Raw genomic sequence first — 60,948 nt, 5'->3', positions numbered from 1 at the left:
CAGAGATAGTAGTCTAATATGGAGGGAACTACGTAAATCATTCATCCTTGAACATTCACTCTAAGTGGCTGGAACAATGGTCTCAAATAGTGCTGATGTTCGAATATGATGAGGATCACAAGATGCAGAAATTATGAAATCATCACAATTATTAAAAAAAAAACAATACTGATCAAAAGTTTGGGGTCTGTATAACAGGAGTCTTCAGAGTCACACGATCCTTCTGAAATCATTCTAATATGGTGATTTGTTGCTCAAGAAAAAAAAATCTTATTATCCATGATAAAAATGGTTGTGCTGCTTAATATTTTTTCATGATTGTATTTTGAATAGAAATTTTAAAGTAACAGATTTTAAAAAGTCACTTTTGATCAATTTAATGTGTCTTTACTTTCTCTTTTGATCGGTTTAATCTTTGCTGAATAAAAGAATCAGGATATCCCAGAGCTTTCTCTGTTTTCTCCGTACTCTCTCTCCTCCTGGCAGCCCAAACCTCTGTACACATCACAATGAAAAAATATGTTTAGATTAAGATAAAGCCATCACATCCATAAAAACAAGAAATCTGTTTATAATATCGTTATAATAATTTTGCTGTTATGATTCATTCACAAACTGAGAGTCTAAATAACAACCATTGAGGGTTTTACCCAATAATGGCAGCTGAAATCAGGAGGATGATGGCCCCGAAGATGAAAGGGAATCCCTTCATGAAGTGTAGGGTGGCAGGGTAGAGAGAGTTAAAGACCACGCTAGATACTAGTGAGCACAGACCTTCCACACACGCCACTGAAGCAAACAGAGCACCTAGGATGAAGCAAAAAGTGAACAAAACACTTTCTTCCTTTTTATTTAATGATATTCATTGGTGACACAAAGCTGTTCTTGTTCACCTTGTTCTAAAGGGTCCACCAGCTTGGACAGTTTAGATCTCAGGACTGGGGTAGAGGCCATAAAAAGGAAGCACAGGCCATATCCTGACAAAGACAGTTAATTTCCTTGATGCATATTTAGCTACTGTAGCCACTTGAGGACAGTGTGAGGTTGCATAAGCACTGCATATATCTTGATTTTTATCATGTAATGTAGGCATGCTCTAAATAGTAGAACACTAACATAATATCTTTGCTTTTAAATGAGCCGTAAATTATTAACGTATTCTGATATTTGGCTGTACTGTTTTGTACAGCTACACAATTGATGTGAAATATAGCATCTGTAAGTTAGCTTCCAAGATTGTGTTAAAATGTAAATAATCTATATGATTATTTACATTCATAATCTAAATTTTTGTGCATATACACTAGTTGGGATCAGTAAGATTTTGAATGTTTCTTTAAAGAAGTTTCTTATGCTCATCAAGGTAACTGTGAAATATTATTGCAATTTAAATAACGTTTTTCTATTTCAATATACTTTGATGAATAGCTGATTTGATTTTTTTTTTATCAGTCATTACTCCAGTCTTCAGTTTCACATGATCCTTTAGAAATCATACTAACATGATGATTTATTGTCAGTGTTTATATATTTATATATTTGTAACCTGTGATATTTTTTTTCAGGATTCTTTGATGAATAAAAAGGTAAAAGGACAGCCTTTATATAAAATAGAAATCTTATGTAACAATATACACTACCGTTCAAAACATTTTTTTCTTTCTTTTATTTTTAAATAAATTAATACTTTTATACAGCAAGGATGATAAATTGATGGAAAGTGATAGTAAAGACAGTATTGTTAGAAAAGATTTCTATTTTGAATAAATGCTGTTCTTAACTTTTTGTTTAACAACAAATTTATTGCATCAATAATTGCATGAATTACATTCACAAAAAAAACTTTTTAAAATAAATGCTATTATTTTGAACCTTCTATTCATCAACAATTAGTGATAAAATGTGCACTAACATTTTTGTTGAAGCAGTGACAACGGCTTTCAACACTGTTAATAAATTTGCATATTAGAATGATTTCTGAAAGATCATGTGACACTAAATGCTGAAGTAATGGCTGCTGAAAATTCAGCTATGCCAACAATTAAAAAAAAAATCTTACGTCCCTAAACTTTAGAATGATAGTGTACAAACTGTATATATCAGAGGTCTTACCAGTGAACATCAGAGCTGTGGTGTTAGCGAACGAAATCGCAATTAAACCCACTATGTTAGAGGTAAGGCCCACCAAAGCCACCCAGGAGTCCTTCATACAGCACTGCATGGCCCTGAGCCCCATCAAGCTAGTGAGGTAGGCCAGATTTTTGGCTGCAGAGCCATACCCGATCAGCACTGGACCCCAGCAGAGCGGAGCGCTCAACTCATAGAGCACATAAAGGTCACTGCAGCCGAAATGTACAGACACCACCAAAAAGAAACAGATAGTGTAGAGCCACAGTTTAGTTCGGCGTCCCTGTGGTGCATCAGATGAATAGAGGTGGAAGATGGCCCGGTGGTGCCTGGTGGAGAGGAGCGTTGCCTCGGGGTCAGGGGTGACTGTTTCCGGCACAAACAGGTATGCGTAGAGCGCTGCTGCAAGATTTGTGGCCAAAACTAGCCAGAATGGGTTGATATATCTGGAAGAAAACATGACATGATTTTCTGATCTTTATTCTCGTAAATATTAAAATGTAAAAATACCCTTGTGCCCGTCGCCACTGTCCTCCAATGACACTTGCAAATATGCCAGCCACTCCGAGACAAGCCTCTAGTATCGCTACACGAAAAGTGCGAGACCCCCTGCCACTTGTGTCAGCCACATACGCAAAGCAACCGGCCAAAATGGCATTGAAGTCCCCAGACAGGCCGCTGCAGATTCTCCCAATGAGGAACCAGAACACAGGCAGCTTCAGGTACATTACAATCAAATACACAGATGCCTGAAGAGCCAGGCCAAGGGAAGGGATGATCAGGACAAGACGCCGACCCGCACGGTCACTCCATGAGCCCAGCAGGGTCACCATGATCAACCCAACTAGAAATCCACCCAAATTGATGTACAGGTTCCAGTGTGCAGTCAGAGTCTCCACTTCCTAGATGAACGAAACAAATGACAAATAAAACCATAATTTTTGAGATCTCCTATAAAGCTTTTTAGCAGGCTATTTGAGACATAGAGCCTACCTCTGTGAGAACTTTTACAATGTAATCAATTTTTGATTCACTAAATAGAGGCACTTCAAAGTGTCATTCGTTTGGGAATCGTGCTTCACTGAACTTTTTATTTTTTGACTAAAAGTGTCAAGTATCTGTTACCTTCTGCAGGGGGTCGTGGACTGTAGATGCATTACATCCTCCTCCTTTAGTTCCATTGTAACCCACATCTTCACTGATACGATCCCACAGGTACTGCGTGCTCAAAGGCCACTGGAGAACTATGGAGAACATGGAAAGGAACATTACGGGCTCCACAGTCACGGAAAACGGACATGAACACGGCGGTGGACGTTTGCTTTCTGGAACCTTAAAACAACAACAGACTATGCTGGAGTCACTCGAGTCTAGGCCCTCCGCAAGAATAGCGCTGGTGTCTGAATCATCCATGACTTAAAGCGTTTAGAGTCCCAACGCAAATCACACTGACTACAATGCTGCACGACAAAAGAGTGTTAACATAATAACTTCGTCTGAACAAGCAGCAACCGCGATCAGCTGACAGAAAGTGGCTTAAGGAAGCCTCGTGTGTCTTCATGCAGTTTGCTGTGCTGCTGTCGCCCCCTTTCGCTACTCATTTGAAACTGACATGAAACTGATGTCATTCTAAAGAAGTGATACATCCCGAGACTAAACAATTTTTTTTGGCATTTATTTAGTAAATAATCTTTATAGTGTTTAGTGCATAACAAACGTTTTATTATATTATATTATATTATATTATATTATATTATATTATATTATATTAGGAAAATATAATATATATAATAGAAAAATATAAGAATTTTCTACTAGCACGTTGTGTCAGGTAAAGTACAAACCAATTGGGATGTATTAGTGAACCAGTGCTGTAATCATTGGGAAGCAGCAAATAGTATAAATATTATTTATTTATTTATTTACATTCATGCTAGATCATGATTCAAGTAATAACAGGATTGAAAAAGCATTTGAGCATGAAATCATTTTGAAGAGGTGCACCTGGTTTAACCTCTCAAATAGGATTTTCATATTGCAGGTTGTTATGATATATCGATTTCACTTGCTCACAGGAATTTAAAAAAAAATTACTCTTTGGGAAATCTAATTTCAAACTAATCTACTACTCGATGTGTATAAGTAATTTACTTCGTACTACTATGATTAAGATACAGTACCTTATATATTTATTTACATGTGTATTTAATTGTACATAGAATAAATAATTTGTTTCTGATTCTCTGTTTTATGGAATGTAAGTAAGCAATACCGGTTTTATTTAAAAAAAAAAAAAACATGATCAGCTGTTAACAGTTTGAAATTCCAGTAAAATTTCACTTTATACTTTGTTTAAAAAATTATTTATTTTCAACAGTTTCATGTGAGTTTAAATGTAAGCTGAGGATTTTTCTCTGAAGTATTATCAGAGATAAAAAAGGTGAAATCTAGTAAATATCTCTAATATAACTCAGTGACATTGCACTTAGAAATTGCTTTCAAAATAACCTGCAGTGTCAAGTCATTAAAATGTTAGCAGTACAATTTATGTTACATTGTCCTAATGTGGGAGTGCCATGAGAAAACCCTTTTTTTTTTCTTTGTGGGACCTTTAGCTCCTCAGATAATATCTATGAGATCATGTTTCAGTGACAGAGAGAAAGAGAGAGAGAAAGATGACTATTCCTCTTTTAAGTGCACTTTGAAATTTGATGAATCAGTTCAGCTCCTCTTTACAGACAGATTGCAGTGGCAGATACAAACACTTGACCTTTATGAATGGTTTTTCAATATATACTTCATATGTTGTCATGAGTATTTCATATATATATATATATATATATATATATATATATATATATATATATATATATATATATACTGTATATATCCTGAATATATGGTAAAACACAAATATCTACCTGCCTTAGATCCTGAAGGTTCATCTTTCAGAGAATTTTCTAAATGCCTTACATTTTATTTCTACCTGCCTTACATGCTGTACCAGGTTCATCTTTCAACATTTGGGTAAAATAAACAAATTTTTGAAAATTTGCTAATCACATTCCTAATCCACCATTAACATAACATAACATTAGATCATTCTTGATCTAATAATAAGATAAACAAATTTTATAGCTTGATGTTTATTTAACAATAATTCTGTCATTGTGTCAAATTGTGTAATCAAGTGTCTCTCTCCCTCGTTTATTCTTTTGCTCCACCCTTTCTATCAGTTTGTCACACAGTGGGAAAAGAGCACTGTAAGTTTGCCAGAGGCATTCTCGTTTTAGCTGCTGTTTTTCATCCTTTAAAAATGTAAGCATTGATTTAATTAAAGATGGGTGTTTGACTTTTTGTTTGATTTCCTCTTCATGTGCAAGACTAAATTCAGAGTTTAAAATTTCAATACAGAGTTTGTTGAAGATATTTTCAACCACTTTAAATGTTAAGCCATGTGTGTTTTAGTAACAAGGTACTGTAAAACTTTCACTATTTATGATGAGCCTCCAGTCTAAAGTGTTTGTGTAAATGTCACTCATCTTTGCACCCATTGACAGGAAACATCATTAATATTTTTCCCTAAAGGCATTCTAGGTGACTGTGATCATGTTGAAGACCTTCTCGCAATGTTTCTCAACTCACTTTTTGGTGACTTCAGTATGTAACATACAGTTTGTGATATGGGAAAGGTAAGGAAGGGCTCTATACATGCGGTACCTGCGGCTTTCAATAGGGATGAGCCTGAACGTGTGATATGCTAACAGAACTGACGGCACAACTGCCCTCACCATCACACACCCTGAGGGCCCCATTGATGAGTGAGAGCTACATTAGGAATCAAATGTGTCTTCACATCTCTTCACAAGAAATATAAATGGTATATAGCACTGTGACAGGCTGTAATTTCAACAGAGTTGGATATTATGTCTAATATGATGGAGCTCGGTTTGATGTCATACAGACATTTCCTTATATTTGCCGTCAGCGGGCTTCTGCTCCAGGATTACCTGACACAGAATGGTGCAGACCTTCTGAATGGCCTACAGGTTACTAGAAATCTTGGAGTTACTGTCAAAGCAAACAAATTTAAAACAAAACATATATTAAAAGTAGATAGTAAATAACAGACATTATGGAAAATTTGGATGCTCTTGTGCTTTGCTGGGGATGCATCCTTTTCCAGCTCCAGTGCTCTTGATTGGTTTGGACCAAGTGGAGGGGACAGAAGGCAAATCCTTTAATGCAATGAGATGAATTGGAGGTTGAGTGGATGAGTGTAGTGTAAGGATGTGATTTGACAAGCTGTGTGCAGGTGGACTATAGGCAATGTGAACCCTTATGATCCTAACTTATCTGTACTGATCCACCAGTAAAATCAGAGCAATAAGTGCATAGGTTCACAGCATCATGGGTTTTCTAATACCGTTGCTGTGTAGAATTCACTGATACCAAAGTGAGTAAAATTCATTGGGGTAAATATATCATTCTCGTATTTAGAGTGGATAGCTGGACATGTGCATTTGTTGCTGCTATAAAGCAGCTATTCACTTTATTAGAATCAGAGATGCTATTACCATGACGTTGAAACTAAAATTTCAAGGTAAAACATACTGCATACATACAGCTTTAGCTGTTCTCACCAAGAAAGATAAGTATAACGATAACTATAACAATACCGTTCTAATTCTATGAAAATTGTGAACTCCACAGCATTGCTGACGATAACGACACAGAGAAAAGATCACTTTCAGAACGTCTTTTTCCCAGCTGATAAACGATTGGGATATGGGAATTGGGGGGTGGTTATCAGGGAGTGATTATAAAGTTATCAGAGAATGTTGTCAGAGATTGTTTTTTGATTTTATTTTTTGGTTTTAATTGACCTTTAGAGCTGTGAATCATGTTTTCAGTTCCTGTTCTTTAAACTTGCAAAATGTATTTTCACAAGAATTACATTGACTGCAGCACTTTAAGAGATTTGACCTCATCTGCACGTCTCAGGCAAAAGGTCAGCTCAGGTATGCTCATAATACATACATTGTTTTATGGCCATTAAGTTAAGCCAAATGTGAATTCCCAACTTCACAAATCCAGGTGCTGAAAATATATATATATTTTTTTAGAATTACATTTTTGAACTCATTTGTCATCTTGCTGTCACCCTCAACAAAACTGCAGAATATTTTAGTCACGAAACACAATATTTATGCACGTTTGATATTTCTGATCATCTGTTTTTCTGAGAAACAGATCGAGCAGCAGATAACCAGCAGTCAAAAATGTAATCTTCCAGATTTACTGTCATACAGTCATTAAAGACGAACATTTTCTTGGTCCCTAAATACTTATCGATTTTCAGCATACTACTGGAGGAAACGGTATTCTTTTTTTTCTGTTGACTTTGCATGAGTTAAGATGCCAAACCAGGGAGCAGGAAAAGACTAGCAGAAATGTCTCTGTCAAGTGTGCTTTGTCTTGCCAGGTCTTGGTGCCAAACTATTCACCGTGATCAGTTACACATCACAGGGCTTAAGGCATGTTATTTCAAGGATTTCTTTGGAGAGCACACAGAAACAAGACTAATCAAATAGGGATAACTTGAAATATAATATAGCAATGTAATGTATTGTTTTGAATAAGTACTGCTGAAACATGCCATGGATATAGAGCAACATATTAAAGGAATTCTGCGTGTATAAGTAACAAGACATCACAAATTACTATTACATTCAATTTACATTTTTATTTGCATAGTGCTTTTCATGATACACATTGTTGCAAAGGAGCTTCATAGATCTATCTATCTATCTATCTATCTATCTATCTATCTATCTATCTATCTATCTATCTATCTATCTATCTATCTATCTATCTATTGTTCTGTTGTTTTATCTGGCTAACTGTCAGTCTTTATTTATTTATTAGGGACAATACATAATATAATATCTATCTATCTATGTTCTATAATATAATGCCAATAATATATGTATTTTTTTTTTGTTTTTTATGGATAATTGTTAGTCTTTATTTATTTATTAGGGACAATACATAATATAATATAATATAATATAATATAATATAATATAATATAATATAATATAATATAATATAATGTATTTATATAAATATAAATGTATTTATTTTTCTTAAATAGGAACAATTTATTTTATGATATTATTGTGATATTAATGTGCTAGATTCAGATAGAATCTAGATTAGCTAGATTACTTTGAAACCCCTTTCACTCAGAAATTGCTAAATTTCATAAGTAATAATTCAATAAACAGCAAGTAACATTTAATTAAGTGTGAAATTTTGAAGTAGAAAGACTTTTATCTAAAACAAAGCACATAGCAAATATAAATTAATTAAATATATAATTAAATTAATTAAAGTAACACAATAAAAAAAATTTAAGCAAAGTTATGTGAGGAAAAACACACATAACAATGATTTCTACATTGTCATTCTGTCTCACTCACTAGTTGTAATTGCCTTCAATGAATAAAACCCACAGCAGCAGCGTAACATAAGCACTTTAGTGAGCGATTCCCTTTCACTATCACTATTTCTGCTTCTCTCCACCCGAACCATCTCCCATTCACATTAGAATATGATTTTAATACAGCAGCTGAGAAGGGCCATGGTTATGCCTCCCACGTTCACAAGGAGGGTAGGGGAATAATTCACCTGTATTGACATTCATTTTTCCCTCCCTCCCTCCCTCCCTCTTGCTCTCTCTATGGATATCTGTCTCACTTGTTTTTCTTGTCAGCAGTCAGTAACTATAAAAGCAGAGTGGCAACTCAGAGAGTGATTTTTGAGGAGATCTGCAGCTGGTTTGCAGGTATCTGTGTGGACTCTGGCTGTCTTAGATTTACAACCTGGGCCTGGAAGCACCACACACAGCGGTAAGTGAACTTTTACAGAGTCATAATTTACTCTATTAAGTACATACTATCAATTTTGTGGTTAGGTTTGATTGACAGCAAAATAACATTCTAGAAGAGTTAGATCTGAGCTAAGAAGTCCAAAAGCAAAGGTGTACACACATGTAAACATCTGTGGGATTTACTTTTCACTTACCCAAATACTATTGTACCACTGTATCCTGTTTGGCAAAAAATAAATAAGGCATCAATAAATGTCCCTCGGGGTTCTTGTTAGGCTTGTCTCCACCTGGATGAAATCTTTGCTGAAGTTCATCTAGGAAACAGAAGAGAGGGACACAGGAGAGAGAGAGAGAGAGAGAGAGAGAGAGAGAGAGAGAGAGAGAGAGAGAGAGAGAGAGAGAGAGAGAGAGAGGGCAAGGCAAGGCAGGTGCAGTCAAATTCTGTCGGTCTGGTCGTCTCCCTCTGGGTTCTGGAGTTCGGCAGAGTGCCCATTCTCTCCGGGATATGATTATGGATGAGTCTGATATAACTTTTAAAATATGTTCTCATTACCTCTGAGAGAGGCTCCCAGCTGCCAGTGACCCAAGTGTTTGTAGCTGCGTGCACACGTGTGTGTGTGTGTGTGTGTGTGTGTGTGTGTGTGTGTGTATGGGAAAACCTGTTGCAGCAGGTCTATCCCCTGTGGGTGTGTGGCTCCCACAGGTTGGCTAGGGGCCAAATGGACTGAGCCTTTTACAAATTCCCAGTTGGAAATCATAGAGCTGAGATTTATTTTTACAAGGCACAAGGTATTAGATGAATGCAATTCATTATTTAATGAGTATTGCTACAAATACATGATCAGAGATATGGCTGCTGTGATCTTAAATCGTTGCCATACATTTAGTATTAGCTGAGCATTTCTTATTACAATAATGATGATGGTTTCATATCTGTCTATTTCACTTGAAGTCTTGCAGTCATTAAATCGTTGAATAAATATGAAACCTATATGTGCAAATACATAATAATGACAAATATTGATAGTATGATTAATGATAATGTTGTATTTATTGCCCTAATTTTGTTCATATTTAATGCTAGTATTTATATTTAATATAAATATAATTCAAATAATATTTATAATTTATGTTTTATTAATATTTATTGGGAAATGCTGTCAAACTATCAAACTACAAATATTATAGATTTTATATATTAATTTGAAGTGTATGTTGGTAGGTTTATACTGAAATTTCTTTCAGGTGCAGGGTTTGGTTGTTTCCGTTTGTTCCTTGAGCTGTATGTTGAGCGTTTTACTAATATAATCTCTTAATTGCATTTTATCAGTGCACACTAGCATTAAACAGATTCCCAGAAACCATTATAAGTGTTGGTAAATAAAAAAGCGCCAGCAGCACTGTATGCATTTTTCATAATTGTGTAGGATTTCCATACACTGATGTTAATTGCGCTATTATAAATGGAAATCCTGTCATTATTCACTCAACCTCATGTCATTCAAAACCTTTTCTTCTTCTGTGGAATACAAAAGTAGATGTTAGTTAGAATGTTCATGCTGCTCATTTCCATATAATGAAAGTGTTTTGTTACCAGGGGATGCCAAACTACAAAGTACACATCTTGCCCTCTAAAATCTAATTAATGCAATTAGAATATATTTTCAGCTTTTATTTCATTCAGAGTGATTGTGTGGCTTCCAAAGCACCAAGCATATGGACTCTTATTTTGTATCTTGACAACCACTGGTCATCATTTACTTTCATTGTATGGAAACAAGCAGCATCAACATTCCACTGAATTTCTCACCGGGAAAAAAATCATGTGACATGAGGATGAGTAAATGATGTCAGATTATTCATTCTTAAGTGAGGATTCTACAATTTGACTACATTTGGGGGAGTAGGAAGTACTACAAGTAAGATTGTTTTTTTTTTTTTTTTTTTTTACAACCTTTTTCTAGTGTAATGCAGTGAAAATGCTGTTGTAGACATACGGGAAGAAATCCTACCAGTTCCTTGATGGATGACGGTGTAAAGGAAGATGCACAGTCCATTTGAAATGCCACTCAAGTGTGGTGAGAGTGGTTTTAGTGCAGGGTGGGGCTGTATGGACATGCAAGACCAGATCAAAGAGAGATAAATGTGATCATTTTGAGAGAGGAAAGAGTCTTGAAATTAAGTACTTTTAGAATTATACCCATTTCAGCACTTTTATTCTTACTCACTCCAGAGGGTCTTCACACACACACACACACACACACACACACACACACACACACACACACACACACACACACACACACACACACACACACACACACACACTATCTTTTTTTTTTTTTATCTTGTATTAGAGGATTATATAGCATGGCTTACTGACCTCATTCAGCATTCAGATCTTTGCTTGATGCTGTTGGAAAAATGTAATTGTTAAATTTTCTGTAAATGTGATTCTCTAAAAAAAATCTTTTCAGTGTGCCAAATCAAATAAATGTACATTAAAAATGCATTTGTGCACAACCTTGTCAATTAATATTAAATAATAATAACACACTTTTATTAATTTTGTAGCATGATTTGAGCAGTACTTGGTTGGGCCAAAAGTAGTAGTAAAGCTCTTTATGCAGAATGACCAGAGTTCAAGTTCCATGCAGGAATAAATGAATTTATATTTTTTTAATAAATCAAGTAAAGTTGTAATCCCAGTGGACATATTAACAGAAATGGGATCCTACTTGGATCCATTTTAAGTTAGACTTGATTAAATTGACCTCAAAGCAGTGATTAACTGAACATTTTAATTTGAATCAAATCATGCAGTAACTACTTCCTAAATAAGACTAAATATGTCAAACCATCTAAAACTAATTTAGAAACCAAATTGTTGCTGTTTTACACAGATTTATTTACCGTTTACACACTATATTAAGAATTTACATTTATGCATTATGAAATAGCATTGAAATGCATTAAATATTCATTTAGAAGCAGAGAGCTGTGTACATTATATATTTTTTTAAAATACATAATTTAGAATTTTCAGTTATTTAATTATTTACAAGACCTGAAAAAACAGATATACTTTGAAATTCTATATAGCATAAAATCTGGTTATCCTGCCTCATTTGCTTGCCCAATTCTCTTTTAAACACGTATACATGCACCCCATAACCTTTTTGCGTACTCAGCTGTTTTCTCTCAAAAGTAGAAATGGCTTGTATCTCGACCATAACATGTCTAAGGATCAGTTTAAAAGTCACAGTGATGGACCATAAAGACCAGTTCAACTTCCTCTCCAATACTGAATTACACTCTATGTTTCAGAGAGAGCAAAACTCCCCCATCTCCATTTCATGTCACTAACACACTTCTGCTTTTCCTTCATGGTTTGTTGGGGATTTTAATGAGTTTTTGGCCCAAACAGCACAGTCTGCTGACAGTAAGTGAGAGCTGCCTGAATTTCCAGGAATACTGGATACTTATGTGGCCTGATGTTATACCTGTTTATGAACAGATAGCAGCCAGGGCAGTGAAATACAACAAATCGAGCCTCTTTCACTGCAGTAGGGAACATAGACCAGCGCTGTTGTACAAAATGCATAGTAGACAGTTGGAAAGGGATTTTCATTACAAGCAGTTAAACAGTTATGGCACGTAAAACTGCAGGTTTGCCCAAAGGCTGAATAGCTAGGGAGACAGATTGTTTGGAGACACGGAAAATGCCTTTATGACATAATGTTTTAGGGAAAAATGACTTAAGGTTGCTTGTTACTATAATAAATAATATGCATATATTCACAATGAGATGATTTTGCATTATGCAGAGGTCATAGGACAAGATGTGCACAATGTAAATATATATTCCTATACAGTAGGTTGTGAAATGTGCTTGAAAACAAGACCATGTGTGCTCCCAATTTAGCAAGGGTCAAGCCAACAAGCATTACAGCATTCCTCTGTGACATATATGTTAAGCTGTAAGACCACAGACCCACAGACTTTAGTGTGTAAATGTCTGAGCGTAGTCTATATTGCTGTCTTTTTACATGTTTTTCTTACTGTATCCTAAGGGGCCATATTTACATATTACAGTATATCTATTTGGGCTATTTATCAAGCTATCTACCTGTTCTGGTGTTTTGAAGAGGCAGGTTGTAGGGACGATGTCCTCTGAGCCTCAGGGCCTGTCTTTCCCATCTGTAAGCAGCAGCAGCAGCTCACCAATTCCTTCTCCGGGTGAACTACAATCCTTTGACCATCTAGGGTCGCTCTACTTTCAGATGCCAGAATCACAGGTATTAATCATTTTAGAATTTTTTTGTATTACTTTGTTTTGAAGTACTTAGTTTTAAAGACTTTTAAAAAATCCTGTTTACAGAACTGTCAACCAGTCTAGATCGATAGATAAATACTGTTCTGTAGTTGCCACTTTTTAAAAACGGCTGCTCACCAGCTGCTCTGATTACTACACAGTGTAATAATTATTATCGTTTGTTGAAGACATGAACTCCTGCACAAGGCACTATTCAAGGACACAGGACCCTGGGGGAGAAATGGAAGTTTTTCACCATTCCTTTTCATCAAAGCCTTTTGATTTAATATTAATTAATCATGGCCCCCAGGGAAGGCTGTATGTCACATTAAATGCTTTTATAGACTCTTTAGCAGATCAAAGATCTTTACGTGCCACTGCATTTCCTCTTGGAAAACTGCTTTGTGTTAAAGAGTGCATTAATTAGAAATGAAACTGCGGCGCTGCTTTACATGAAATATGTTTCACGTATTTTGATACTAGACAATTTTAGGTTGTATGATTTTTTTTTGATGACCTTATAAGCAGGTTTGATAGATATTAGATCTATTTTTACATGATTTTGTTGTTTAATCTCTAGTGTCACCAGAGCAATGTTGGAGAAGGGTTTCCACCATACTCCCAAAGAGAAAGCATTCCCTACAGGCAGAAGAGTGCCGAGCACTTTCGTAGACACAGTGTAGATGGAAGCCCTGTTGGACAAGAATCTGGCCTAATGGAGAACAATCACTACCATCCATACAGGCGTCAATGCAGTGAAGGGACCATCAGTGAGGTTCAAACCTTCAGTTGTCTCAGAAGAGCTGGATTGGTTGGGAAACTCACCACGACTGATGGAATGGAGGAAGAATCTTCTTGGACTCCATTAAGCGCTGATGTGGACACCACCAGTGTCATGGTGAGACTGAGGGACTATTTAATCAGAAATGTTAAGATTTCTTGTTTAGATGAAAAAATATATATATTCTAATACTTTTAGAGGAAATTGCACAGTTTGAAAAAAAAAAGATTTAATAAAAATAGAAAGGAACAGCATAAAGAAGTAAAATAGGGACAATATTTATGGCATGAAGGCTCTTTTAAATTCTTGCCAGCACATTTAGGCCAGGGGCAAAAGGCATGGAAACGAGAAGACCTGCCAGGCAGATGTTCAAGCAGATGTCCTTATTACACTTTCTAAAGAAGCATTAACTCATGATATGCCAGCATTAAGTAGATCATGGTCTGTTCTTGGGGCAGGGAACTCAACACCCCTACAGTGAGCCTCAGACGAGCTCTGAAGAACCTCCTGGCTACACATCAGTGAACCATCAGGCGTTCAGTCCCATCAGTCCTCTACAACATCAGGTACACCTGATACTGACAGAGTGAAAGAATGTGTTATATACTGATTATATATACTAACTAGGGCTGTCAATTGTTTACATTTTTTGTATTAAATTACACAATGTGGCGATTAATGAATTGCATTAATTGCATTTAAATCAAATCAAATTTGACTGAGAAATTACCCACAAAATATCATTTAGAGTCATTATTGTGTTACATGAGAAAAGCATGAAATAGATATTACAAAGATAGAAAGATTTTTTTTCTTTTTCTTTTTTAATTTTTGGGTAAACTATCCCTTTTATAAGTTTTTTATTAATATGGATTTTAAAAAAAATATTTAAATATGAGATCATTTTTTTAATGGCCCAACATCTTGAATTATCACATGACCCTTCAGAAATCATTCTAATATGATTTGATGCTCAAGAAACATTTCTTAAAAATATTTATTAACAATGTTGAAAGCAGTTGCTGCATAATATCTTTGTGGAAACAGTGCTACAGTATGTTTTTTCATGATTCTTTAATGAATAAAAAAGTTCAAAAGAACAGCATTTGTTTGAAATAGAAATCTTTGTGACATTATGAAGGTCTTTACTGCCACTTTTGATTAATTTAATGCATCCTTCCTGATTAAAAATAAATATTCTTAAAAATGCACCCAGCACTTTTGAACAGTAGCGTATATATATATATATATATAAATTAATACGACTGTGTATAAGGAAGTCAGAATGACTACTGTAGGTTAGCCTTGACATGTGTAAATGCCTTGAAATGTGGTTTTGGACGCATGTTCACAGTCAAAACATTGGCAGGAAGTTCTACTGCATCTTTAGACTGACAAATAACAAAGACTCACTTTTGTTTAACATAGTGTAGTATGCAATGAAAGCTTAAAAATAAAAACAGGCAAAAATATATATATATTTTTTTAAACTACTAATAACCACACAAATAGCATTTATTATGGATTTTAATTTTTTTTATTTTTTTGCATATCTGTCTCTAGTTATACTCTTCAAGAGGAATAGACACGCTTTCTCACTATTATAACCAAAGCCTCTCAACACAAACATCTCAAGACAATTCTGTCCAGACACTCTTCCCTAAACCTGTATACTCTTACAGGTAAGTATGTGCACCTCACCTTTTTATCCTGGTAAACTAAAGCATCTTTTCAAAACAGCTCATTCTCTGAAACATGTTAGTTCTCATCTGAAAACTGTTAGTTTTAAACAGTGTGAGGGCCCAACATATTATACAACAGTTAGTTTCAGTCAGACTGTCAGTCTGTTCATTAGCGATGGGGATTTTTTAGTGATTCTTTCTGTAGGTTAGTTACACAGTATGTGGTGACAAGTGACATTACTCTAAGTGAATTAACTTTATAAATATTAAATAATAAATATTAAATGACAGGCAACAAGTACACAAGTATTTTTAAGCAAAATGTCTTATAAAACTGATTTAATCAAAAAAATAAAAAGTTACTAAACTGCTGACAACTGCTAAACTATATGATCAGCAAACTGTTATGAAAAGATTTAAAAGGTTATTAAAAGGTTAGAGAGTCAGACTTGTAACCCAAAGGTCGCAGGTTCGAGTCTCAGGTCCGGTGGGGATTGTCGGTGGGGGGAGTGAATTACCAGTGCTCTCTCCACCCTCAATTGAATGAATTTGTTTTTAGTATTGGTTGGTGTTTGGATCCCCCAACTGCTCCCCGGGTGCGGCAACATTGGCTGTCCACTGCTCCGGGTGTGTGTTCACGGTGTGTGTGCACACACACTACTCACTGCTGTGTGTGTGCACTTAGATGGGTTAAACGCAGAGCACAAATTCCAAGTATGGGACGTCCTTTCCTTTCCTTTCCTTTCCTTTCCTTTCCTTTCCTTTCCTTTCCTTTCCTTTCCTTTCCTTTCCTTTCCTTTCCTTTCCTTTCCTTTTAATCATTAATCATGTGAATGTGCTGTCACTTTGAATAAAATTGTCTGCCAAATGCATAAAAATGTAAAAGCATAAAAAACTTTGCAACTTACAACACATCCAAACAAATCAGAATTAAACCAATGCATCACTGTAGTCTTGTTTGATTGGCAATGTTTGATTGTTAAATATTTCTTTTCAGTATTCTCATCTTCCTGGCTCTCAGAAATAGCAAAACAGGCAGTCTACCAGTAAGTGAGATCTACAGCTTCATGACAGAGCATTTCCCCTACTTTAAGGTAAACTGCACTACCACATCTCAGAATAATTTCTACATCTAATATACACTGATCTGCAGTGAACAGTTGATATCTTGGATCCTGGCAGAAGTCTGTGCATGATTAATGTAACAAATACAGAATGCAAACAGAGTTATTTACCAGGAGTAATTTCCTTAGGCTTTGTAGAGTAGGCCTGTTATGACATGATCTTTATATACCTGATGATTTGGATCACCCTCCTCTTTGCGCTGTGCTGGTAAAGGGATTTACAATGTGACATTATTTTGGCTCATCATTTGGTAAACATGTAGATCCATTCCGATCCAATGTTGACTTCAATGAGGGAAGGGTTGTAAGAAAGATATTTGGTTAAAGTAATGACTGATACAATCTATTTTAGATTCAATTCTTTCTGTGAACACCAGGACACCTTAGCTGCTTAGCGACCACCTATAATAACAACTTAGCAACCACTTTACAATGAACCACTTCATTTGTGATTTCTCAGACAGCACCTGATGGTTGGAAGAATTCTGTCCGACACAACCTCTCTTTGAACAAATGCTTTGAGAAAGTGGAGAACAAGAATGGAAACTCTTCTCGAAAGGGCTGCCTGTGGGCCCTGAACCCAGCGAAGGTAGAAAAGATGCAGGAGGAACTTCACAAGTGGAGACGTAAAGATCCCCTGACTGTCAGGAGGAGCATGGCTCGACCAGGTGCGCAAGGGATTAACTGCCATTAGGCAAATACTGTAATATTCCAGGTCATATTTGTTGTTTTGAACATAAAATGTGAAAAAAATGTCAAAGATTAACCAAATTTACCTATGTGATATGATTATTGTAAATGTATTGTGTAAAGTACTTATGCATGCTCCTATTCTTTTATACAATTTTTTTCATGTTAAATGCTAAAATGTTTACAAATATAAATAATAATACAATTCTATAATTATAACAATTTTATAATAATAAAAATATATGTTCAGAATAGACAAAGAAAGACAATGTATATTTAGTATTTATTGAGCGCTTAAATAAATAAATGCATAAATACATCTCAAACATTTGGGCTTGAATGATTTTTTTAATATTAAAGATTCATTATATATGCTCACTAAGACTGCATTATTATTATTATTATTTTTTTTTTAATCAAAAATAAAGTAAAAACAGTAATACTATGAAATATTATTACAAATCAAACAGTTTTCTGTTTCAATAATTTTTTTAATGGAATTTATTCCTGTGATGGGAAAGTTCATTTATCAGCAGCCATTACTCCAGTCTTCAGTGTCACATGATCCTTCAGAAATCATTTTAATATATTGATTTGGTGCTCAATAAATATTTTTTATGATTAAAGGGGTGATGACATGGATTTTTTTTTTTTAAATTTTAATATGTTCCTTGAGGTTCACTTATAATGTTGGTGAAGGTTTTTCGAAAAGATCAAGGCAAATGTGATTTCTCATGTCATGACTCCTTTTATGTTGAAAACGGCTGTGCTGCATAACATTTTTGGGCAAACTGATACATTCAATTACATTTGATATATTCAGTTCAATAGAACAAAATTTATTTGAGACATAAATCTTTGTAACATTACATAACTGTCACTTTTGATCAATTTAATGCATCCTTGCCAAATAAAAATATTTCTATCAAGAAAATCTAACTGACCCCAAACTTTTTAGATATTACATGATATTACTCTTTATATTGTAATATATATATTATTATGTATATTAAAAATATGTATTTATGCTCATTGTTTTAGAGGAGCTGGAACGCCTTCTTGGGGAGAGACCTGAAAAAATTAAGTCTCTTGGAGCTCACTTCAGTCTATCAAGCAACCATTCACATTCTCAACCTGTAAGAGCTGCTATGCATCCTGCCTACGGACACCAACCTGTCCATGACACTAGTGTTCTGCATCAGAAATCTCTCTACAACCCTTTACCCTCTCCAACTGTCATCCCACCTCCCCCTTACTTATCCCCAGACCCTTTATCTTTCTCATATTACCCTCCTGTCACCCATCAGCCCAATGCCGGGCATCCATCCAGTTCCAGGACAGGCAGCATGGATTCTCCCTTACCAGCACACACCCCACCGAGCTACAGCACCGCCCTGCAGGCTGGTCACAGCACTTCAGCGAGCATGCAGGAGCTTCTTCTGGATGGAGAAATCAGTAATGATGTTGATGCATTAAATCCCAGCCTCACAGATCTACAATTACATGGTAAGATTGAGTTTGCAACATTAGCCATGTTTGCAACAGAGCTCCTTTGTTGTTCACACCATGTTATTTGTTTAAAGGGAATCTTTGGGAGGAGCTAAGGAATGACAGCCTCGCTCCGGATTCACTGGTAGTCATGGACAGTCCCACTCAAACACGGGATATCATGGGGGTCTGTGGGGGTTTAGCGGAGACTGACGTTGGGGTGCAAGGCAGCATTTCTGAGCTTTATCTCGGCGGGCTCTACACAACTCCTATTCCACTGCTATGAGAAAGAAACCTGTGTGTTGCATCCAAAGTTATCTTTGTTTTCCAAAATAGAAATAGTTTATATTTTTGAATGTCTAAAAAGTATGATTTCTATGCTGTATGGTGTGCTTGAGCTATAAAAATGACATTAGTTTTAAGGTTTTAAATACTTAAATGTAGTATGCTGTCCAATCCTACTTAACCAGTGGTTCTAGACTGAAAAAAAAAAAAAAAAAAAAAACTTGTGTAGAAACAATTTTTACTCAGAAATTACCAGGAAATTAATTACAAAGCAAGTAACACATTGAATTAAACGACATTTGGAAGTAGAATAATTAAATAGTATTTTCTTGTAAAACATACTCCAGTAATCTTTATTTTATTTACAACCTGGAATTTTTTTTTTTTCTTTAACAGTGTGCCAACCTTTTTGACTCCATCCATTCATTGTCTATAGGAATTTTCAAAGACGCCATGGCTTTTTCTGATTTACTGAATAATGATTATGGATAAATATTTTTAACTCACAATTTCTACATAACTAGAAAAATTAATATTCATAAAACTGCCCTTGAAGTTATGTGATTTTATTCATTCACAACTTTTATAAGTCTAGATCTTACCTTTATAATTAGGCTACCTCTTATATCCAGGTTTTCCAATGCGACAACAGTTTTCCAGTTTCTTCAAAGAAAATGGTGTTGCTGAGAGGTTGAGAGGTTCTTTTTCTTTTCTTTCTTTCTTTTTTTTAAAGCTCATTTTAATGCTTGTTTCATCTTATTTTAAGTCATTTTGAGGTTCCTTTAAGTTTGCTGAGGCCCCCTGGTGGGTTTTAAAATTCTTCCATTGGTATTTTTGGTAATTCCAAAAAGTATTTAATGCTCAAAATCACTTGAATGTGGCCTAAATTGTCTTAATATTGTTTGCTGAAATTAAACAATATATCAATATTGTTTGCTTTTGTGCAAGTGTTATTTTTAAATGTATAAAAGTGTTTGGTTTAGTAATTTTTAAATAAGGTGGTCTGAACTTGTCATATAGTCAGTATTGACTGTTGTTTGCATTTGCTATGGCAACCACTGGGGGGTGTGGTTGCCTCTTTTTTATACTGTCTTCCCATAACAGCACACATTGAAAGCACTAACAAGTTAAAACAGATTTCCCGAATTGCAGGATTTTTACTAGATCTCTTCAAGCATATGTCACAGTTATTTTTTTTTGTGAAAATTCTTCAAATGGTTTATAATTTTCTATGACTATATTTCTGATCAAATAAATGCAGCCTTGGAGAGCATAAAATAAACATTTGGATGATAGTGTTGTACAGTATAAATTATCTGAATTACATCCCTTTGGAGGAGTTTTATGTGTAAAGGAAATTAATGAGATCAAACATGATGATTTAAAGTACTTTGGAATTTTTATTGTTCTCTGTTTTGTTAAATTGCATGAAACAATTGACAGATACCTATCACTATTTCTGACAAAAGTTGCTATTAAAAATATGTGTGGCAATGTATATCAATATAAATAAGAGCATATTAATATAAATAACAGATTTATATCATCGACCAAATTATGAGCATTCAAAAATGAAAGTGAAAAAAATGAAAGAAAATCAGGAAGTGGGTGCAATGTCAGGGCAAAATACACAGTTCCTGACAGTATCCCTTCCTTTAAAGGTTTAAACACACTACATCGGGCACTGTATCTGCAACTCACTCTACATGATGCTCTTTTTATGCTTTAGAAGCCTTGAGAAACATTGTAAGAAAATTTAGTCACAAATTAGAGTTGTTAAGAATTATTTGTCTTTGGGCTTTTAAAAATACATAAAAACAGAGCATGCAATTAATGCACATGTGCACAGGCACACTCATATACTTGAAGAGACAGAGTTATCACATACTTTAAATGATTCTAAGGAAACTGGCCCATTCTGAGTAACATTCTCTCTCTCTTTCTCTCTCTCTCTCTCTCTCACTCTTTCTCTCTCTCTCTCTCTCACACACACACACACACACACACACACACACACACACACACACACACACACACACACACACACACACGCAAGTCCTGAGATTGTTTTTAACCAAATGGATTATCACATACAAGATTAGATGCCTAGATGCCACTCTCAGTAGATGTTCCTCTGCCAGTTGCTTTGCAACTCAATGCAGTTTTCTGCAAAAGGTGAGCGAGGCTTCTTACGGTCCACCGTTGTAAGAATAATCTGCCTTATTGTGCATCACAAGCTTGTTGTCCACAAAGTAAAAGCTGTCGGATTGCGTCTCATAGGGGTGAAGGATCATTTCACGCACTATGAAGGGATACAAGAAACACAGTGTCAGATCTATATTAGGTCCAGCCACAAAATCACATTCTAATCAATAGCAAAATTCAGTTCATAAAAACATTTATAACTTACTTATTTCTTCAGAGAGTGGTGGGAACTCATAGATGTGCTCACAGGTATTCTTACTGCTCGGGATGCAGAAGCCAAACTCAAAGTCAAAGCTCTTCAGCAGCTGCTCACGGAAATAGTGCCTCTCGATCATTCGGAAGTTGTTGATGGGAACATCGCCTACAGTGAACTCCACCCTGTGAAGATGGGAAAGACATATTTAAGGACACATGGATTTTGTGGCAATGAAAATGGTTCCTTCCATGTTATAGACTTTTTATGTTTTAGAAAAAAGTCTCTAATACTCAGCAAGTCTGAATTTATTTAATCAAAAATACAGTAAAAACAGTAATGTTGTGAAATATTATAACAATTTAAAACAACATTTTTTTTGGCTTAATACAGTTACAATTGTAATTTATTCCTGTGATGCAAAGCTGAATTTTCAGCATCATTACTCCAGTCTACAGCGTCACATGATCCTTCAGAAATCATTCTAATATGCAGATTTTCTTTTTATTACCAGTGTAGAAAACAGTTGTGCTGCTTAATATTTTTATGGAAACTGTTATACTTTATTTGAGGGTTCTTTGATCAATAAAAAGCATTTATTTGAAATAGAACAGCATTTATTTGAAATAGAAATCTTTAGTAATATTATAAATGCCTTCACTGTCAATTTTGATTAATTTAATGTTTCCTTGCTGAATAAAAGTATAAATAAATATGAAACTGAATAAAAAAAGACTTCTTCCTTTAAGACTTCTATTTAAATATTTTTGTCTAATTTCAAATGTAACATAGCTAATACACACACACACACACACACACACACACACACACACACACACACACACACACACACACACACACACACACACGTATGTACATATAATTTCTCCCCCATCATTCAATAACAGTCCCTTTTACAGCCTCTCGTATTACATTGTGACAACTTCTTAAAACAATCAGACTGAAATAATCAGGGTTTGTAAAAAAAATCAACAATTATTAATTTTTTTTAATATAATTATATAATTGTTAAATGAATTATTTATTTAAAAGATTAAGCCACTTTCAGTTTTTAATTGCAATTTTACAGTATATCTCACAGTGTGACAATGTGACTTTCTTATTTTAAAATGTATCTTACAATTACTTTAAACTAATTTTTAATTCAATTTTACTCTTATCTTTAGTTCTTGTCTGTAGGACTAATGGTATCTTACTTTCTCCTCATTACCTCCTTGTGACATGACGGGTCATGAGTTGAAATTTTGTCCCCTTTAAAGGTTAAGTCAAACAGATTCAACTGTGATTTCAGGCTATTTTTAGATTGCAATTTAGATCAAGTGTAATCCTGCCACTGATTGCACTTACGTGGCGCCAACCTGTCGTAGTCGGAGGAAAGCGGGGGTGAACTGGTATCGCACAAAGCGCCCGGCGTTCTGGTCAAAGTCCGTTCTGTCCTCCCCACTCTCTGTGAATCAGAAAGGGGTCGGCATTACCAAATGAGCCATTGAAGGGCTCTTGTGCAGCGCACTGCATCTAAATAAAAAAAATCAGGGCTTCATGGGAAAAAAAATCTAAATGAGCCTTGCATTTAAATGTGCAGCCTATGTAGGTGGAGTGAGGAAGTGATTTTGAGAGGTCTGCTTCTTGCCTACCTGTTGTAGGGGGTTTTGTGATCTCAAAAAGAACCATGCCTGTCTCCATGTCTCGGATTTTGAACCTGGTGAAGTCGATCTTGTGTATGTTCTGTTCTGGACCGCAGAGGTAATCTACAGAAACAAAAACAAACCAGGATGTGCCTCAGTTCTGTCTTTCATTAGCTCAACATTTGTAAGGTAATGAAATATGAATGGAACATTAACGTGATGTGATTCTCTCCAGCCTTGTCGTAACATTTCAAAATATAAAGCTAACCACATTTTAACACTGGGTATGTGTGTGCGACATAGGTCACATGCATCAAAGACATGCCTCAGGGCTGAGAGCCGTACCCTTGTGTGATAGACTGCAGAGACAAAAAAGAGCTATTTCTGTTCTCTCTGATGTTGTGTGGAAATGACATTGATGATGACCATACACCTCCTCGATTCATTACCTGCCTTCAGAGACTGATACTGTTTAGAAATACTGTCAGGACAATAGGAAAAGAAGTATACTGACAGACAAACATTAATCAACACATTGTGTGTTAATATTGAATAATATTCCTATTGACTCATAATTTACATTTGCTTTAACAGTGTATTTGTAAAAAAAATGGCAGTTGGTTGGGTGTCTTGCTTTAGTAATAATGTGCTACAGTATAATGACAATAATAAAGCAGTATATATATATATATATATATATATATATATATATATATATATATATATATATATATATATATATATATATATATATATATATATATATATATATATATATATGTATGTGTATGTATATGTATATGTATATATATGGAAACTATTTAAATAAACATTGTATATTTGTATATACAATATTTGTAACAATAGCCAAAATACATTGTATGGGTCAAAATTATTGATTTTATATTTTAATTATTGATAAATCTTAATTTAAAAAAAAGAAGACCCTTATGAATGGTTTTGTGGTCCAGGGTCACATATATACAAGGAAATAAAATAATTTTATTTAAATAGAATTTTACATATTGTAAAATCCTTCGAAGTACTTTATTGGCATGATTGTGTTTACATATAATATTACCAAAGCATTATAAACAAAACAAGTAAAAATTACAAGAAAAAAATACAAATAACAACAACAATATTTTTTTGAAAATAAGGTGAATAAAATAAAATAAAAAAAATAAAAAATAAACACACATACAATCACATAAGTATATATAATAGATAATTAAGGTATAAAACTGTAATAATGTATATGTACAGCAATGGTTTTTGAGTCTATTGAGTGTTAAATCTGATTTACATTCAGATTTTATGGAGACCAATAAGCAAAGCATTCCTTTGGTGTCCCTGTACCCAGTTTAAAAATGCAATGCCATACAGTGCTGCTTAACTGTCCTAATATATGTTTTGTCCACTATATGTGATGATTTATTTGTGGCCTGGAGTTGATGACTTTGGTCAGTCCAGTCATGCACTTTCACATGCATCCCTTTTTCCTCATGCCAGACTCCCAGAGGAGGCATATGAGGTGCGAGGAGCAGCTGTGTCAGCCCTCTTCTTCCTGGGATGGATTATACCTAAGAAGCTTACATTGTTCACCATCACATGGCACAGATTTGGAGATGCTAAGGGGATTTGGGACAACTCTAACTTTTGAGAGGTCCATCTCTGCTAGGATGACACTGAGATGAGCTCAACACTACAGGCTGAGTATATCACTTCCTTCCCATAGGTCAGTGCAGATGCCCCACCTATCCTCTACCCAAGCTTCCTGTTAGTTAACAGATGGGCAACACTGGATTTAGCCAATCACTTGAGATATTTATAGCTCCTCTGCTTCAGAAGTGTGCCAAGCAGAGAAAGGGAAGGCAAAATGCAAACATCTGCTCAGACTTTAAAACAGCTTTATATTGTGAAATAATTAACCACTTCATGTAAGCATGAGAACAATTATGCTGACTGAAAAAATTAAAAATGGCAGTGTTTCACAAAACTGTCACAAACCAGATATTAGATTATGAAAATGATAACTGAAAACTTTAAACAATCATACATCATTCATTAAAAACACCCTATGGAATTAGTAGTTTTCAAACATGTCCCGCGGATAATGACACATTCTATGAGCATGAGAGCTGATTCAGAGCAGAACACTGAAACTTAAATAGACAAGAAACAGATACTTTGCATATTTTTTGCATATTTTTTTACTGCACTTGCTAATACCACATGCTAATAAAACATGCTTGACATAACACCTTTACAGCATTTGATAAATTGTTCAGGGAAATGTTTTGGTATGTTTACTTCACCTCATGAATTGTCACACAGGGGGACCAACTTACTGTTTGTGAGCTAACATTGCTGCGCGTGAGTGTGAGTGCAGAAATAGGTGGAGAGAGACTACAGATGAACAGAGACAGTTCATGTCAACATAAATAAAAGTGCATATTTTTAAATGTAAATCTCAGTAATTTAAACTTTTATGCTTTACAATGAAAAAGGAAAGCGAAATAATCTTGACAAAAAACTTTTTTTATTTTAATATAGAACGTAAAAGAAACATGCGAATGAATACTGTTATCAAGTTTTCATAACCCCATTTGCATGCTGCAGGCATAAAAAGTGCAGTCAATTATTTTTAATATTGAGATGGTAAAATTGCAATATAATATAATAATATATTATAATATAATTAATATAATATAATCTCTTCATAGTGGGTGCATTATTATAAGTGTAGTCAATTATTTTTAATACTGAGAAGGTAACATTTTTAAATATAATATAGTATAATATACTGTATAAAATGCTTATCTAGTTTCAAAACCCCATTTTCATGATGGAGGCATTATTTAAAGTGTAGCCAATTATTTATAATGTTTAGCAGGTACATTTTAAAAATAAAATAAATACTTTTATCTAGTTTTTGGAACTCCACTTTCATGAAGGAGACCTCATTATAAGCAATTATGACCAATTTTCATAAGTGTAAAGTCCAGTGTGCAATTCCTTAACAAGACAGAAATCTAGTAATCAGAGCAATGTAGCAGTCAAATGTCTATGTAGCTTTCCAATCCACCAAGGAGCCTCGCTTCACTGCTTCTAATGCTGTCACCTAGCAACATATCTTCTGAAACCAATCCAGGATAAATACCACCTGTTATTTTTGGGAAAACAAAAGGAACTGCTGCGTATAACCAACACAGATTATGATCGATCCAGCGTTCATTTACAAGACCAGACGTTTATTTAGATTTATGAGGCATAATGTATCTAAACACCATATAATTCATTCTTTATGAAGTTATTTTTCCAAACACACTCAGTGCCAAATTGAATAGTTAAACCAAAGATTATATGTAACCATTTGCTGAAAAGCCAATCCACTTCCAATAATGAAATTGTATTACATGTAGCCTATACTATTTTATGACTTCATCCATAAATATACTTTGTGTTCTTGTTTATAACAGTAACATGAGTTAAAGAAGACAGAAAAGCAAGCTTGCATACAGATGTCCACTTTCCTCAGAATAGCAGCCTGTATCCTTAATCAAGAACAGCTTTTATTTTTAGAGTGCTAATCCAAGTGATAAGCCAGACATGGGTTTTTTTCCGTTTAAATAAAGAAGAGTGCCATCTAAATGTGATTTTTTCAGCACTTCTCGTTCATGCATTTGTGAATGCATTTATTCAAATAGATATTTTAATTCACAGCAGAATAAGAATACACTGTTGATTTTTCATCCACAAACCACTCACATTTCAAAGCTGATGACTCACAACAACAAGTAGTGGCAAAGATGAGACAGAGTAGCTATTTCCAAGTGAAATATTCTTTATGTACTGTGAAAAGTCATGTGATAAGGGTAACAGTAATGCAAATGTCTTTCAGTTAGTTGTGACACTGCCAGCACTGTGAAACTGTTGATGATCTGAACTCCGTAGAAACTGAGTATTTGCATTCCTCAGATCTGATCTTTGCTCAGTTATCTTTGTTTTAGTGCCAGATATACTGTAGTATCTTGAACGCAGCAACAACGAGCAAGACATCATCAAAAAACAGGCAGAACACAAGCTCACAAGTAATACTGAGTCATCCAGCCATGCATGCTAAAGCTTAGCATCTGAGTTCCTGATGAAGTGATAATTGCAAAGCTTACAGTATAGTCTACAGAACCAACAAGGTCCTCTTTTTAATTGTAATTAAAATTCAAGCTAACTGAAAATGTAAGAAACAGTTCTTGAATGAGTAAAAAAAGTTTAGTCAAATGTATTTTACTTCCTTTTAAAGTGTCATTAGTCTAATCAAATTCTAACACTATGTGTTATGAATAATTCCCAACACAATTATATTTTAAATCATCATCAAATTAATCTGATTAAATAGCTGAAATAAAATGTAGGTTTTTAGTTAATATATATTATTTTAATTCAATTAATAAAGATTTGTTTTTTAATGTTTTTTAGTTAACTGTAAAAATCCTACCACCTGTAAAGGTGACTTGACACATAGTAAATACAATAAATAAAATGAAAAATGCTGAAGCCTGTTTTGAGTAAACCTTCCCAGGTAGCATGATTTCAGCAAGTGCAAAACTAAAATTTATAATCTTACATGGCCATATAATCCCTCATTAGAAGTGAATAATGAATGCAAATTATCCTCTAATCAGAAGAAACCTAATTCAGATTCTAGAAATAATTCCGCAAACAATCACACCTGAGAATCAGTTATCTCGTTTGACAGATATGTAGCCTATCTTTCTTATATTTAAGGACTTTTTACAAACCTTTTAGAGGTGGCATAAATTGCCTTTCATGACCTTAGGGAGATGCTGGTGGCTCCCCCTTGGCAAATCCCCCTCAGGAGGGACCTGCTGTCTCAAGCGAATGGCAAGATATGGCATCCCAGCCCAGAGCTGTGGAGCCTTCATGTGTGGTTGCTTCAGGGGTCTTAAGCCCGGAACACACCAAGTCGATGCCAAACTGATGTCAACGAAAGCTGACTGCAGGGTCGGCTCACATCGACAGCGTCTGGGTCCAAATTTGGCCTGAAACACCAAGCCGACGCTCGACACCTGACAAGTAGCACGTCCGTTCTGCGTTTTTTTCTCGTGCACTGGTTCGCCAGCTGAACAGCCAATCAGAGTGATCAGATGGCCCGACTGACCGACGAGCTCCGACGCCGATTCAACATGTTGAATCGGCCTAAAATAAGCCGACAAGGACCAATTCCAGCCAACTGTGCGGAACACACTGAGAAAACTTAGTCGGCCGACGAACAAAAACTGCCTGATGGCCGACCATCGGCTTGGTGTGTTCCGGGTGTTTAAGCGTGTTTAAGCGTTCTACACACTGCACGATTTTAGCAATCCTATAAGATCATTGCTGGTCACACTGTGTGACATGTATCTTACAAACTTGGGTACCACATGCATGTAGACTGTACGATGATGAAATATATTGAATCGTAGGCTACGACGCACATTTCTATATAAGAATAAAATGTCATTAGCATGCACTAGTCGTAAACAAAAAGAGCATAATGAATCACACTTTGACAGTTGCCAGAAAATTATCGTAGGCTATCTTTGGTCGCAAGACTGTGACAACGGCCATCTTTGAACCTCTCTCACTGTATGACATAGAACCACTGGAGTCATGATCAAAGAAATCGCCAAGACTGTTTCATGATGCCAATCATTTGTCTGGGACACCCGAAAATTGTGCAGTTTGTATCGGGCTTTAGAGGGGCTAAGTGCCCTGCTTCATGTGTGCTTGACATGCCCACTGAGTCTTGTGCACCTTCTTCTACTAGGCATCTGCAAGCTGTTACATGGGGAGTGTTTGTGAAATCGTGCTGTGATAGAGATATCGCCCCCGCGAGCTGTCCCTTGTAGGACGTTTTACGTTTTCTACAGCACAGGCTAGATAACGGGAGTCTACCGTCAACGCTGAAGGTTTATTTAGCAGCTATTGCTTCGTTTCGTTCCCTGGTTAATGTGCAATCGACTGGGAGGCTCGCACTGGTGGTCACATTTCTCAGTGGGGTGAGGAGATTACAGAGCTGGGTTCTGAAAGCTCTCTCTCTACCCCCGTTCGATACCTTGGCATTCGCAGCGCTGCTGAACAGTAGTGCAGGAAACACTGTCAGAGTATTTTTAGTACGGTGTTCAACAGAACCGTTAACGTCATTAAATCACTCATTTTCAGTATTTTTAAATAATGGATAATTTTCTTAATTCTCAGCCCATTCATCAGTAAACTTTAATATCAAACGTCGTCATTGTCAGTCAGTACAATGTCCACAGTTTACCATGGAAGAGTCGAATGAACCATTAATGGGTTCGTTCGGCCAAATAAGTCCATACAAAGAAGCAGACGCTAAATTAAATCGTCATGACATTCTAAATGAAGACGTTCCATTTTAAATGAAATTTCGTAGCCTACTTAGAATGTCACGAAGCGAGACTGAATAAAACAAGAACAGCGAGACTATAAACATGCTGGAGCGAAACCTGCAATTTCGCTCTGGTTTATGTGCAACAGTGTAACTGTTTTTGGAAGCTTCCTGTTTGAGAGTGACATTGATGTTACTGAACTTACTGTCTGTGATCTTCTGCAGCCCGAGTACATCCTCCGGCGTTACTTCTGTGCTTTTTAGCAAATCCTCCTCAGTCGTACACGGGACACCCGCGTCGCAGCCTTGCTTCACTTTCATCTCTAAATGCGATAAGATGCTGCTGTTCGTGCAGTCTTCGCACCCAACCTCTCTGCCAAGGGCCGTTTGTTTGTCTCACCTCTGCTGTGTTATGCGTCCTCGTTATTTAACGCAGGCTCTTTACTGATACAAGAATAGCGCATTCACCTCCCCCAGCCAGTCAGTCTTCTAAAGATATTGAGTTATTTTACTCCTTCTTTCCTAGGGCGAGTGGATCTCGCTCTGTAATCTGCATGTCTGGCTGCTGCTGAAGGTATTAAAGCAACCACTTCATGTAATCGAGCAAAGCCCGAGAGAGATGAACGGTATTCATTTGCGGAAGGAAGTGAGCAGACAGTTCGAATAAGAAGTCGCTTCTGCTGTAATGTCAACTGTATCATTATGATCAGATTTTTGTGCTGCCTGATCAAACACACACACACACACACACACACACACACACACACACACACACACACACACACACACACACACACACACACACACACACACACACACACACACACACACACACACACACACCACACACCACACACACACACACATATATATGTATGAATGTATGTATAAATATATATATATATATATATATATATATATATATAAATACAGAAAGAGAGAGAGAGCAAGAGAGAGAGAGCTTTTATACAGAGCTTTTTAGCTATCTATCTATCTATCTATCTATCTATCTATCTATCTATCTATCTATCTATCTATCTATCTATCTATCTATCTATCTATCTATCTATCTATCTATCTATCTATCTATCTATCTATCTATCTATCTACCTACTGGTAACCTTTTTTTCGTATATCAAATATCCACTACCAACTGGTATGTATATCAGGTATTGTTTTAATTTTTCTGGTTACCTCATTTATTATGCACGATGAATGATATAAATAATAATAAAAAAATTACCTAATGTGTTCTCAAGTCTTAGCACTGGTAATAGAGAGCAGAGCAATGAATTAAGGACATTGTATAATAATTGTGCTTTTGTTTATTTATTTTCTAGTAAATGTGTTTTTAGATGCCAGCATCCCTGAGAAAGATAAAGTGTAGCAGGATTTTGTAAATAAAGAACGTTTGAAATCGTTTTCGGGAGAGAGAAGAAGCAAATGCAGTTCTCCTCTTCCCATCGTGCCTGCCATGCTGAAAAGCCTGATCATCACAATAATGCTTGAGCTTCTAGATTCTAGATGTACTGTGATGAAGCAGTAGAAGGTTGAGTACGCTCTTGAGGTGCTGAATTGCACCTCCTTCTGGTTCAGTGAATATTCCCTGCAGGGTTTAGCAGCTAAATTAGAAATTGATTCTGATTAGCTTTAGGTCATTTGTGGATGGTAGATTTTCAATTCCACTCCTGTGCAGCTCTTTTTGATTATGAAGGATGAATTTTTTTTTTTTACATTCCACAGGATTTTTCTGCAGGGCCTCGCTGTGTCCACCTGTCCATGCCTTGCATTGTTCCTTATGCCATCTCAAAGCAGCCTCTGGGATGCGTCTGCATGTCCCTCACTCTTCGCACAGACTGGATCTGGGGGTGATTGGCACACCATTCTTTCCAGTGTTTGTAGGATCCAAATTCAAACAGGTACTGATATCCATGGTAGCCTGGATTCTGATATCCAACCCACCTAAAGTAGGAATAAAGCATACATAAATTTATAAGGTGACGTCATATATGTGCCCTCCATTACTATTATTACAGTTCAATAAGATAAAAAGAAAATACTTAAATCATTTATTTCTCATTATTTATTTTGTCACATGATCCTTCAGAAATAATTTTAATATGCTGATTTGTTTAAGAAATATTTCTTATTATTTATTATTATTATCAGTTGTGCTGCTTAATATTTTTGTGAAAATTCTGATACATTTTATCATGGTCCTTTGATTACTATCACTTTTGATCAGTTTTAACACATCCTTCCTAAATAAAAATATTAATTTCTTTAAAATAAAGTACCTACAATGTCTGAATGGTAGTGTACATTATTTTTTGTGTAATAATAATAATAATAATAATGATAATATATTTAATTTTTTTCTCATCTTATAATTATCATTATTAATATCATGCATATGAATTGTCAGATGAGTACTTACGGCCCACACTCTGATGTTGCGGTCACAGATGTTGCGACACTCTCCACTCAGCTCCATCATGGACCCTTGGAAATTCTCATACTCATACAGATATATCTGATCACAGAGATTTCACAGTAAAGACAAACAATTCAGTAATTGCATTTTTTGACATCACACATGTAATGGCAATATTAGATGAAAAATTGAGAATCTAGTAAGAACATGTTGGGGCAGGTTTGACATACTCTGTGGGAGCTGATTCCCATGGCATAGTGACTACCCATACTTCCTTGTACAGCAGTGTGTGACATGGCTGAAGCTGTTAATAACAGAAGAGAGAGAAGTCAAGCTTAAATAAAAGACTGATTCAAGATTAATACTTTGTTGCAGTCAGCAACTCCTTGCTACACATTGACTGAATACATTTGTAGAGAAACCATTATCAACTTTTAAAAATCAGTGGTGAGTATTTTACACTGTTCTTTATTTAAAGCAATAAGCTTGGCAGAATCTTATTTGCTCAAATCAGTCAAAATCATTTAAATCTATATCTTTACATTCCCCAAATGTTTATTTAAAGGGCAGCCACTAGTTTACAGTAAAAACAGTAACATTGTGAAACAGTAACATTGTGAAATATTATTAAAATAACCGTTTTTTTTTTTTTTACCTCAATACATTTTAAAATGTAATTTATTCCTATGATGGTGAAGCTGAATTTTTAGCAGCCATTACTCCAGCCTTTAGTGTCACATGATCCTTCAGAAATCATTCTAGTATCCAATAATCTTCTGTACTCAAATTAGTCAAAAACATCTAAATCTGTATCTACACCTTTACATTCCTCAATCACAACAGGCATATTTAAAGGACAGCCACACTGAAATGGCTAAAATGGGTTTTGTTTGAATTTGATTAAAAAATAAATAAATAATGTAAAAACAGTAATATTGTGAAATATTAAATATTAACAGTTAAAAAGCTGTTTCCTATATTTTCAAATATAATTTATTCCTGATGGCAAAGCAGCCATTACTCCAGCCTTTAGTGTTACAGTACATGATTGATTTAGTGTTTTGGGCTTAAAATGGGTTCTATATACATACATACATATATATATATATATATATATATATATATATATATATATATATATATATATATATATATATATATATATATATATATATATATATATATATATATATATATATATATATATATATATATATATATATATATATATATGATATGTATATATATATATATATATATATATATGTATATATATATATATATGCCAGCAGTACTTCTAGAGCAGAATGAGACCAGGCTATTGGATAAAAGTGAGAAGTGAGGGGCGTTTGGAGGGGTTTGGAGTGCAGGCTTATCTCTGTGACCCTGCTGACTCTGCTCATTGCTTTGTTCCAGGCCTCGGCTGGATGTCTGATGTCTACCTCCATCAGCAGAAAGCATGGCACTCCACGGCCTCTATCTCTTCAACTCTCTCTCTCTCTCTCTCACGTGCACTCATTCACTCTACAGCACAGCTAGCAATGTGCTGACCTCAGTAGACTAGCCCCAGACCTGTCCATTGAGAGAACGAAGACTTGTTGCCGTTATGTGAAGCTTCAGCAGTTTTATTTGGTGGTTACAGTTAAATTTTAAGTTGTCAAGGATTTGGAGCTTAAGTTAAGGGTGAAAGACAGATGCACACCATTGCCAGGCTATTAAATATTAAACAAACATAAATAGTGATGCATTTAATTATTCACACAGTCATTTGTATTTGATCATCAACAAATCAAAAAGTATGTCTCACTGAAGAACCACATTGACATACCTGAAAAATGATGAATCTTCTTCATATTTACTTGAATGCCATCATTCACACGCTTCATTTTACTAAGTCATGCACCTCCTAGTGAAACGCTGGGCCCCATCCATGCAGCCTGCTTTGCATAAAGTCAAAGGAGTGGGCAGGACATGGATGTTGAATGGATGTGCTTGTAAGGGACTATTGCGTATGTATGCATATGTGTGCGAGTATGTAAAGGCAGGTGGAAGTGGGTCACTGAAACACTCCATGGCTGTAACTGTGGGGAGAGGAGAGCTGACAGTCTCAGTGCAGGATGAGAAATTTTAATGATAGGTAACACTTAAAAACCACCATTCTTTGAATATTTAAGGATATCTTTAAGCTTTTTTGGTGGTTGCAATGCTTTAACCAACCATTTTCTGTTGGGAAGAAACCTGGAAGTGTACCTTTGTGTTGTCTTTGCTGCAATGATCTTAAGTCGAAACAGCTTGCTTATGTTTACGCAGGCATGCGTGTTTTGCCGTACACTCAGGTCATATGTAAAAGCATGCATGGAATCACTTTGCCTGGCATCCACTCTTGTAGCAGATGCCAGTAGGCATGATGCCTCCCTGGCTACGGCAGATGGCATTGTGAGCTAGGTAAAGCCAAAGGCTCAGTCCAAAACAATGAGGCTTCGGGCAAAGTGCTGACTCCTGCCTGCCCTGTTGCCAATCTTCCCTTTCTGTCATGCTACATATAAATAGAGCCCTTAGTTGGTGGTCTGGAGACCGCTGTGTGGAACTCCTGAGTGCTTGCAGCTATTTGTTGGGTAGGTCAGGTAAGCCCTTCGTTGTAGTCCTTTCAGCCACTGTGGCCATCTTTTAGCATGCTTTGCAAACTCTAGGGGAGGGGTGCACTATAATGTATACACAATTAAAAACTCAAAACAAACATAGCAAGCATATGTGGGTGTTTTTTAAAAAAAAAAAAAAAAAAAAGAATATGAATTTATATGAATTCTGATAAAAAAAAATCACATTTAAAACAAAAGATTAAATAAGTATTAAATTGTTAAATTGAAAATTTGTATTATTAAATTAAATTAGATTACAATTTTTTTTGAAACTTTAGAAAAATTGAAATGATTTTAATTGGCATTTCAGAAATATTGAAATGATTTTAATTGGCTTTTCAGAAATGTAAAACAAAAGACTACATTAAATGTAAATATATATTTTCTATTAAAATGTATCTAAAATAAAAAAAAAGATTAGGCATTCTGTTTGCATAACATAAAACATTCTTGACAATATTACTATTATTATTATTATTTATTTATTTATTTATTTTTTTACTAATGCTTCTGGCTAAATCTGATATAATCTGTGCAATTTGTAGGTTTGTATATACTTTTTGATTAAGTCCTCATGTTTTAATCATAAACCTGTCTGTTCTATTTCAGTAAGCTGTGGTTGTATTCTGTTGTGTTTGAATTTTATTGTCTAAATCAGCAGATAGAATAAGTGTGATTATTTTGTTAGGTCTAACTTGTTGGAGCAACAAAGACATTTAGTTGCCATATCTTTTTTGTTCTTTATCCACAGGCTATTTGTACACTTGTCATAAATGATATATAACCTATGCATTATTATTATTATTATTTTTTTTGCATATCTCTGTTTTTCAGGTCTATCAGCATTGAGAAATCTTCAAGGATGGCTCTGACTAATCCCATGCCACTGGGGCCATGGAAGGTAAGTAAACACTTGATGGCTATGAAATATGCAAAATGATATATAATGCTTTGAATCTCATCTCTGTTGTGTCTGTGAATATGTGTATAGCTTACAGTATATGACCAAGAAAGCTTTCAAGGCAAGCGCGTGGAGTTCACTTCAGCCTGTCAGAACATCATGGAATGCGGCATGGACAATATCCGTTCTCTGAAGGTGGAGTGTGGCGCGTAAGTCATGCATTCACAGACACACACATCTAAAAGAGCCCATACCAGATGATGAATGAATAGAGCAGCATTTATTTGAAATATAAATGTTTTGTAGCATTATAAAAGTCTTAATGTCACTTTTTATCAATTTAATGGATCCTTGCTGAATAAAAGTATTAATTTCTTTAAAAAAAAAATCTTACTACTTTTGAATTTGAATGGTAGTGTATATATTTTATAAATATTTATAAAAAATTACAGGTGCTACTTATATTATTCAACTTATATACAGATCATTTTTAAAATTAATGTAATCTAAAAGGGAGGTTTTGTCAGATTTAGCTCAAAACTTGGTTCAAATTTGCCCCCAAACAAAGTAAAAAGCTTTTTGCAGTTATCTCCAATTTTCTGTGTCCTTTTGAACAGCTGGGTGGGCTACGAACACTCCAGCTTCTGTGGGCAGCAGTTCATCTTGGAAAGAGGTGACTACCCTCGCTGGGAGTCTTGGAGCGGCAGCAATGCCTACCACATTGAGAGACTAATGTCCTTTCGGCCAGTCTGCTCTGCTGTGAGTCTGAAACTGTGTCAACGGATCAGTGGTGAAATTATTTACCAATCTTTCTAAATAACAGTCTCTCCCAATATTATGATCTGCACAGAACCACAAGGAATCAAAGATTACCGTCTTTGAACGGGAGAACTTTATTGGACACCAGTGGGAGATAACCGATGACTACCCCTCTCTCCAGGCCATGGGCTGGCCCTCCAACGAGATCGGATCAATGCAGGTGCAAAGTGGGGCGTGAGTACCATACTTGTCTCTACTCTCTACACCAGGGGTGCCCAAACTGCAGAATTTAGCTCCAGTCCTAATTAAACACAAATGAACCAGCTAATCAAGTAATTAAATTGGGAATCTCAGTTTGCATTTGTTATGTGTTTCTTCACTGCATGTAGCTGGGTTTGTTACCAGTACCCCGGTTACCGTGGTTACCAGTACCTCATGGAGTGTGACAACCATGGTGGCGAGTACAAACACTACAGGGAGTGGGGCTCCCACGCTCAGACCTTCCAGGTGCAGTCCCTCCGCCGGGTTCAGCAGTGAGGGCAGCTCTCCCAGATCCCTTTCTCCCTCCCCCACCTCCTCCTCATCCTCTTCCTCCACCACTTCCTCATCCCCACCCCTTCCTTCCGATACCGGCAAGCCCAGCACAGGCTGAATGTCTGATGCATTCGGCAAATATTTACGGTGCTTCCTTCTTTCTGCATGCCATTGATTTGAAAGAAAAAAGTGAGAGGAAGAATTCAAGCAAACTGATTCTGTGAGCGCCACAGTGGTGTTACTTAAGCTTTATTCCTCATCACTGTCATGATGCAGTCTGTGCAAAAGAGATCAATAAAGGGTACACTTATGAAAACAACCTATTGTGTTTGTTTGATGCATGTAGTGTAGTTTCAAGCTTTGTAAAATGTCCCAAATTGTAATGTCACAAAATTGGACCATTATTAACACTATAATATCATAAAAATGTTGTTGTAAAGGCTTAATGGCCAATGGTTTTTGAGTACTGGGACTAAATAAGTTGGAAATAAATAAATAAAAGTTTGTGTATCAAGGAATTATTGATTTCCCATATGCTTGGTTGCAAATGCAGTGTCGACTTCCCTTACCTGTTACTCATCATGATTACACGGAAAAGGTGCCACATATTATAATTACAAATCTAGCATTAACTTTAAGAAATTAATATATTTAAACTGCATGTTGAATTCAAATGAATTTTAGATCCATCTTCTGAATCATCACAATCAGAATCATCAGTTTTTTTTTCTCGATAAAACAATTATATTCTGTATAACATGTATTAAAAGTTTGTTTTTCTGTTGTTGCTACAAAGAAGTTTTTCATAAAATATGGAAATAAAACATTTGCCTCTATATTAAAAGTATAATTTTCAATCAATCAAAAAAAAAAGAAAAAAAAAAAATACATATATATATATATATATATATAAAAAAAAGAAGGAATCACACACACACACACACACACACACACACACACACACACACACACACACACACACACACACACACACACACAGGTATATATAATTATTTATATATTATAAATTTAAATTGTAATTGTTTTATTTATATTTTTTTCAATTGTATATATTTAAATATACATATTTCTATACGCTACATATATTTATATTTTTATTATATATATTTATAAAGGCATGGGGTGTTGAATTCTGGTCTAAAGACCCGAAGTGCACCAGAAGTGTTCTGGCGTAGACAGTGGAAATATAATGTCATCGCTTTGGTAAAAAATAAAATTTTTGATTTTTGTTAAGAACTTCATAGCCAAGTGGGCATCTCTAAATTATTTTACAGTGGAAATGGTGCTTTTTAATAAAACAAATGGTATGTAATGTTGTGGGATATTCTTTGCGATGTCTCTTTAGGAAATGAGATTCACCCCTGACGTAGAGAAATCGCGCCACCCAGCGTTTGTCAGAAGTTAAAGCCCGGAAGCTGTTGCTCGCAGTTACAAAAACATAAACACGAGGCAGTAGCGGAGCAAAGCGCTTGATAAGACTGCGATCCGCCGTTAAATAAGAAGAAGGAGAAAAATTTGACGAATTTGCAACATCCCTTAATTGACGCGCCTCAAGTAATGTCTGTGTTGTTGTCAGTGCTGGTCGGTGTGCTTGCTGCATACTTACTGATTTATTACATCCTGTTTAAAGGAGCCAGATTTAAGAGCAACGTGACGTTAAAGGGGAAAACAGCAATTGTTACAGGTTAGTATCATTTAAACGCTTTACATATTAAACAGTCCAGTCCAACTTAATACCACTTAAGTAAATAAAAACTGAACTTCTTACTAAGACTCAATAGTGGTTATACTAAGTTGTACACAGTTGTATTTGAGTACCTCTGTCCTCAGTACACTAATTTGACTTGTTATGATTTTTATTATATATTAATGATGTATATTGTAGTTAGTTTGCTGTACATCAGAGGACACTTAACTCTGGCTCAGGGTTGAGTAATTAATCGTCTAATTGCAGGCAGTAATACAGGCATTGGCAAAACCACAGCCTTGGATCTGGCCAAGAGAGGGGCCCGAGTGATCCTCGCCTGCCGAAACAAACAGAAAGCTGAAGCTGCAGTTTATGACATAAGAAAGGTGAACTCATCTGCTAACCTCAATCCCTCCTGGTTCTTATCATTTTTCTAAATCACGTCTCAAAGACAGACAATTTGCTGTATATCCCTCAGGAAAGTGGGAACCCTGAGGTGCTGTACATGCATCTGGACCTGGCCAGTTTGAAGTCTGTGCGTGGTTTTGCGGAGACTTTTCTGAAGAGTGAACCGAGACTTGACTTGCTCATTAACAATGCAGGTAAACTGAAAGGGCTGTGACAGTATGCAAACTCTTGAAATGTTGTTTCAGGATAGTTTGGTTCTCTTGAACTGGACCAAATAATAAATGATACATTTAGTCCTGGTTCACTTGACCTTCACGCAGTCATTTTTAACATTGAACTTTAATGTACGAAACAAAAGGCATAAGGATACAGTCACAACCTGACAGCTTTTATGACGTATATTTTGTGAACTAACTGAACATCCAAAACTGCTGTGCTAATTGCACTCATTGTATATGTGTACATATGGTGCTATTTTTTATTTTTTTTACCAGCTTATAACTCTTACAAAGTTATAGCTTATAAAATGTGTAAAGGAGTCAATTCAAAACAGCACCAGGAATTACTCTGTTGCACACATGGAGATCTGCTGTAAGGAGACGGTCTATTTACAGTACATCAGGGGTTCTCAACTCTGGCCCTCGAGGTCCACTTTCCTGCAGAGTTTAGCTAATCAAGGTCTTCAGGATTACTAGAAGCAAAGCAATGGATATGGTGGATATGCGAGACCTACTGAGAGATAGAGAAAGGGGTTTGATTTTAAATAATCAATGTCTAACCTGATGAACCAATATTTATTTAATGTTATCCGTAGTGATGGGACGGTTGATACCAAGGCTCCGATGCCCCGATGCAGCTTTCAAAGCACTATTGTATCACACACTGTGCCAATGCTTGTATCGAAATGGAAAGAGCTGGTTTGAAGAAAAAAAAAACCTCTATTGCATTTTATCATGTTCTATAGCTGTGGGGTCTCAGAGACATCGAACAGCTCACCCAAAATATTTTTGCTACTACTCACATCAGTTATTATTTATAATATCACACTTGTATATTTCTAATTATTGATCAATATGTGAATCTGTTGACCGGACTACGCATGACACGAGTTGGCACAGATTAAAAACATACACTGCAAACACATCCTCTGCTCCGTGATGTTTTGTTATAGATTTGGTGGAGAAACCAAGTCTGACCACCAGATGTTGCTAATGCGCACTGTGTTAAAAGCTTCGAGTAATGAACTGTTTTTCGGCACAGTTTCATGTTCTGCAGCAACATTGTGAACTTTTATAAAGATACGTTTGGTCATTAACTTATAAATGCATCATTATGCAAACATATGAGTAGAGCTGGGACGCAACTCAAGGATCAGGTGGCAGTGTTCACACTCTTATTTAAATTAATTGCACTAACAGAGCAATCGCACCAGAGTGTCTTTTAATCAAACCTAACCAGCCAACTGTAAACACACCCTTAGTGTATGTGGCTTTCTTTTTAGGTCTTATCGCATCAGGCAGAACTGAAGATGGCTTTGGCATGGCGTTCGGCGTTAACCACCTGGGCCACTTTTTGCTGACGCTGTTGCTGTTGGATCGTCTAAAGCAGGCAGAGCACAGCCGCGTCGTAAATGTGTCTGCCCTGCTGCATCGACTGGGGTCTGTGGATTTCAATCTCCTCAACACTCAAAAGGATCTGGTCACAGGTCAGTCATCCTGGCATGCGTTCAGAGCCTACTGCCACAGCAAACTGTGTAATGTGCTCTTTACCCGTGAGCTCGCAAACCGACTGGAGGGGACGAGTGTCACTTGCTATTGCCTGCATCCAGGTTAGTAGGTCATTTTTGGTCTGCTATTATGTCACAAGTATTACTTTTCCCCCTACATTTTCTTCATTGTCTCATCTTTAGGTGTAATAGCCACTGAGATCGGTCGGAATATGGGTGCGCTGCAGAAGCTGCTTTTCCTGCCCATGTCCAAGCTGTTTTTTCTGGACCCAGAGGGAGGTGCGCAGACCACGCTTTACTGTGCTTTGCAGGAGGGGCTTGAGCCTCTGAGTGGACGGTATTTCTCTTCCTGTGCCTTGCAGAACGTTAGTGCTCATGGACGGGATGATGCCTTGGCCAAGAAGCTTTGGGAAGTGAGCGAGAGGCTGTGTGGCCTGTGAGTGAGTGAGCTCACACAGGTTTGTAGAACAATAGAACTCTAACACAGAAAAAGAGAGATTACTAACAGCATTATGGGCTTCAGCTTCTGAGGTTTTTAGGTGTTACAGGTTTGCATTTTCAACAGGTGTATACATTGTATTTGGTATATAATACTTTAAAATATATTGTTGCTAAAAATTAATATATTTAATTTTTGATACAATAAGCTGTTCATTTTTTTTTGTTTTGTTATGGCCCTATAAATGGATGAATTTAGAATTCTATACAATTTTATCTTAATAAAAACCAAAAACAAAAAAACACTAAAACCTAAAAGGTATTGTTCTTTGTTCTAAATGCTGATTGTTCTAAATACAAGCGAATAATGTGCAGTTTATATCTACCTAATTATTATTATTAAATGTAGTGTTTTTAAAAATGTTAAATTATGGAAAAGTCAAATAAATGTGAAAATAATAGAATTAAGCATAAATAAAATAAAATTAGAATAATAAAATTAGAATAATTAAAATATTGGTCAATAACTAATATGGTACTAATATATTGTGCATCCCTTTGTTAAATAAAGCAACGAAATATGCAAATCTTGGGGAACAGTAACCATAATGACCTTAGTAATGCAGTATTTTGTAGTATTTTTGTTGAAAATATGTAGAGGTGAAGTTGCGAATTTGTATTCACTCACTGGACACAATGGATTTTGCATATTCCTTTGTATTAAGGTTTAATATGGTGTGTTTTATCATTTATCTATCTATATTTCATTCTTTCATATATTTAATATCTTTCATATCTTGCTTTCCTTCTTTCTTTCAAATATATTTCAAGTATATTTCAAATATTCTATATTGATTGCATTGGTATACATAATGCATAAATGTAAAAAATTTTTTTTTATATAATCAGTGCTTTTCACCTGAATGCATCCACTTTCTTTTCTCGTGAACAATTCAAATACCTCATGTATTTGAAAACCAAAATCATTTGAAGAAATAATAAAAAAAAAAAAAAAAAAACTGTTTATGAACATCGTTTTCTTTCAAACATTTGGACCCTTTTTGCCCTGTCTGATAAGGTGTTGTACTTCTTTGGTTCACTGGGTGGCAGTAGCGTGTCACATTTGACAGCCTTCAACTCAGGGCGACACAACCTGAAGAGTCTACAGAGACCTCTGTCAAGATGACAATCATTAGAATAAAATAGGTTAGATTACACTGAGAATTGCAGAAGTAATTTCATGTAATATTAGAGTTTGCTTTTCTACTGAATGAAAGTGGGCATCAGGGGCTACAACCATTCAGTGCGATGATGGGATAACCAAAATGAGGACTTGCTATATAGACCCTTACCCATATCCATGCATCTTCAGCAGACCCCCTGTTGCTAATAGATCTTTTACCTTGAACTGGGATTGTCACATTTTTGACATTGTGTAGACTTAACATCTGTTTATATATGTTGAGATATTCTCTGCCTTGAGAATCTGTATACTGTCCAGGTGGATGAATCTGGTTTCATCCAAAGCAGTTTTCCCAGTCTCTTCAGTGCACTGTTGTTTTCTAGCCTGGAAGTATCATATCCATTGAATGTCACTCATGCCATATTTTTCTGATCATGCCAGTCATATCATGGCATCCTCTGTGTGTTTGTTCTCATGCACGGTAAGTGTGTAACTACACCGTCCCCTTCGATTCGTTTTGTAGAAGCAAAACACATTGATGAGTGACGGCAGGTGTTTACTTTGGACGCACTCCAGAGCTCTTTGGCACAGTACTTAACGACTGGATTAGTGCATCAATTAGCAATCACTGCATGGGAGGAGCCTGATTGATCGAGACTACTGCTGTTGTCACTGCTAAGGCTGGGCGTGGGGCATGCGAGTGTTGGAAGCATGCAAGTGTGTGTGTGTGAGACTGTGTAGTGACCAGCTGCTTGTGAATTAGTTCAAAGGACTAATTTCACTGCATGATTGGCAGAATAAAACCATACGGCCCTAGTTGACCTTGTAAGGATATCACATGCATACCTGGAACTGCCACAGGATTGTGATTTGCTAAAGTTAATGTGTAATGTGTCAATGTAGAATTGGCTATAATATAAAATATTTGTTGTTTATTATTTTATATTACAGTATATTACAATACAAATAATATATTATTTTATTATATTATTATATTATTAATTATAGTAAGACAACTATAATTATATTATAATAGTTGTCTCATAATATATTTGTCTTGTTTATATTTTAAAAAATTACAATACAGATAATATTTTTATTCCAGACTGTGTCAGTAAGAACTTGGCCCTTTGATCACTTCATTTTACCGTGGATTCGCTTATAAACAAGGCACAATTCAACGCAGGATTTTCAGAAAGAATGAAACGAAAGACAATGCTGTGCCGACTATATTGGATCTGACAGGAATGTCGCAACAAACAAGTGGGAGTGACCGTTTTTATTATATGGTCACTATTGCTTTGTTATTACAGATCGTTTGATATATACTGAGTATTTATGCATTTTTACCCTTATCACAGCAGTGTCCATCTATGAAGGATGTAGGCTGTCAAACATGAACAACTTGTTAGCCAATCATAGCAGTGGGCTTTTACTTCCAAGTCTACAATCTGCCATGGGAGCATTTGATGAGGGGGTCAAAACAGGACAGAAAAAATAGCCTATTACTTCTAAATTATCTGTAGTCTTTGTTTAGGAGACTTTAGCAAAAAGAGTGTGTTTTTACAATTTTGTTCAGTCTGCTACTGTTACAGAATGATACACTGCAGCTTTAGTTTTTATTTCATGTGTTAAGAATGAATCTATAATACATAATAATAATAATAATAATAATAATAATAATAATGAATAACAATACATAAATATTCAACATTGACAAAACTTACAGTTTTCAGAGATACAGACCAAAAATATTGATGACTCATACTGCACTACACAGGCTCTCGTCCAATCAGATACTTTGTATAGCAATATCCCACCCCTAATACCACCTGCAATTGATGACAAGTAGCCATTTGCATCGAAGATAACTGTGAAGTAACTTAAACTTGTTGGCCGTTTATAAAAGGCAAATGCTCTTTGTATTTCCCACTCAAACCTTTTTTTGGTAAATAGGAAATGTCAAGCAGTTTCATGGGGTTTTAAGGTATAATTTTAATAGCACATCTCTAATTGGCCAGTGAGCTCATTTCATTGGCTCAGTGTGTGCAGTGGCTGGTTTTCAGTGCAGCGGGTAGCAGGTGGTCAGGGGCACAGCACTCCATCTTAGTCTGAGGGGAGGGAGAACGGCAAAGTGATGCTGGGTCTCACTTTAGAGTAACACGTGAGGTGTGAGAGGGGAAGAGAACGGGTTCGATCGTGAGACTGGGTGACAACATTTTGGAGAGTCATTCAAATACAGGCTGCTTGTGTCACAAGCAAAGCCTTCCTATTTTTCCTTCTCACCCGCCCCGAGCGGAAATGCCATCTGAAGGCGGTAAATAGAAGCATCCATTGGGTCATGTTATTTCCACAGGTGCAATTAACACCCCCATCTGCTAATCTGTGATTAACGATGTTTACAAATATGCTGCACATGCCGGAGAGTGTCTGAATAGCAGGTCACACCTTCCTCTTACTCCTTCCCTCTCTCGTCTGTCTTCTTCCCTGCTATTGTGTGCTGGATTAGTAATTAGGGTTTGGGTGGGAGGTGGCAGAAGGAAACCAGACCCTTAAAGCAGTAGGCATCACAACATGGCATATTTGCAATCAATCAATCTATCAATCAATAAATAAATAAATAAAAAAATCAGTTCATTTAATTCTGTGGGTAGAGGGCTAAGATCACTATTGACTTTTTTCTAATTTAATACAATGTTTTCATTATAAATGATAGTATTTGCATATGTATGTTGCTGAAATGTATGTATACATGTATGTATGTATGTATATATATATATATATATATATATATATATATATATCTATATATATATATATATATATATACATATACTGTATATATAATTAGAGATTTAGACAGTGCAGAATTGACATGTAATCATTGATCTGCAACAGAAATTATTTATGTAGATGAGTCTAAAGTATAATTATAAATATACTGTATGTTTTTCATAAAAGTTTTATAATTTAAATGTATGTATATTAATTTATATTTTTGATAAATTATTGCTGTGTAGGAAAACCTAATTTATTACACTGATTGCAATGAATCTTTGCATTTTCAACAGTATTGAAACCACTTAATGTAGACTTCAAATTCAGATTTTATGCAGAAAGTATTCAATCTATTCAATCAAATCTATTTTTTATTTTAATATTAAAGTATACATAGAATACATTTTTACAATGTTTACCATTCAAAAATGATTATAATCACCATCATAACATTTTAAAGTATTCATTCAATATTTTTGCAGGAACCAAAGCTTCAAACCTAAATTTACCTGAAACTTTTAAGCAGCAAAAGAATGCCCCCCCCCCCTTTTTGTTCTGTGAATTTTATAGCAATTTTTTAAGGTTAATTTGAATTGAAATTGAAATCCCTGTGATGTGCTGGTTTAAATTAGCTTGTTGCTCTTTGACTGTACCTGGAGACAGGAGTGGATTAAAAAGTAGACAAGCAAGTTATTGCTGGTTTCGTAAAAGCTTCATAAACATACATTCATTTACACCATTTAGGTAAAAGCCCATTTCCATGTTTTAGCAATTTGCTGTAATCTAATGAAGAAATGTAGCTTGCTGTGCACAGCTCTGAAAGCATGCTGCTGGGGAAGCCAGCTTTATAAACGCTATCAATTAGGCTGATGCTACAATGCTCCACAATTGTTTTACTAATTGCCAATTAGCTACCTTGGAATAAAGCAGCGTTTTTTGCTTTATTTTAGAGATTTACTAAGCAATCACTCATTTTCAAATGAGTACAGGATATTTGCAAAAAAACATTAACGCTGTCCCAAAGGAGGAAGGTGATATCTTGTGGTGTTTTCATCACAGAGGGAAGAAAACTATGCAACATCAATCCATCTCTGTTTTCATGCGTTTTTGTTTGTATGGAGGAGGAGAAAGGACAGAATCACTGTTAATCACAATTTACTGCTGAAACACACATGTCACGTGCAGTATTTACTCTCATTTTTAATCTGTCATACTCTTGAGAATACATAATGTATTACCAAACTGCAGGCTGTTTAATAATTAGTCAGGGTGTCTTTGGTTAAACAGAGAAAGAAAACTCTAGATCTTTAATAGTGGGTTTCAGTCAAGTTGTGACAGTCATTCATTAAGACGTGTTTTCTAAAAAGCACAGCTGGCGCAACAGTCATGCTCCGTGTTTTTGGAAGAGTGTTTTACAGCGGAGAGGTGAGTCTCTGAATGGATAACAGCTTCTCTGGGGCTGCTTTTGTTGTGATGCATCACATGTACAACCGCTACATTTTTCTCGTCAAATGCCCAGTCATGCGGATCGCCCAGTTACTCAGAGACAATGAAAGAATTCCAATTATGTGCAAACAACTTCGGATGGAGAGTTTGGCGAAAACGTTAATGTTGCTGTGAAGGTAAACAAGGAGCTTTTATTGACAGTTCAAGGCTTCCTCTTTGTCTGAAATCCACTGAAAATTGATAGAGAAATTTAGAGGAAGCATGATTATTGATTGGATACTAATTGCACACCTGAGAAAATAAACAGGGTTCTTTTGCAGGCCTCTCAAGGAAGGCCGGATCAAACGTACCTATCAGCTGCGCTATTAGCACCCCATTTACTGTGTGAAAGTGTAAGCAACTTATTTTAGAGCATTTTTAGAAGAAAAGTTTACCCAAAAATGAAAATTGTTATTGTTCACTCACCCTCATGTTGTTCTAAACCTGTGTATGTACTTTCTCTGTTCTGTGGAACACAAATAGAACATATTGTCCTTTAGAACATTATTGAAAAAAATAAATTGTCCCAGTGTTTTCTGTCTCTACAGTGAAAGTCAATGGGACACAATGTCCAGAGTTTTTTTTTTTTTTTCCCAACCCCTTTGATTTCCATTACATATGGAGAAAAACAGTCAATATAGGTTTGGAATAATATGAGGGTGATTAAAGGAGGACAAGAGAGTGTTATCAAAGTACATTTATTTAATTATGGAGAAATTAATACTTTTATTCAGCACTGATACATTAAATTGATCAAAAGTCATAGTAAAGATTTTTATTTCAAATAAGTGCTATTCTTTTAAATGATTTATCAGTGTATCCTAAAAAAAAAAATCACAGTCTCCAAAAAAGAAGCACCACAGGTGTTTTCAACATAATATAATTATAAGAAATGTTTCTTGAGCAGCAAATCAGCATATTAGAATGATTTCCCAACACATCACAATAATACATTACATTACATTTTAAATTATATTGAAATAAAAGTAATTTTTAATTGTAATAATATTTCACAATATTACTGTTTTTACTGTATTTTTAATCATTACAGCCTCGTTGAGCATAACAGACTTCTTTCAAAAACATTTAAAGCATCTTACTGCCCCCAAACTTTTGTAAGGTAGCGTACATTTGGTTTTCCTGTTTTTGATTGCTCTGTTAGCATGTGATATTTAAATGGTCGAATATTATGATGGCTCATTTGTCAGGGGACTGGTGCTTTGACAGTGGTGCCTTTGAGCCATTTTCTCAGGGGGGGCTAAATCTGTTAATTAATGAGCATGGTGAACTAACTCCTCTTGGCTCTGGCAACTGCGGGACCATGCCAAAGCAACAAACACAAACAGATGTGGGAGGCAATGGGACGGAAAAAACAAAATCCACATCATCTCGCAACAGCGTGCAGCAAGTTATGTTGCACATACTTCTCTACATCTTATTTTTCATTTTCTGTTAATGACGTCTAATTGCTGCAGCTGCTGTGGTCTCAGTCTCTGGGTCAGTGTGTCTTGGCAGGCCCGCGTAGCCAAGAGGGCTTTTAATTTATGGGTAGAAATGTAAACCAAGAGGACTACTTTTGATCGCTTGCAGTTTATCTAATAAGGTGGAAAATCCTTAACCACATGTGGCAGAGGGTTTGGGGCGCATGGTGTAGAAGGGGCGGCGTAGCTGTGCCGCATGGGGAGCTTGTGATCCCTGTTCTGAATCAAGAGTGGAGCTCAGGTAGGGTTTTAATTATGGTTCCCTACTTCCCCAGACTCTTCAGACACACAGGCCTCACAGCTGGGACTCTCTCAGTCTCCAAACCCCCTACCTGATGCCATTGAACCAGAGAAGGTGCTCTTGTATCTTTTTAGTAAGTATCCCAAGCTCAATGGTGATCAGGTGGGGTGTGCTGATTGGATTCATGGGATCTTATTGATCTCCACTCGATGATGCACATGCATTTTTGCGCCACTGGAACTGGGCAGATAAATCAACCCTGACTTCTGTGAAAAGTGCCATTTCATGTCCAAAATGGGCGACTACTGTGCTTAGGCCATAGAAACAAAAATATAATAAGTAAATACATAAGAAATATATAATATTGTTACGAAATTGTTACGAAAATTGCAATTTTGTCTAAGCAATCATTTTAGTTTATTATAATTATAATAAATGCAATTATAATAATTTCTAATAATGAACAACAGAAAATTGGTAAATTAATTTTAATTTAGATTTTTTTTCTAAAACAATTGCTTTAAAATATTTTTGATTGACTGTGATGTATGATTGGCTGCAATGCTTTGAGGTTGGCGGTAGGGAATTTCAGCTTCACTGTTTCCACTGATTTTGTCCGGAGAACAGCATTATTTAGTCATCAGTTCCAACAGTGGATGACAGTGATCAACAAGTGTAGGGAGACAGAGACCCACTGCCCTCTTGGCAAGCTTCTGTTGTGCAAGCAGCAGACGGGACATAGTCATCAATATCGGCCGCTGGCCATTGATTGGCTGTATTGATCAGGATGGGCAGTGGGGCCAGGGGAAGGAAAGGCCTGCTGGATCTCATCTAAGCAATTGTTTAGGGTCACTGACAAATTCAATTGCCTATCAGGCAGCGATCATGGAAACAAACGGCTGCTGTCGATGCAAGGGCTGTACCCTGTGGTAGCTGTCACTCAGTATTACTCCCGGTTTGGGAGAGCGTCAGGGGTTGTTTGCATGCACACACAGGTCAGTTAGGTTACTGGGGCACTGGAAGGCAAACCCGTGCCGCTGACTGCCCACTGTGTCCTGTTTGTGGCCAACAAACTCTTAAATTCCCTGCACTATACTGCTGTCCTGTTCATAGTCTGAATTAAAGCTGTATTGCCTCGAACAGCTTCCTAAAACCACAAACCTGCCCTTTTGTGACATTTGCTGAGTGTGTTCAAGTTGGCTGCCACTATTGACAGATAATGTCATTCATAGATTGCCCACAGTGACAAGCATTTCAGCTTTGTAGGGTACCTTGATGTTGATTTTGGGCTTTCTTGTCAGTTTGTTGTCTTTCCTTGCACATTTTTTTTAAATTAACAGTTAATATCAGTTTATTTTGTATATTTATTTATTTGGTATCATCATCATCATTATTATTGTTATTGGTACTACTGTTACCACTCTGGCTAATTGTGTGTCAACAAGAAAAAATGACCTACCATAAATATTTCTTACTGGTCATGATTTTGTGACTTTACTACTATTTGAAATTAGACTTCATTTTTTATTTGTATTTTTAAAAAGGACATAATAAAGACACCTAATGTAAAGTGGGACCCAAAAATAGTATTGCATTAATAAGAAATGTTTATTATTGCTGGCATATTTATGACTTTTTTTGTTGTTGTAACATTTATTAAAATGTTTATTAAAATATTGCAAAAATAATGCAAAATACAATTTCAAGCAGTGTAGGCAGTTTTTCACTCACAGCTCTCAGTTAAACTTATGTTAGAAACTTATGTTATTTACATAGCCCCCCCTTTTTTTTAAAACTTGCAATTGGTGAGTGTTCTTTTGCAATCCTGCATATATTGCAACAAAAATATTATTTTCCATTATATTCAACAGTGAAATACCTCAAAAGCTGAATGCAATTCATTCAGTGCTCTATTTACCCTGTATAACCGGAGTGGAGCTTCTGCATGGTCATGTGACCTGCTATTAAGGCTGACTGCTTTTTCTATTCAGGGTGTCAGACGAAACTCCTAACTGGCTTGCGGGGCCCTCAGTCGAAAGAGTGGCTCGGGGCTCTTCGTTAACTAATTACGGAAAACAGGAGCGCCCTTCCTCATCCCCCTTCTACACTGCAAGTTTTTTTTTTTTTTTTTTTTAAGGGGGGTGTTTTTGATAAGGTTTGCACTCTTGTCAACAAGCTCGTATTTAATTAGTGTTGATTGTTGTTAGCGTATTCAATAGTTATTAATTAGAGCTGGGAGGGGCCCGCCACTTGATTGCATGCCTGGAGCAGTGACATCTTGTGCAGTCATGACATGGTGTAGAAATGAGGGGGAAAAAAAAGAGAAAGATGAGAGAATGCTTATTTTCAAGAATGTTGAAACGGATTAACATAAATGTGAACTCGGATGTTTTGAACAGGTGTATTTGTGGTTGCATTAGTAATTAGGCCAGCAACGGATGGAAAACACCCTAAAGATGCTTTGCTGTAATAATAAGTACAATAAAGTCTAATATTGTAATGAATTAATATACATTTGCATTGAACTTTTTCATGGAAACAAACCTTTTTTTTTTTTAGCAACGGATGGAATTAATCACTTAAGAACATTAGTATCATTAATTACACCATTTCAGTTTCAGGTCGCTAAATGTTATTTTATTTCTTTCTTTCTTTATTTTTGTACCTAATCAAGATATTGGCACTATAGTGCTGAAAGTTTCTGTCTTTTTTTTCCTGCACAGCGCATTAGATCCAAGTTTAGCTTGCAACAAAATGCATTGAAAGCTGCTGCTTAAATGCAGAAATGTTGCATAAACCTGGAGACATTCGGATGAGGTCTGGTAGAAAACGATTTCTATATGTATGCATATTTCACTACATACGTGACAGAGATGGGCTAAAATATATCATTTTCTGTCTTTGTGCACCAGGAATTGTCTTGAGGTTCATTCTAAACTTCTGCTGTGGGGTGCATTTCCCGCTGTTCAGCTGAGCATATACCCTCATTCGAAGTCGACGCGAGCAGCTCTGCCTATTAAAATGTAAATTCCCTCTCGGTGCAGCAGGCCCAGACTGTGGAACTCAGCGGGTGAAGAGGGTGTGTGGGTGTGTGAAGAAAGAAAGTGTGTGTGTGGTGAGCCTATTTTCCAGCTTGGTCTGCTCTCTGGATTGGCAAGATTTGACAGTACAAAAAATAGATGTTCGTTTTCTGTTCATAAATGCATAAATACTGTTCACATACTTTTTCATTAAAGTTAAATTAAACTACTGTGCATAACGCAGCTGTATATGTGCAAAATGAAAAGATAGCAAGAAAACCAATGTATCGCTTAGATAAAGTCTGGAAGTTGCTACATTGAAAACTTGAATTAATATGAACCAAAATAATGAATTAAAGCATAATTATTAGTACATATATATGCCATTTGGTTTACTACTCAACACTGATGGTCAAAAAAACATTTTTTTTAGCCTTCAGTGTTGATTTGTATATCACATGCAAAGATTTTGGCAGAGAATGTAAAATACATTTTTCAGTAGTGCCTTGGTTTCCTTTCTTATTTGTCTGTTTAATCCACAGATAGTTGTACATTCAGAAATACAGGTCTCAATAATTCTGTTAGGTCAGTCAGTATAAGACATTAGTGTGTGTTTGTACTTTCTTGCAGTGGATGTTTGGTTCATTTTTATTATTTAGAAGTCCTCTATAGAAAGTTCTGCATAGAAATAGAGATCATTTTCACAAAATTGATTGTTTAACTATTAAAAAAAAAAATACCTTTGAAGGTTATAGAATAACTTTTAATGGAAATTTGATGTAAAGCGTGTTGCAGAAATCATACTTGTGTTAGTTCAATTCACTGCCATTCGTTTTTCTTGTAGATTGCACTAGGTGGAGCTGTGATCTTTTGGTAGAGGCCACTGAGACTTGCGTGTGAGAAAGAGAAATGGAGAAAGAGTGGACAGGAGGGCTAGAATGGCTCTTTTTTCCCCCTTTTTTATATACCCGGTAGGCGCTGTGCAATTGCAGAGGCATACTTCCGTGACCCATTGGGTAATTAGAAATAATAGAGCGTACTGTGAAAGACCCAACATTCAGAATTAATCGATTACTCTTGTAGTATTAATGTATGACTGTGATTTGTGGTGTGTCCAAACCGAGAGTCGCTGAAATGCATTGGAGACCCCAATGCAAAAGTACCCACCCCAATTCAAAAAATAAATTCATTTAAAGTATTTAGGAACTAACTAGGTTTTAATTAGTTATACAGCTAACAGAGCCTCCAAAGTGTTTGAAACATTTCTTGAATGAATACTGTTGATGTTTTCAAAATTATGTATTCTAAGACAGCATGACTGGTTGACCTGGAGTGACTGATTGTGTAACCAGATGTGCTGTGTTTGATTGGTTAATGGTATTTTGTGTGCACTCCAGTGAAAATAAGTGTGAACACATACTTGATACAGCCTGTTCCTGTAAATCAGTATAATCCTGTCATGGACAGGCCAATACAATTCACTCAAAACCAACATTTCAGTGTCTTATATTTTCTTCTAGTCCTTGTTAAAGAGTGGCAGAAATAATGTAAAGGCTCATTTCAGATGCATTGCTGTCAATTGTCTCACAATAATTGGCATTGATTTAGCAGTTAGAATCTGATATAGTCAAGGCTCTTGTCCGTAATGTTTCTTGGGCTTTAGGTGCCAGAGCCTTTTCTTAGACTTTTGTGGTATTTAATTGGAGAAGATCTACGTAATGGAGAGATTGTGTCTGTCTTGTATTGCAGTTTGAATATGAAATGATGTGTTGATGATTTAGAAGGTGGTATAGTGCAACATTTCCACCACATCAGGGCATTTTTTGTTTTTGTTAGAGAAAAGGAAATAAAGGTTGTAACCTACATAACCCAGTCTCAGGAAGACATAACAGTGTGCTCAGCATGTTAATGCCAAAAAGTGGATATCAGAATTAACGGAGCAACACTCTGCACCAACCAATTGCAGACCCTCTAGACCGACTTGGAAAGCCATTTCGGGTAGACTAAAGAGAACTCAAATTGTTTGCCCATTTTCTTTAGCCAAAAAAAAGAGAGAAAAAGTCTTCAGTGGAGGCAAATGGCAAAGGCGTCATAATTTGAAAAGACTCAAAATATCATGTAATTAGAGGTCATTTTAAGGAATAGCCTCGCAGCCTATTTTGAAGCCACCATTCAGTCTCAATTGCTGAATTCATCCAAAAGTGAAAAAGTGAGCCTGAATGATATTTTTTTCCAGGCCTTTTGAACCCAGAGTTCATACGTTATTGTTTGCAGCTCTTGCTGAATAGTAGGCACCAAATACTGTTGTTACTGCTGATTGAAAAAGCACAAGCGCCCTCATAAAAGCACTGAAGTACCCTGGGGAAAAAAATGATATAAAATACTCCCTGTCTGTCTTGTCAAAATATCGTCAAATGTTTGCCATTCGACTTACAACACAATGACTTAATGTACAGAAAAAGCAAAAGATTTTATTGGCGTAAGCATTTGATTTACTGAGGTAACAGAGTTTTTCTATACATATCCGGTCAGCCTTGAGTTCTTACGGGGCTCTGCGGATGCTTCCAGGACTCATGTTATTGTCCGTTTGTAGCACATTCATGAGGTCGTTTAGAATGGGCTATTGATTCATTCTTTCCTGCTTACTATGAGGTGGTCATGATAACTAATTACCGCGGACCTCTGAAGGTGTCTGAACACAAGTATAGGTATGTAATTACTCTGTTTAATTACAGATCTTTTGAAAATCAGTGACTGGGATGTATGCGACGAGTAAATGTTGTGATTGTACACACAATATCAAACTGATTGCATAGGCCTTTCACACCCCACTGTATGAACTGTGTCATTTGTTTTGTTGTCTTGTTTTCTTTATAGATCTGTTCAGGCAGAAGTTGTCTGAAACCAACACTTCCATCAGACCTGAGAATGTGTCGCCGAAGTGTACTTGTTAGGTATGTTTCTAAGTTAACATTTCAGCATTTTTAATTTATTTTTTTACTTGACAAGGTGAAAAACAAATGTCCAGACGGAAAATCCATTCTTTGGCTTAAGCGACACACACAATGAGCCGAATTTGCCTCGACAACAATACAAGTAACAAAACCTCATTGTTTACCCAGAACCATTCGCTATTATGATCTTATTTTCTCTGTCAGCCATTACACTTGTTTGGCATTTTTTATTTTCAAGAGAACGTTTAAAAGCAGTGTGAGGTGAATTGTTGAATGTGCCTCCTGATAAGGACCTAAGATTTCACCAGACCTGTTTTTCCGCCACAGCATGCAGAGCTCGAGGCCCTTCGGCTGCTTGAAACGAAAAACGCACTGACGAGCACACATATAAAGTGATGAGACTCCGGCGGGCTCGGCGCAGCTAAACACATTGTGATTTATTGTGCTTTAATTTGGATGCTGTCTATTGTTTGTGGCTTGCGGAGGGTTGCCCGCTGACAGTAATTTCTGCAGTTTGTGTGGATTCTGCCCGAGCTAATAGCACTTTCTTTTACTCTGTGTTTGGCCCCAGTACGACAGAAGGAAGCAGGAAATAAACAGCGGTTCCTATTTACCCTGCCAATTTCACTTGATGGCGCATTGCGTATTGAAATGAACTGGGCAGCCTTCTAATACTACGGAAAGTATGGAGCCGGCAGTGGCAGAGATAGATTGTACCAGGCAATTGCTGCGGTCCGGCCTCTTATTAGAGGGCTGCCTGCTAGCCACTCAGCCTCACGGCTGCCTCTTATCATGATGAGGCCGGTATTGGTCCGGACATTGTTTGATTGCTTTCAGACACATTTACTTAATCCAACACACACAATGTTTCCTGTTTCTTCATGCGCTGCTGTGTTCGCAAACTGCTCGGATTGTTTAACGTTTAACAATTTGCCTCTCACTTCTCCGTTTTGCACGTTTTTCTTTTCCAGATCTGTTGGTCTGATTTATTTTGGGCTGTATACCATCCACCTTTTTGAATGTGGAAGCTTCCTGTGATACAAACCGGAAGCCTGTTGTTGTTTCACATTTCACATCACATTGCTTTACATTTTATTAGCCGACAGAAGTGAAAGTTTGTTGTTAGTGTAGAAAATTTGCATAAACTTCTAGGTGTGAAGTGAGAGGTGTAAGATTTGGGCTAAAGTTTTAATTTGAGTGATTTATTTATTTTAGACCAAAAGGGAATACTGGAAGTCTTGTTTGCTTTTATAAATGGTTCAGTAAACATACAGGATACAGAATAGAGGCACACTTAAATTTTTATATTGAGTGATTGGATATATATATATATATATATATATATATATATATATATATATATACAAATATATATATATATATATATATATATATATACACACACAAACATATATATACTGTTATATATATATTAAGGCTGCCAACATTAACACGTTAAAGCATGCAATTAATACAAAATCCTTATCGCGTTAAAATAATTTAACGCAAATAAATTACTGAAACACACAAAGGTGCGTCATTAACATAATTTGCGTCATGCAGTTGATATTGGGGGTCTGGAGTTTATCACTCTTAGCATCTGCGTACATTGGCGTAAGCACCAGTAACTGGTAGGTGGAAATTTCTCTTTTAAAAGAAAATTGGATGGCACTCTGGATAAACGCAAAGTTGTGTGCATACACTGTAATGAAGAACTGAGCTACCATCGAAGCTTATCGAGTTTTAAGTATCATTTAAAAGAAAAACACATCACAGGTTCTACTAGCAAACTGACGAGTAGTGTGCAACAACCTACACTGGATCAGCGTACAGTATACAGCGTGTGAGTAGACAAACGTCAACCAGGCTGGATTGCCAAGGACTGCCATCCAGTTAACATTGTTGCTGACCAGGGCCTGAAAGAAGTGATCAGGGTTGCCACTTCTGACCCATTGTTCGTGCTACCGTCAAGATCAACCATCATGTCCAGGATTCACAAAATTTTTGCAAAGTAGAGCTGCTATCACAAACAAAGAGTGTTACTTTGACGGGGGACCACTGGACATCGGTAAACTCGCATAATTACTTGGGTACAACTGCGCATCTCATCAATAAAGACTGGCACATGGATTAATTTGCATTAACTGTACTTAAAAGCGAAGAAAGGCATTTTGCTGATGACTGTGCCAAACAGTTTATAAAAGTGGCAAGCAGGAAATTTAAATTGAATTGAGATTGAAACTGTTCTGATGGTTCTCTTTGCTGGTTATAGCAATTTTGTGAAATGATGACGAATAAACATGTTAAACAAAATAAATAGTGTATGTTTAATTTCACGATAAGTATGCGATTAATTACAGTTAATCACACAAAAAGGGTGCAATTAATCGCGATTAATTCTTTTTGACAGCCCTAATATATACAGTACAGACCAAAAGTTTGGAAACATTACTATTTTTAATGTTTTTGAAAGAAGTTTCTTCTGCTCATCAAGCCTGCATTTATTTGATCAAAAAATACAGGAACAAAAAGTAATATTGTGAAATATTATTACAACTTAAAATTATAGTTTTCTATTTGAATATACTTAAAAAAAAAATAATTTATTCCTGTGATGCAAAGCTGAATTTTCAGCATCATTACTCCAGCCTTCAGTGTCACATGTAACATCCAGTCTATGACATGATCATTTAGAAATCATTCTAATATTCTGATTTATTATGAGTGTTGGAAACAGTTCTGCTGTCTAATATATTTGATGAATAAAAGGGTAAAAAGAACTGCATTTATTCAAAATAAAAAAATTTATAATAATATATATTCTAATAATATATTTTCTTTACTATCACTTTTTATCAATTTAACACATCCTTGCTGAATAAAAGTATTTATTTTATTTAAAAAAAAAAGAAAGAAAAAAAATTACTGACCCCCAAATTACTGACCAGTAGTGTATATTGTTATTACAAAATATTTATATGTTAAAAACATAGCTTCTTTTTTTTTTTTTTTTTTTTACTTTTTATTCATCAAAGTATCCTAAAAAAGTATCACATTTTTTTTTTTTTAATATTAAGCAGCAGAACTGTTTCCAACTTTGATAATGAATCATCATATTAGAATGATTTCTAAAGGATCATGTGATAATGATCCTAAAAATTCAGATTTGTATCACAGAAATAAATGATAATTTAAAGTATAATACATTTAAAAACAATTATTTTAAATTGTAATAATATATCACAATATTACATTTTTTTTTTTTTCTGTATTTTTGATCAAATAAATGCAGGCTCGATGAGCAGAAGAAACTTCTTTCAAAAACATTAAAAATAGTAATGTTTCCAAACTTTTGGTCTGTACTGTATATATATATATATATATATATATATATATATATATATATATATATATATATATATATATATATATATATATATATATTTGTCTTCTTAAAAAAATTATGTGAAATCACACGAAAATTGACCATGGTATGCTTTCAAAATATTTGATTACACATTCTCATGTATACTTGTAAGTTGTAAATAAAACAAAGATTATTGGAGTACGTTTTACAAGAAAATGCAATTTCAGTTTTTGTACTTCAGAATTTTATGTTTAATTCAATGTGTTACTTGCTGTTTCTTTGTGATTATTTGTAAAATTTACTAGCAGTTTATTAAAGTATAGCTCGACTAGAGGTAAAACTAAGGTAAAAAATTGTATTTGAACTGAACATGTAAATGTACTTTACAGAATCGTTGTGTTTAAAATATATGCTTTGGACTAAGTTTTGCTACCATAAATGACTTGGTGACCTAATAGCTTTTTCCACTGGGAATAATGGAGGATGTCTCTCCTCTGTATCTCTCTCTGTCTGTCTCTGTTATTTTCTTACTGGATACTGAGCAATCAGTTAGTTAGTTATGCTGTGAAATAACACTCTGCCCTTGGCCAGACAATGCTTATAAGCTGAAAGTTGTCTCTCATCTACAGGATGCGTGCGTATGTGTGTGGCTGCACGTCTAAGGCAAAGCTCATTTGAACGTAATCTCTTCAAATGGGTGTAATGCAGTGTGCGTTCATGTTATTGCAGTGATAGTTGCAGTGAAATCATGGATGCCTAAGGGAGAACTAGTAGCTGACTGCTTAAGTGTCCTTTTACAGCATACATGGACTTCTGGTTGAAAACGGTGCTAGATTAGCATTTCTTGTGAAATTGCTTTGAAATGTTTTTTTTTCTTTCTTTCTTTCACTCATTTTCTCCCTAAGTCACATATTTCATTTAGTTCAGTTTTTGGACGTCTTTATGGCCGGATGATATATATTGAATATACAAACTATATTCGTGATGAGTTTGCTGGCGAGTCTGTTATTAAGCTATATTTTGTGTTGTAATGATTTGTTAACCAGTTATTTCTAGCGAAAAATCAGTATTATAGTAATTAAGTATTCATTTAGTTATCACCAAAACTCGTTCTATTTTGTTGTTTGTGTTGTTATTTCTAGCGAAAAATCAGTATTATAGTAATTAAGTATTCATTTAGTTATCATGAGGTGCCTTCATGCAAAAAATGCTGCCTGCAAAGTCGTTGCCTCATACGGCAGCAAGTCAGCTGCCTAAGTTTTCGGATGCAGCCAATGGCACAAAGTACGCATCATCCTGTACTTGCATTCTCAGATTAAATGCCGCGATCCAAAAAGGGGAATCTAATCACCATTCAGCAAAAATCACTGCTGATTTATTGTGTTATTCGTATTATCGGCAAGGCATGTCGGCATATTTTTTTTCATATTGGGCTGATGCCGATATTTACAATTTAAGCCATTATCAGCAGATTCCAATAACGTTCTGATAATAGCATGCATCCTGAAATCAAAATATTAAATGAAATTGCCTGCATGTAATATAACCATATTAAATAACTAAATAATATACTATATTTTACGGTTTGGTAAAAAAAAAAAAAAAAAAAAAAATTATATATTGCCCAGCCATAGTCATCGTCTCCACTTACAATAAGTGTGGATTTCACTAAAGGGAGACTACATTATGAAAAGCTACAGCTGAATCTATGATGCCGTTTTTTCCACAGTGGGTCCACCATCATTACTTTTGAGATACGTATTAAATGTACGAACAGCCAACTGCAAACGTTGCTCAAAGCCCACCGTCTAAAAGTGCCACGGTCAGGCCGAATGAAATGCAGCCATGCCTCAGAGTGCTAGTCCATTAACTACAGTACCCATCTACACCCCGCAGAAACAGTTTGGTATGACCGAGAAATAAAACATCCACAACATAGCATGCATTTACATTCACATCCCCAATAGGTTTGTATCATGGACCGGATGCTCTGATTCTTCATACACAGTCGTAATACGCTTTTTCTTTATTTACACACATGAACACATGATCCTGCATGTTTTGAGATGATACAGCTGAGCTCTACATTGGACATGGATAAAGAAGAGAGGGAAACTGGCTGTTCTTAGGTGTGGCTGCAAAGATGAGAGGGGCCAAAAAGGTTTAATTTCCTTATCGTATTGTACATGTATGTTATTATTGGCTAAATGCCTTTTAAAGTTGCACCACTGACTCCAGCCCCCTAGTCTCAGCCCCTCAATGGGAGCAGAGTCACCGTTAATAAACAGACCATGCAACCCCAGCATATCGCGAGCATGGGTGGAGAAAGCTGCACGCGCTGATCCTAGCTGTGTGTTCGCCGCCACCCAAATTAATCCCAAGCAATTTTTTCTGCACCACTTGTGCTCCTGATAAAAAAGCCCCTGCATTCAAATAGCAGGGTCCCTTATGGCATTACGTTCTTACAGTATTGGGCCATAGACAGACCTGCACTGCAAAAAAAAAAAAAAGAGACAGAGAGAGAAAACCCTCTCGCCTTAGACCTCTCAGCCTTTTGGGTTCATTTCAATTCCACAACAGTAGCATTTCTTCTTGCAGTTGTATGTGGATCTGTTTTGTAAAATAATCTCATTAAATTTAATTCATCATGTTTTATTTAAAAACATATGCAATTCATTAGCTCAGGGTTTTCACTTACAGAATGAGGTTTAGACCATTTACCATTGAAGAATTATTCTAAGAGGTTGGGAGCAGTTGGAGAGTGAAAGGAGATATTAACAGTTGAATAAAATGGAAATAAACAGGTTACTATATACAGACTTGTTGCATTGCTGTCACAAGATGAGAGTGTTGGCGAGGCATTGAGAGGAGGCTTTTGTGCCATCGGCTGCGAGTAGAATGGTCAAGGCGAGGTGCCTTCTTATAATGAATATCACAGCTGCTTTAGATATAATGACTGGCTCTTGGATGGGAAGCTGCAATGCGCTGTACTAAGACAGAATATGTATATAACCCTCTTGAGTAAACCACAGCCCCTATTATAGCCACT

At 35.8% G+C, this 60,948-nt stretch overlaps 5 protein-coding genes across 6 annotated transcripts; 3 read left to right on the top strand and 2 right to left on the bottom strand.

The window, feature by feature from the left end:
* Nucleotides 1-262: 262 nt before the first annotated feature.
* On the bottom strand, nt 263-3,723 carry LOC109104820 (proton-coupled folate transporter-like). The gene is made up of 6 exons (XM_019118121.2): nt 3,253-3,723; nt 2,638-3,029; nt 2,113-2,573; nt 894-977; nt 651-807; nt 263-495 (listed from the first exon to the last, which is right to left on the bottom strand). The coding sequence occupies exons 1-6, from the start codon at nt 3,538-3,540 to the stop codon at nt 432-434; spliced, it is 1,446 nt and encodes a 481-aa protein (XP_018973666.2). The 5' UTR covers nt 3,541-3,723; the 3' UTR covers nt 263-431.
* A 5,184-nt stretch (nt 3,724-8,907) lies between these two features.
* Nucleotides 8,908-19,563, top strand: LOC109105570 (forkhead box protein N1-like). The gene is made up of 9 exons (XM_042771260.1): nt 8,908-9,041; nt 13,171-13,320; nt 13,918-14,235; nt 14,577-14,684; nt 15,682-15,800; nt 16,798-16,894; nt 17,385-17,592; nt 18,656-19,120; nt 19,198-19,563. Exons 2-9 carry the CDS (start codon nt 13,189-13,191, stop codon nt 19,386-19,388), a joined length of 1,638 nt encoding a protein of 545 aa, XP_042627194.1. The 5' UTR covers nt 8,908-9,041; nt 13,171-13,188; the 3' UTR covers nt 19,389-19,563.
* Nucleotides 19,564-20,767: 1,204 nt separating this feature from the next.
* On the bottom strand, nt 20,768-30,524 carry LOC109105313 (protein unc-119 homolog A-like). Its single transcript, XM_042771259.1, has 5 exons — nt 30,050-30,524; nt 23,441-23,554; nt 23,154-23,253; nt 21,798-21,970; nt 20,768-21,689 (listed from the first exon to the last, which is right to left on the bottom strand). Exons 1-5 carry the CDS (start codon nt 30,162-30,164, stop codon nt 21,577-21,579), a joined length of 615 nt encoding a protein of 204 aa, XP_042627193.1. The 5' UTR covers nt 30,165-30,524; the 3' UTR covers nt 20,768-21,576.
* A 4,266-nt stretch (nt 30,525-34,790) lies between these two features.
* On the top strand, nt 34,791-37,429 carry LOC109104509 (beta-crystallin A3-like). 2 transcript variants are annotated; one of them, XM_042771257.1, is made up of 6 exons: nt 34,791-34,901; nt 35,751-35,817; nt 35,908-36,026; nt 36,435-36,576; nt 36,668-36,810; nt 36,966-37,429. In XM_042771257.1, exons 2-6 carry the CDS (start codon nt 35,779-35,781, stop codon nt 37,111-37,113), a joined length of 591 nt encoding a protein of 196 aa, XP_042627191.1. In that variant the 5' UTR covers nt 34,791-34,901; nt 35,751-35,778; the 3' UTR covers nt 37,114-37,429. The 2 variants fall into 2 exon arrangements, with proteins under 2 accessions (XP_042627191.1, XP_042627192.1); XM_042771258.1 differs by having other exon boundaries at nt 34,838-34,892.
* A 1,105-nt stretch (nt 37,430-38,534) lies between these two features.
* Nucleotides 38,535-41,685, top strand: LOC122147716 (dehydrogenase/reductase SDR family member 13-like). Its single transcript, XM_042771256.1, has 5 exons — nt 38,535-38,815; nt 39,086-39,204; nt 39,297-39,420; nt 40,728-41,054; nt 41,136-41,685. Exons 1-5 carry the CDS (start codon nt 38,689-38,691, stop codon nt 41,390-41,392), a joined length of 954 nt encoding a protein of 317 aa, XP_042627190.1. The 5' UTR covers nt 38,535-38,688; the 3' UTR covers nt 41,393-41,685.
* The last annotated feature ends 19,263 nt before the right edge of the window (nt 41,686-60,948 follow it).

The sequence above is a fragment of the Cyprinus carpio genome, chromosome A15 (genome assembly GCF_018340385.1).
Source record: "Cyprinus carpio isolate SPL01 chromosome A15, ASM1834038v1, whole genome shotgun sequence".
Classification (NCBI taxonomy): Eukaryota; Metazoa; Chordata; class Actinopteri; order Cypriniformes; family Cyprinidae; genus Cyprinus; species Cyprinus carpio.
Note: the sequence above shows the minus strand (reverse complement) of the source record. Positions and strands in the feature narration are given on the sequence as shown.

What these genes read in the sequence shown, in the direction of transcription:
- LOC109104820 (XM_019118121.2), bottom strand. Translation starts at nt 3,540, where the DNA reads ATGGATGATTCAGACACCAGCGCTATTCTTGCGGAGGGCCTAGACTCG. An exon ending in TCCACGACCCCCTGCAGAAG is followed by an intron (nt 3,030 to 3,252) that starts GTAACAGATACT and finishes TCGTTCATCTAG; the next exon opens with GAAGTGGAGACTCTGACTGC. An exon ending in CACAGCTCTGATGTTCACTG is followed by an intron (nt 978 to 2,112) that starts GTAAGACCTCTG and finishes TGTCTTTGTCAG; the next exon opens with GATATGGCCTGTGCTTCCTT.
- LOC109105570 (XM_042771260.1), top strand. Translation starts at nt 13,189, where the DNA reads ATGTCCTCTGAGCCTCAGGGCCTGTCTTTCCCATCTGTAAGCAGCAGC. An exon ending in AAACCTGTATACTCTTACAG is followed by an intron (nt 15,801 to 16,797) that starts GTAAGTATGTGC and finishes ATTTCTTTTCAG; the next exon opens with TATTCTCATCTTCCTGGCTC. An exon ending in CACAGATCTACAATTACATG is followed by an intron (nt 19,121 to 19,197) that starts GTAAGATTGAGT and finishes ATTTGTTTAAAG; the next exon opens with GGAATCTTTGGGAGGAGCTA.
- LOC109105313 (XM_042771259.1), bottom strand. Translation starts at nt 30,164, where the DNA reads ATGAAAGTGAAGCAAGGCTGCGACGCGGGTGTCCCGTGTACGACTGAG. An exon ending in GCTGCAGAAGATCACAGACA is followed by an intron (nt 23,555 to 30,049) that starts GTAAGTTCAGTA and finishes TTGTTTCTGTAG; the next exon opens with ATTACCTCTGCGGTCCAGAA. An exon ending in CTACGACAGGTTGGCGCCAC is followed by an intron (nt 21,971 to 23,153) that starts GTAAGTGCAATC and finishes CCATCTTCACAG; the next exon opens with GGTGGAGTTCACTGTAGGCG.
- LOC109104509 (XM_042771257.1), top strand. Translation starts at nt 35,779, where the DNA reads ATGGCTCTGACTAATCCCATGCCACTGGGGCCATGGAAG. An exon ending in CTGAAGGTGGAGTGTGGCGC is followed by an intron (nt 36,027 to 36,434) that starts GTAAGTCATGCA and finishes CCTTTTGAACAG; the next exon opens with CTGGGTGGGCTACGAACACT. An exon ending in TTCGGCCAGTCTGCTCTGCT is followed by an intron (nt 36,577 to 36,667) that starts GTGAGTCTGAAA and finishes TGATCTGCACAG; the next exon opens with AACCACAAGGAATCAAAGAT.
- LOC122147716 (XM_042771256.1), top strand. Translation starts at nt 38,689, where the DNA reads ATGTCTGTGTTGTTGTCAGTGCTGGTCGGTGTGCTTGCTGCATACTTA. An exon ending in CTTGCTCATTAACAATGCAG is followed by an intron (nt 39,421 to 40,727) that starts GTAAACTGAAAG and finishes CTTTCTTTTTAG; the next exon opens with GTCTTATCGCATCAGGCAGA. An exon ending in TTGCTATTGCCTGCATCCAG is followed by an intron (nt 41,055 to 41,135) that starts GTTAGTAGGTCA and finishes TCTCATCTTTAG; the next exon opens with GTGTAATAGCCACTGAGATC.